The sequence below is a fragment of the Rhipicephalus sanguineus genome, chromosome 2 (assembly GCF_013339695.2).
Source record: "Rhipicephalus sanguineus isolate Rsan-2018 chromosome 2, BIME_Rsan_1.4, whole genome shotgun sequence".
NCBI classification, from domain to species: domain Eukaryota; kingdom Metazoa; phylum Arthropoda; class Arachnida; order Ixodida; family Ixodidae; genus Rhipicephalus; species Rhipicephalus sanguineus.
The window spans coordinates 17,600,556-17,664,468 of NC_051177.1; the positions used below are offsets into that span (position 1 = coordinate 17,600,556).

The following is a 63,913-nucleotide window of genomic DNA, read 5'->3' on the forward strand; positions in this document are numbered from 1 at the left end:
GCTTGCGAAAGCAACGGGCCTCAGAGCGCCTGCGCATTCCTGTAAAAGTACTGCGCCAAGTCTGTAATCGCTGGCGTCGGTCTGTAACACAAAAGGTTTGTTAAGATCTGGCAGCTGAAGTGAGGCGCTACTGGTGATCGCTTTCACAAGCGTGTCGAAAGCTGCTTGTTGCTCACCGCTCCAGAGCCATTTCGCGCCTTTCTTCAGCAATTGAGTTGGTGGTCGGGAGATGTCTGCGCAATCCGAAATTAAGTCACGATAAAAAGCAATCATTCCGAGGAGCCTTCGCAAGCTCTTAGTATTCTGGGTGGGGGGTAATCTGCAATTGCCTTCAGTTTATGTGGGTTTGGTTTTAGTTAACCGTTGTCGACAACAAACCCAAGAAGGTTGATCTTGTTAGTAGCGAGCTGCAGTTTTCCGGGATGAACTGTTAGACCGGCTGCTGACATCCGCTGCAGCACCGTTTGCAAGTGTTCAAGGTGCTCTTCAAACGTATACGCGTAAATACCGTCACATCATCTAGATACCAAAGTCCATAATTAAACTTTGTATCTCCCAAGACCATATCCATCATGCGCTGATAGGAACTAGGACTATTGGAAAAACCGAAGGGCATGCGCACTAACTCAAACAAGCCTTTGCGGCATGTGAATGCCGTTTTAGGGACATCGTTAGGATGAACCTCAACTTGCAGATACCCACGAGAGCAGTCGATAGTGGTGAAGAACTTTGCGTTTCCCAGCGCATAAGTTATGCTCGATATTGCTGACAAAGGGTAGGAATCTCTCACCGTGACTGCGTTGAGCCCGCGGTACTTCACACAAAGACGTGCCGTATCATCTTTTTTTTGGTGCTAATACCACAGGGAAGGCCCACGGAGTGTCCGAGGGTCGTACGGCTCCTGTGTCGACCATTTCGTCCAGGGCTTTATCGAGAACGGTTCGCTTGTGCTGGCTCAGCGGTCTCTGGTTGCAACGCCAAGGCCGGGCGTCGCCGGTATTGATGCGATGCACTAGGACGTCGGTCTTCCCAGGACGTTCCGTAAACATTCCCGAGAACGGTGTCAGCACGGGATCTAGCAACTTCCGTTGGTGCTTCGTTCCCTTGAAGTCGCTGAGGGACTGCCTGACTGCTGACGGCAGAGTGGTGCGAGTGGCTGCCACGCCTTCCGCGTATCTTGGTACAGGCACGAAGTCCATCTTCTCCGCAAAGGGTGTTGTCTCGGACTGTCCATGAAGGCGGTAGCCTCTTGCCGGAAAGTCCAGTGTGAACCCCTCGTCTGCAAGAAAATCTCGGCCGAGAAGCATTGGCATTGATAGACCAGGCAAACAAACAGATCGCTGGCGCTTCGTTTTCCCATTAAAGCTTATCCGTAAACGAACACAACTTTCAGCGTTTGATACGTGGTTTGATGCCATTCGCAAGTGAACATTTGTGTTACGAAACTTCACCTTTTTACCTTTACACTTGTCCAGCAACACGTCATTGATTAACGAGATTCCTGAACCGGTATCAAGAAGAGCAGGTACAGAATACCCAGCGCTTTAACTTTCATAGTCGGTTCTGGAGACTGTGCCTGCGTTATGCGGCAAACAGAGGGAACGATGAATGACGCACCAGCTTGATGTTCCTCCATTATACGCCCTGGACAGCGTTCCACGCTCATGGTATTGATGGCCGTGGGTTGCGACACACCGCCAGTGGTTACTGTCACCGGCCGAAGCGGTTTCCCGAACTTTCTGCATTTGCGCTACGGCGCGCAAAGCATTCCCGCCTCACATGACCAGCTTGACCGCACTGATAGCATACGACTTGCGCATGTCTGCGTTGGCCATTAGCCTATAACTGAAATCACGCCTTTTGGCGGAGTACCCATCACAGGAGCGCCTGTCGCAGTCGGCTCGCGCAGGACTTGTGAACCCTGCATATCGGGACTGGGGGTCCGACCGACTATGCTCTTGTATGGCTCGAGCAAGGAGCGAGCACTCTGCACTATGACGCTGCTCCGCGGACACTTGCTCCCAGGAACAGCTTACCCCTGATACGGCATTGAATGGAGCCCCGCGCCGCCCTTGCTCATGTGCGAAGGGGTCCAGGGCGCGGGAGGAGACAGCCGTGAATGCACCTGGGCTCGTCAGGTCGCATGAGGGACTGGCTACGGGCCGCGCCAAGCCAGTGATGGCTCAAGAACAGATTGCGGCGCTGGCGATGGCACGTAAATGCTCTCAGCTAACAGAACGTCTTGTACACCGCGGGCCTCCCGTGCGAGATGCTCAAGGGTTTCGAATGTGCGCCCATAAAGAAATTGCCTGAATCTGGGATGGGACACGAGACAGCGAGGCGGCGACCATGATCTCCGGCAGCAGCAATCGGCCAGCGCGGGTGGCAGCATCCGTCCTTCCTGGCAGCCAAGGCACCTCTCCCCTGGGCAGCACGCAGGCTGCCCCTTTTAAGCCGCGCAGCTGGGCCACGCGCACAGCCTCTGCTCAGCACGTGGCACTATCTCGAGAACCGGTAGGCGTGGTTCCCACAACCCTACTGAAAATTTCTATATATACAGGACCCATACATATGATGTCATTGGATACAGGTCGTATAGGGATTACGGCTTTATAGGTGATACAGGTTTATAGGTGATACAGGTTTATAGGTGATATAGGTCGTATAGGTGATACAGGTAGGTTGATTACATGGGTGTTACAGGTGATATGGGTTACATGGGCCGAATCAGCGATTTGGGTCACAAATGACGTGCAGCAAAGGAACATATCGATAAAGACATGCCAGTTTATGAAGCGTGTAATAAAAGCAAATATATACAGCAATTCAAGCTGTAATGATATCTCGCAGCAGTCTAATTATAAGAATGTAAGAATTCACTGTTGCACTGACATATATACTTGAAGAAAAACGATCAGGCAAGAATATTTGGTAACTGATTATTTATTTAAATCTTTAAGCATCTCCGCAATGAAACGGCACCATACACGCACATGCACAGTGATGCAGATGCTGTGATTTCTTCATTGCGTAAGCTGCAGCGGACCTTCGGTGTTCTGTAAAGTGTTCAAGTCAAAATGGAAAACACAGATCTGTTAACATCTATATTTATTTTTACGAAAACTCCAATAGGGACGAATGCCATCATTTAGTTGGCGTAGCGCCTGTTTTCCGAATAACCAGGGCAAGGCCTGCCTGTAAGAAATACAAAAAAAAGAGAGAAAATCTTGTCATAAAAAATAAAATAGCTAGAAGAGAACGGTTTAATAATGTAAACCACAATAGTTACGTAGTTGCATACTGATACAACATGCAACGCACAATACTTTTTTTCAGTTTTCATGACTTTAGAGTAGAACGTACTAAGGCAGTGAAAATGATAAACTTACCTTCAAAGATAATCAACAGAGGTGCGTTGTTTGGAGATCCAGCAAATACAGAAAATGTTGATGGCACATCATGGTGACGGTATCTGTCTCTGCAGCTTTGCAGAAGGGAAGCTGCGATGGAGTCTTGCATGTAGGCTGAGGTGTCCATTTTTCCGCAGGAAAGTTGCGATGCTGGGTCTGGTGAACAACCGTTCCGCCGAAACAAACTTGCATGTACGGCCACAATTGCAGCACATGAGCGAAGTATGTTATTCACTCTTTCGCTGATAGCCTGTGCACATCGCGGCACTCGATGTCCACGAAATCAGAGCAAGAGAGATCGCAAGTGACGAACACGATCCGCACTCGTGACGCTGGTGAGCAATTCTGAAGAAGAAAGTGCGGCGCGGAGGGATACGCAACAAGAACTAAAGTGACCGTCAGAAATTTACACTGGTGTAACTGCCAATAAATTCTGCGAGGCTTAAGCTTATTTGTGAACTATCAAGTTTTCAGTTTTCATGTTGCAATATTAGCACCCTATAAAATACAAATTGACCTTTTCTCGCGTTATTTTCTTGATCGCAACAGTAGACGGGCCTCCTTGCACCTGTGCAGCGAAAGTTTGCGACATGCGTTCTCAGACTTCTTCCCCCCTCATGGTCTCGCCACGTGCAAAGACTACCGCCCGCGACTTACCAGACAGGCGAGTTTCGGAACAATAGGGCGCGCCTTTTCCCCCCACGGGGGAGAGCAGCCTAAAAATGCACGACCGTTGAAAGACGCTCGAATCCGCATTCTTTTCGCGTAAGCCGGCTACCACGACGTGTTTTATTCCCATTTTTATCGTACTTCTCATGAATAAATAGTAATAAAATACTAATAATAAAGACTCTGCCTGTCAAAGCATTGAATACACATTCCGATAAACATTGAATCAAGGGTATTTTTGCTAATTTTGGAAGGCAGAATTTTAGCGCATCATTGAAGCAAATGCACGTGTCGCACTTGACCGCGACACGATCCGTCTACACAGTTCAGAAACACGTGCGCCGCACAGTCAGTGCCTGAAAGCATATGCTTGCATGCAGTTTTATGTAATACAATGCCGCTCCACTGAGTGCTGTAACTGTATCCTCAAGTTTAGTTTATGCCTAATTCAGGACCCGTATTAACGAACGTGTCTTACAGAAAAATGAAAAAATATGCGTAAGAGAAAACTGCAGCCAACAGTGGTGCTGGCCATATGACACACACACGCACGCACGCACGCACGCACACACACACACACACACACACACACACACACACACACACACACAGACACAATAAGTTTTGTGAATTCTACCCCAGAATCTAATGTAGGTGTCAACATCCCTCATTGAGAGCGCTCAATACTAGGTCAATTAAATGTGTAGTGACCGTGGGTCAATTAAAACTTTCTTAATGTGTGTCAATTACAAATAAAATGAGTGAGAGTCAACTGAATATTTCAAACCTAATGTCAATTCAATGTTTATTGAGGGCACTCATTAGAAGCTGCCGTTTAATTGACCAGCTATTGAGTCAAAAAGGCCTCGGTTCGGGGTCAATTGACACGCAAAGTGCATTTTTGTAAGGGGTGCGCGTGCAAAAAGATGTTGTAAGAGGTGTAGATGAAAGCGGATGATTACGTGCTGCACTGCCACTTGTCAAGATAAAAAAAAGCCAGCTTGTTCGAGAGCTAGATTGAGATGAAAGGGAATTTGAAAGATAACATTGAGAATTAAGTGCTGTCCTGCCACTTATAAAGATAAAAAGGTGAACTATTGATCAGGAAGAGATTGTGAGAGGTTTGAATGAGAGCGGATGAAAGAAAACTCCTGTGTTGATCCTATATGCCGCCATATAGGTCCTGGGCGGCCCTATTTGTATCCTATAACCGCCATATGGGTCCTCTGGAGGTCCTATTTGAGTCCTATATACCGCCATATGGGTCCTCTGTAGGTCCTACTTGCGTCCTATGTACCGCCATATGGGTCCTGTTTAGGTCCCATTTGGATCCTGTTTGGATCCTATATACCCCCACATGGTCCTATACAGTTCCTATATTTAGTCCTGTAAGTCCTGTATAAAACCATACGGATCCTGTATGAAACCATATAGGTTTTTTCAGTAGGGAATATATATATATATATATATATATATATATATATATATATGGAGAGAGAGCATCGGACGCGCCTCGATTGAGTGCTAAGTAGGATAGCGCCGGCGCGCTGGCAATAGGTCTTGCTGTCCTTGCTTTGCAAAAACACATCGCGGAAGTCCTCCAGGGCATTTCTGTAAGCACTTTCGTAACAAAATATGTTTTCCACTGTCAAAATCGCAATTTCCCATTAATATAAAGCAAAAGATCGTTTACAGTCGCTGTCTCTCTGCAGAAAACGGAGCGCCGGCTTCACGTGCTCACCGCGATGGAGAACCCTGAGCGAGCTCCCTTCCGTCGCACTGGAATGAAGGCACGAAGTAGCTGTTCAGGAACATCATACCATTTACTACCTCTTGAAGACGAAAACTTGCAATCTTGAAGGTGTGAATACCATCAAAGACGCTCAAGCCTAATATTACGTTGAAAGTGGCAAAGCACGCTGCTTGCTTGTGCTTGAACACCAGAACCGCTATAGTGCAAATATAGTGCAAGCCTCAACCTTGCAGTATATTTTCGTCAAAGGAGACGCTGAAAGATAGCGGGCACTAAGTGCGCTCCCACACGAAGCTTGCTTCAACCCAGCTGAGTGTCACGCAAATAAGTTTCGTGAAATGGATTAGGTGGGCATCACGCTAGATGATACGCAGTTTGTGTACTTACTCGCTCAATTTCTCTCCGCTCTTAGTTTTTCTGTGTGAATTACAGTTATACGCTGGAGGCGAAGCTCAAAGCACTGCACCGGCACAATTCCCACAGAGCGTTGTCATCGTCGCAGACAGCGCTAATATCATCCCGCTGCGCTGCTTGTTTTGGCGTCTAAAGACGACGTGTAGTACCCAGACGAGCTCTTATAGGCGGAAGCGGCGTGAGCGGTGTTATGACTGACCGTTGGTGGCGACGCATTGACTATGAGAATGGACGGGCGATGCGTTCTCACACTACTGGCGCGCCTGCAACCATCCCAGAAATGGACTCCCCGTGACGGGAAGCGCATTTGAATAAAATGTTTATTCCGCCCGACAATGGGAAGAGCCTCTAACGAGTTCCGTTGGGCGGCAGAGATGCAATGAACTAGCAGAGAGACGTCAAAGGGGGCGACGTCTTCACAATGGGCCACTTTGACATGGTTTGGTACGCTGCAGTGACTAACTACGGGTGTCAGACGTTGCGCTCAAGATTACCTCGTTTGCTTAAAGACCTGATCGTTGGCAACACTGATATTTTGTCCTGTTCTTCTCATGCCATTCTTGATTTTCTCTCTTGCATGCAACATTCTTCTCATGTATGTTATGCAGTTTAGTGACAAGATTTCTTTGTATTTTATATAATATGTGTACTGTATATCTTGTGTATTATGTAACCTGCTGGAAAAACTGTATTTCCGCTCTGCTGCTCCTGTGCTATTTTCTTTTGTTTTGTAAGGGCTTTGAGGCTGGTCAAGCGGTTATGAGCCTCTTTTTTTCTCCATTCGCCCTCCGCAAACCTGTATTGGTTTTGTGGAAATAAATACATACATACCTGTCCTGTATGTTTTGACAGGAGTCATTAAGTCGCCGCAAACCATTTCCTGCCCTCTGGGGAGAGGCAGATGAACTTTCCCGAGTATTCAGTGCTCCCAGCTGACCCCACAGGCGCGTCGTTGACCGCAGGACCTTTGTTGTTACAGTGAAAGCAACGACCCCTCAGCGACAGTGTTATTGGCTGGTGCCATGGTGGCTGGTGTCGTGTGTGTGATTGATTGGTTACAATGAAGAAGGAGGAGTCGGCCTGAGGGGATATAACGACGGTGCTGAGTGAGAAAAAGGGCCCTGGGTTAAAGGCTCATCCAGTTCGCTCATCGCTGAACTCGTCCCATTTCACTATGTAATCAAATGTTCAAAATGTGCCAGTAAACATGTTCGTTTTTGTTTTCCAAACTTGCGAGGATCAGTTCCTCAACCCGGAGACTCTGTCACGCTACCAAACGGAGTCCGCGTGCGACGCAACCCTAACGTCGCAACGACTCGTTGCAGCGGTGGGATGGATCTAAACCCCGGTCGCAACAGCGGGTACGCTTTCGCACTTTGAAACCTCACAGCTGCAGCTTGCCACCGCAACACACGCGCGCCTTGCCAGCCCAGCACAATATGGTCTGGGTGCGAGTCAGGCCCGTAGCCAGGGCGCCTAGGGACCCGCCTGCCCCCCTCCCCCCGATATTTTGCTGAAATAGATGCTTTTACGAAAAATAAATAATGAAAATAGGTGTTTTTCTCAAATAGTCAAGGTTTTCAGCAAGTGCCCCCCCCCCCCCCCCCCGAAAAAAATTCCTGGCTGCGGGTGTAGTGCGAGTGTATCCGCTCGGCTCGCCAGCAGCCTGACTGAGAGACCGGCATGCTTTGGTGTATAGCTTGGAAGGCAAGCTACATGAATATTGAAGTTCGTGTGCGCGACCCAGCGCTTTACGCCGCACCTCGCGGCTTTGACATCATCTAATGTGACCTGAAGGTGACTTCAACCACCGCGACGTCACCACTGCGGCCGATCTCCGGGCTGGCGAAGCTAAAGAATGACGTCATAGTCGCCATTACCCTTTTGTCGTGCTTGAACCAGCCGGCTACTATTCGGCGGCTGCTCGCGGTCCGTGCCCGCGGCTAACGTGTGCAACCCTAAAAAATGTCGCTGTCACCAGATGACGACGATGGCAACGACATCGCGCATCACATATGGCAGGTGAAACAACGCGAGGAGACGATGCAGGCAGCGGGGAAATGCGTCACGGTTCGGTCCACCGTTTCACACGAAAGATGGCGTTAGTTGCACATGGCGGCTTGGTGTTCTTGGGGTTATCCCGAACCGAATCTGATACTGGTCTGTAATAAGGAGGCTCTTACAATCGATTAATCTGTCGTGCGCTGCAGCAGGCGATGTGTCGTGTTATGACTTCAGCAACATTTCTGTCAGTAGGCCTTTAATTAAAAGACCATGGTAAAAAACGTGTGCCACAAACAACAGAATAAACAGTCGCGGATCTGCAAGATGCGGAGAAACTTTGCTTTGGGAAACTCTACCAATTCTTTTAATATGACCACAGTTAGCCCGTGAGGGCAAACTCTTAGTAAGGTTTTATGCAAGTTATTGTGCTTGTTGTACTTTAGCATATTCTATAATGAACCTACCTCTTTGGTTAGAATAGTAATTCGACTTTCTGGTACATGCATGTGCTTTTCAGTGCCAGTTTGTTGAGAATTGAAATGAAACATTTTTCTTCCACATGGCTCCAGACAAGCATTCTGTGTCGTTGGGAACCATCAAGAACCAAGCAACAGAGCTTCTTATTCGTGCAAGTAACTCGCATCATGACTTGCCTAATCTGAAATTCTTTCTTCGCATTATTTCCACAATACAGAAATGAAGCCGACGTCAGAATTGTCATTCAGGATTCCAGCATTCTCGTGCATATCTAGAACAGCGCTGTATAACAGCAGAATGTTCAAAAGTACAGAACAAACTTGAAACAGACCATACGCGAGCGAAATACAAATTCAAGTTTCAGACAGCTTCTCAATCGAGAAGCCTGATACACAAGAAAACTCTATTGGCTGCGTACAGCCGCGCTCGAGATGACTTGCAACACGGGAGTGCGTGGCCTCATGATCTAAAAGATTGCGCATGGCTTCAGCTTGCCTTAATTTACACAGCTAAACAATACTTTCTTATATTGTATCAACCCGAAGGCAGAGAACAGCATTTATTTGCAGAGATAAATGCTAGTGGAAGCATGGGTGATCTTGGAGTTGGTGAGGCCACGCGCTCCCGTGTTGCAAGTCATATAGAGCGCGACTGTACATGCACGGCACACCTCTCAGCACACACAAGTCGCAGATAACACTTTTACGTTTACAACCGCTGCAGCACATATACGGATTTGTATAGCGTGAGGAAATTTCGTCAGGGGACATGATCGAGCACTTCGGATGCGACGTGGTCAGCATGGCGCATCGCAAGCGGCGCACCCGCAGCAGAACATGTGCTGATGAAGAGGCAACAAAGCTTATCGCTAATCAGTGTACCATCACTCGTGCAAGATTGGCCGTTCACTGAAAGCACGAACACACAGGTACGCATTCGCTGCGCTGAACACGGAGCACATACAAATCGCATACGCTGTATACGGCGATCGAACACTTTTGATGTTTATGTACGACGAGCATGTGTCATACACAGGTTACACCTGCAGGTAATGACATTCTAGTTCCCAAATCAAAGTGAGCCATGGCACGAAACACAAATTTGGCGGCCTCCAGACCTCGCGGAAACTCAGCGCACTCCATTTGGTTCGGTAGGTGATCACAGGCACCGATCAGGGAAGGAAGACTAAGCCGGCTTGCTGCCTTTCAACGGATATCTCCGTGGGGGCTCGATAACCCTATAGTACTCATCATAAAACTTCTTACGCGGACGCCGACTCAGCCTGGGCTCTCGCTTCGTCGATTCAGACGGGAGAGATGTTGCACGTCGAGCAGACGTGAAGACGTCATACCGTCACCGCCTTTTTTCAGCCAATCAGCGACCGAGAAAACGTGCGGAGCCGGTCCGTCCGCGCGAAGTCGAAAAGTTGCTGCTGCCTCCAGCCCGCTCAAAAGGCGGAACGGACCATGAAAAGCGGTGTGACAACTGACGGCCGAATTTCGCACAGTTTGACCTTAAGGGAATAGAGCCGCTTCAGGGAGATGAGCAGTTTTCCTGCAGCTCAACGCGAAGCGGTGAGAGCACAGCACGTAGAAGGACATGTCTGCCGAAATAGTTTGCTCGCCAACGGTCACGGACGCGCCCTTATGAGCGACGCACCCCCCTCCCCTTCCCCGGGGTGCATGCTCCTTCACCCTAGGAAAGACGGGCGGGGCGTTTCCTCTCGGCTTGAGGAGCAATCGACGGCATGCCCGCACGCAGACTGATGTCATCGCATGCGTGCCAAGGAGGTGGCCGGCTTGTTTCATCTCTGCTTCAGCCGCGTTTGTCGCCAGCGCTCGCGCGCTTTTTCCCGCAACATGCGATGCGCGGGACGATGTTATCGATTTGGACTTTATACGGAACATGACGGCGACGGCAAAAACTCGCCGAAAGTGTCCATATAATTTCTATGGGGGCGCTATGTGAAAACATCGCCTTAATTACGTCTCTTTCTTCAACTCTAAACGTCTAAACCAAATTCAACCTACTATATCGTGAGGGTAACGCCTCTCTCTTTAAAATAGATCTTAATTCCCTTTCAGGTTGCGGTAAGTCTTCGGCACTACCAGGGGCAGCTGGTCCTGCTCGACGCGGTGACTGGCCTTGGCACGTGATGCTGCTAAGGTTCGGCAAGCACGTCTGTGACGGGACGCTAGTCGCCGAAAAGTGGGTTCTCACCACTGGAAACTGCGTAGCGCATTGGTGAGTACTATTAAAACAAGGTTTCACATATGCTACGTTCACATGCATATGTGTAGAAAAGTTTCACATATGCGACGTCACATTGCGACGTCCAACAAATGCAAGTCATGTCAAGTCAGGGTGTGTGTAGTCGCGATCGTTCAAGATAACGGATAAAATGCTCACCATGCGTGTAACATTAGAAGACCAGATACTGTACAGTCACTTCACCTTCTCTGAGTATAATTACCTGCAGGAAGGTGAATAACATTTCTTGCGCGTCCACGTCGTGATTGCTTTTGTAGGGCGCACTCTTCCTCGACATCAATCATCAAGTTGAACAAACAACGCATCAAAAGGACGGCATACACTGAGAACCATTTTTATTCCATTTTCACGTATGCTACATAAAAAAGACCAGTGGCACAGAAAAACGAAAACAATACTCAAACAACCAACTACTTTACGCAGGCTCAAATTTGGGTAGCGTAATGCACTGTGATGTAAATAGCGCCCTCGGACACATAAGTCAACTTCACTCTAACAAAAAATTACTACTCTTTTTAGTGAGCCTTGACGTGACAAAACTCTCTTTAAAGGTACTTGGTGAAGAAGTAGAGACACAGTTTTAAGACATCGCAGAAGGGACAGTTTCTTTTGTTTCTTAAGCATGCAGTGTTAAATCCACGCAGCGGAGCCACATATAGAATATTTTCGTTCAGCTTAAAGCTTTCATCGCCGAGCATCCGCAAGGCAGCCCCGCCGCAATGGCGATTATCATGACGAGTCAACACAGTTCGCTGGGTTTGTGAGCTCTGCGTCCTACGTGCAGCCGAAACCACTGTCGGAGACAATCGACGGCACCTCACTCATCGTTTATGTGCACCATGTACAACTGACAGCAGACAAAAGATCTGCTGCTAGTACGTCACGAGTGGCTGTCTGCACGTGACATTGACACGTCACTGTGAAACTGCACCGTCCATACTGAAACCAGAAGCAGCTTTTTAATGTAGCTGTATTCAATATATGTTCAATGCGTTTCAAGGCACCACGACACTTTTTTAGGGTTCTCTACACCATCGTTCTTATTTAGGCCTTTAACTTTCATTTAGAGAGTCGCGCCTCGTCCGACTCTCTGATGAGAGTATAACGATCTCTCCCAGAAGAGATTAACGTGCATCTTTAAAGTGATCCAAACAAGACAGAAGTTCAGGGGAAGGCTTGACAAATCGTTGAACAGGGAATTTCGGTCGAGCCAATGTTTCGACGAGTGCACTCGTGTTCGTCAAGGCCTCGGGGAAGACACGTTGCTGCCCTGATGGAGTCCATTTCAAGAAATGTTGGCTCGAATCCCTGATTTGTCATCTAGAATAATATGTGCGGCGAGTCAGTACTGATCAGCGTGAGTAATAGGCAATCTCTTTCAGAGTGTTGTTTATGTACTTGAAATGTTTCACTAATCTCACGAGCTCGTTCCTCGAAGTATCGTCCTCGATCGTGCATTTATCAAGAAATAGCACGTAAGTAACATCTTTTGCATGAATCAACCAAGTGACTTGCGACTTAACCCCTAATCGAGGACACATGCATTCGCAAGCGGTCGTTACACAATGGCCTGTTTGCCCAACGTAGCAATGTCCACATAAAAATGGCATCTTTTAGACAATGACACCAGTCACAAGAAGCACCACACGTGTTTCTGTTCACCTACATGACAGAGGTTTAGGGGAAGATGGCGGCTGGAAATGATTGAACAACGACTGTCAACGTTTTGACTAGTCTTCGTCACGGCAGCAACTGCCTTCCTTGGCAGAATGCATATCTGGACGAGTTGCTCACTTTCCCTCAAACCCCAAAGGTTCAAGTGTCAAATAGGGTGATAAGGGGAAAACAAAGAAAAAAATTACACCATCTCCAACTAAAGGGAACCATAAGGGGATGCGAAGCAGCATTGGGGGTGCACCCCAAGTTTCCGTTTACGTTCACTCGGCGTTTCCGTTAGTGTGCGCGGTTTGTATTTAGTGTTTGTGTTAGCGAGCCCTGCGCTGCTGCTGCTCCGCGACGATCTCGATCTCGGCAGAGGTTGGAGTGCTCCTGCAACTGGCGCTGACGTTGACGTTACAACTCATCTGAACGGGAGCTAAGCGAGAATGACGCCGGCGTTGACGTTACAACTCATCTGAACGGGAGCGAAGCGAGAATGACGGAAGGCGACCGAGCGCACGCGCTTATATACACATGAAATGGGGGAAGGAGAGGAGAGAATGGGTTACAGGCTGTATTTGGCTGCGGCGCGGCTGCATCATGTGGGAGGAGAGGCTGCGCCGCGGCTGCAGCGCGAGGGAGGAGAGGGGGGAAGGCGACCGAACACCTGCGTAAAGGAGGAGAGCGAAAGAGAGTAGGCGCATGCGCAGTGGAGCGCGGACGCCACCACCGCCACCGGACACATCCCCGAGCAAAAGCTGCTTCGCATCTAAAACACGATGGCGCCTTGTCATGTATGTCAAGATGTAGTACGTGAACGAAAGGAATTTTTTTCGAGGGCCTCGTTTCTTTGTTGCACACAACAAAATAAATCCAATACACAACTATAGTGCCCTGTCTAGTGTCACGCAAATCAAAAGCAAACTATCATTACCGTCGTTAAGTACCCGCCGTAATATTGCATTGCTGTCATTGTTCCATGAGGTCACTCACTCTGACGAATTATCACTACCCTGTTTGAATCATCAAGTCTACACATCGCGAACATTGCACAACACTTTCAGTTACGCCCGCCTATATGGTGCGACGCAATCATTTAATTCTTCTCCACTACCTCGCGTTATCCGTCTCTTTAACAGCTTACCAGACAACATTGCTTCACTTAGAGACCATGACGCTTTTTGTCTTCACTTGAACAAACATTTTTCCACACACTTCGCTTAGTATCCTTAATTTTTTTATTTGTATAACTTCTTTTTTGATAAGCTATTGCAAAGGTGCTTTTCAAACTGGTGGCATCTGTCTTTTCATACCACTGTCACACATGTTTTGTTTTTTACAATGACGCAATTGTATGGTGGCTGTTATATTGTGTATTGTGGCTGTAATTCGTATTATAATACTCCTACGCAATACTTACTATGTCTCGCACAAATAATTTTTTTCTTCCTCCTTTGCACGTATAGTTATCTGTTAATCTCTTTTCTACATGTTATTTTATTCTACTGCCCTGTAATTTGTACTCTGTGAAAACCTGCATATACAATGTATTGAATTGTACTGTATGCCCTCCTCACCCTATGCCTCTTACGGGGCCTGTGAGGTATTCTCAAATAAATAAATAAATAAATAAATAAATAAATAAAGTACAGTGAACATAAATTGTTGTCTTTAACTGTGGCGAGGAATTTATCACGTTAATTAGAATGAATTAAAATGGACGAAAAATGACCCTTTGCGTCGGTGGAACCAACAACTTTCGAATTAAGCGCCGTGGCTCAACTGGTAGAGCAAAACTGTGGGTTCGGATGCGGAAAGGGTCCCCTATACTTCATTTCAATTTACGCCACTGCACTACACTTAATGCTTTCCCTCGCTTATTGTCTGTGGGACGGTTTGGTTGTGCGTGACATGCATGTCATGCTATTCAGCCCATGACCAATATTTCATGTTAGTGATGTCACGTCACGGCAATTTTGGCGTATATGAAGTAAAGTGAACGACCACGAGCGCACCGACATCTTGTTATGTAAGGAGACATTGACTCAAGGGCTTGTTTCTTTGTTAGGCGAACCTGATAAAACCAACAGACAATGCAACAACTTACCGGGGGCAAGTTGTTTATAGATGCGAAGCATCTCTTGCTCGGGGGTATGTCCCGCGGCGTTGGCCTGGTAGTCCGCATTCACACTACGCATGCGCAACACTCCTCCTTTCCTATCTCCAACAGCTGCGCGCTACGCTCTCCACTACTCTACCAGCACCTGCTTGCGCTTCTCCTGCGTTCTCGCTTCTGCTCTTGCGGCACATGCACTACTCTCCTCCTCTAGTCTCCTCTCCTTCAAGTGGTAGAGTGCTGCGCGCGTTCAGTCCAGCTATTGCTTCGGTTGACTCCTCTGAAATGCGGGCTCGACATGCCGAAATTCTCTCCTGCGCAGCGCCGCGATGAGCGCCAGCGCATGCGCGTCCCCTCCCCCTCTCTCTGCTCTCCTACGCTGCCCCCTCTCGCGCGCCTGTCGACCGCGTTCCCCGCTCACCCCGTGAGAATTAACGGCCAGGTTAGAGGGAAGCCACGACGCGCGTACTGTTCTTATTCGCGTTCCACGACGCGAGGTCGGTAGCATGCCCAACGAACGCCAACGGAACGCGATCGTGCAAGTGCTCCGACTTCGCATCACCTCATGGTCCCCTTTAGCGAGAGATGGTGTAATTTTTATCCACTTTGCATATCTTCATGATATTACAAACTAGTGCGTTAGAAGGGACAGCAGATCAGAGCGGCGGATCACGGATAATGTCTAATACAGCGATTGTCCGGTGTGCTTCTTCGTCCTTTGCATTTTTTGTTGCCCTTATGACGAAAAACTAAGGGGCGAAATTTATACCATAAACAGAAGTACGCATGAATAAGTTGTATTACATGGTCAGGTCATTCACGCGAATCCTTTTGATCTGCTTTTTCTCCCTTTCATAACCGATTAAGTTTTCCGTGCTACATGATTATTTCTCTGCTATCTAGCTCTTTCTACATTTCTGCTTGAAACAAGGAAATTTTACGGGCCTGTTTCTTTGTTTGACGCAACCTTAATGAAAACCAGCAGACAACGAAACCAAGGATGGTGTAGGGGACGTTAATTGTACAGCTTTAAGTGCATTTTAGTGATTGCGATATAGACTCGAAAGTAATATGGACCAAAACACAACTTAACGCTGGCAGGCACCGAACCTGCAAGCACTGAATAACGCGTCCGATGGTCCACCTATGACCTACGGCGGCGGTCGTCCTCTCGTCCACTTTCTCGAGTACTGATGCGCATTAATAGCGAGGTTCTCGTTCCGGCAGGCTTCCTGCCTTCAGTTAGTGTAAGACGGCTATTTGGTTAGCTCTCCGCTAGTTACAAAAATGATCACGTGGTACGTGACGCCAGCTGGCAAAAAAAGACTGTTCCGCACTGCCGTCATGGCTACGAGTGGCGCCGACTAATACTGCTAGGTTTACATGCAAATACCCGATAAATTGGGCAAGAGGACAACCGCTGCCGTATAGCTCAATTGGTAGAACATCGGACGCGTTATCCGAAGGTTGCCGTTCGGTGCCTGCAGGCAGCAAGGTGTCTTTTCATCCCCTTTATTTCAATGAAGGAAAGAAGGAGACTTTTAAGGGCTCGTTTTTCTTTGTTAGACACAATATTTATGAGAACTAAGAAACAATAATGCCAAAGAAAATACAGGGGGTGTTATTTCTAGTAATTAGGATATAAATGTGAAGACAGTAATGTGGACGAAAAGATAACTTGCCGTCGGCAGGGACCGAACCTGCGAACTTCGAATAACGCGTCCGATGCTCTACCACTGAGCTACGGCGGCAGTCATCCTCTCGTCCGCTTTATGGGATATATATGTACATTTAAACCTAGGAGTGTTAGTCAGCGCCGATCGCAGCCATGGCGGCGAGTGTGGAACACTTTTTTTTTGCCTGTTGGCGTCACGTAGCACGTGATCTTTTTACGAGCCGGCAGCTGACCAATAATCCCTCACATACTTCCTGAAGGCATCAAGTCTGCCAGATTGAGACCCTCGCTATGAATGAAGGAAAGTGAAATTACTACATCGCAGGTTTGGTCCCTGCCGACGGCAAGTTCTCTTTTCGTCCACATTACTTTCTTCACATTTATATCCTAATTACTAGAAATAACACCCCCTTTACTTTCCTTGGCATTATTATCTATCTATCTATCTATCTATCTATCTATCTATCTATCTATCTATCTATCTATCTATCTATCTATCTATCTATCTATCTATCTATCTATCTGTCTGTCTGTCTGTCTGTCTGTCTGTCTGTCTGTCTGTCTGTCTGTCTGTCTGTCTGTCTGTCTGTCTATCTATCTATCTATCTATCTATCTATCTATCTATCTATCTATCTATCTATCTATCTATCTATCTATCTATCTATCTATCTATCTATCTATCTATCTATCTATCTATCTATCTGTCTGTCTGTCTGTCTGTCTGTCTGTCTGTCTGTCTGTCTGTCTGTCTGTCTGTCTAGCTATCTAACACCGTTTGAATAGCGACCGCCTCCAGATGCGTTCTCAGATGGAGTTGCCTGCAGGCAACACTCCCATCAAACCCACATAATGACCACACCGCCGGACGAAGAACTGTATCGTCAGTTTTCCTGCGGAATATGGCATATTGTCTGATGAAGGTTGTGTGTGAGGTTTCAGGTGTGTTTTAAATGTGAAACATTTCTCAGTAAACGACAGGCACTTTTAGAGTTTCTATCTATCTATCTATCTATCTATCTATCTATCTATCTATCTATCTATCTATCTATCTATCTATCTATCTATCTATCTATCTATCTATCTATCTATCTATCTATCTATCTATCTATCTATCTATCTGAGTGCTGTCGAATCGCCTCCTTAACTTGGTGTACACTAAAACTGGCAGGGGAGGGTGAGAGGATTTGACTAATGTGATTGTCTGGTCATGACATGAATATTGTGAAAATCCTGTTGCGTACGTCGTCAAACCCTTTCTTCCAGACACGTGTGGCATATACCCGTTTACCACGGTGGTATACGGGTATGCGCCACAGGTGATTGACAGTTTATATCTACCTAGCAACGGAGAGAACAGGCATTGGCAATTTAAATACGAGAACGTTAAGAAAAGCCCACATCGGCAGCGCTGACCCGACGAATGCAAATAATAAAAATTAGGATCCCAGCAGGAATTGGACCAAAGCATTCTGTGTGGCAGTCAGGTATTCTACCACAGAGTCACGCCAGGTCTATAAAGTGCTTTGGAAAAACATCCTATGCCGACTTATTGTCGGTGCAACGTCAGTTGTGATTGTAGTTTTGGGTATCTAATAGACCTTGTTCAAGCACACGAGCACCACCAAGGGGCGCGCAAGCGCTCATGGGAAATGTTTGCACCCCGCAGAAACCGCCGCGATGAGCGCGCGGGCCTCGCGCTGTAGTTTTCCGCTTGCGCCGTGTCAGGACTTCTTAGACACAGTGAATTTGGCAAGGTGCAACATGTTACTGCGCAATTCAATCACGAACGTCAGTGTTTAGCTGCCACGGCCTCTCGACGATTTCCATCTGTTCCACTGTTGGACCAGTTGAGCGACTCCGAGGCGTCACCTTTTATTATTTTTTTTGGCGCCAGTGCGCCTTACGACATAAATGAAAAAAAAAATACAACTCGGTTGCCTATGAAGTGCAGTAGCGGTCTATGATTCGCGGATGCATTTGGAATCAACGTCCATCGACACTGTCGACGAGTGCAGTGTGAGGTTCTGATATGTAAAGAGTGCACTAGAAAGTGTAGTCGGCATTTGGCGAAATGAGACACATTCATTGCGTCTCTTGCACCATATATATAACGAACGATAAGTGCCTACTAACCTTCGTTGGTGCTATAACTGCAGGTTGGAATAATACTGAGAGCGAAAAAAGAAAGGAGCAGTACAAGGAAGGAAATGCACAAATCAGCGCTCACACACAACTGAAAGTTTATTGCACGCGTGAAAAAACGCATATACACAAAAAAGCCACAGTTTCTCCGCAACGGCGAAGGAATGAATGCGCTAGCAACAAACTGGAATGTAACGCGAAGAACGGAAAGCAGCTCAAAATTGCCAGCGCGTCACTCGAGCCCAAAGGACGCACGAAAAGAAGGCACACAGGCCGAGCGCGAACTATTATGCGTCACAGCTTGATACTTAAAGCGCACTGCTGAAACATAAAGCAGGACGCACGAAACGAACCAACAGGTATACACAGGACGAGCGCGAACTAAATGTCGCAGTTGTTACTTATTTCTGTTTGAACAGCGCGCTCCTGTCGCAAGCGCGGCCGCTGCAGCGAGCGAAGTGACCGTACGCTCTGTGACTTCAGCACGGACATCGCGGGGAAAGCACAAGACATAGAACCCCCCGCTCTACCCCGCGCCCGCCCCCCTTCTTTCCTTGTGATAAGCACACGAAGGCGACCACGCCCTGTAGGGCAAAGAGCATCGGCGTTCGCGGGAGTGGAACGCCGACCTTTAAAGTCCAGCTCTCAGCGTGCTGCTTGCGCCATCTCGCTGGTAATGAAGAACCGCTTATAAGCGCCTGCCGTCTCTGAGTCCGGCCAGCGGTAAAGGGTGTGTATATAACGCTCGCCATTAGCTGCGTTGAAGATCTGCGCTTCGTGGCGTAGTGGCCAGCGCCACGCGCTGCCGAGCGAGAGGTGCCTGGTTCGATTCCGCGTTTCGGAAGCATTTTTCTGAATTATCTTTCTTTGGGGCTTATATATATATATACATACTTATACATATACGGCGCATGACGGCGGCGGCGACGGGGACGGACAAGAACGAGCCTAGACTGTCCATATAATTGCTATCGCAATAAAATGGGAGTGCGTCGCGCGTGTCATAAAGAGGCGCAAAAAGTCAAACAATCAAGGCGCGTGTTACAGGCGATTAATAAAGTTGTATTCCTTGTCTTGTAATGACTGATAAGGTTGAGTGCCACAAAGCGTGGCGTTATCTGTGACATGATATGCCTCCGAAATTTCTCGCATTGTCTGATTAGGTTGATGGTACAAACTTACTGTGCTTTCGAAGATGGGATTACATTTTCATGACTGACATAGCGATGCGAGATGAGACAACTCCATTCAGTGAATTTCGATGCTCGCTGAGGTGCGTAGTAATACATCGTCCAGTCCGGCAGATGTACATGTGGACACAAGAAAGAGACATTTGCGGTTAACTCCTACACAATTTACAAAACAATTGGCATGCCTCTGACCGCATTTTTCTTTGCCCGCCGCAGTGCCTTGCGACCTTAAGGCAGGTCACCACCTTCAAAAACGAATTTTCTTGAAAAAAGAACTGATTTTTTTGAATTCGACATTTTCAAGCTCCTTGTCTATTCAAGAATATTTAGCGAAAAGAATTATGCAGTTATCTTGAGCCGTTCGAAAGTTATGACCATTTTTCCAACATCTCTAAGACGCATTCGAAACCGAAACTGAAGGTTTCTGATTCCACAACACCTGCCATGTCGTCATAAATGTTTTTCCTTATACATATTCCACAATGCTAAGTGTCTAAGTACATTCTAAAGCTTGTGGGGCATGATGCTTTCGATTTATTTGAAAATTTCTACTACACGGCTGCGGCACTCAGTTGTTTAGGTTGTGCGCGTTTTCGCTCGGCTGTCTGTGCTTTTTCGTACACCACCAGTGGCGTAACTAGATAGGACGGCGCCCATGGTAAAAATATTTCCGCGCCCTTCATGATGGTCATAATAGTGATTATTATTATTATTATTATTATTATTATTATTATTATTATTATTATTATTATTATTATTATTATTATTATTATTATTATTATTATTATATTGAATTCTTAGAAAAAAGCGCCCATGACAGGCCAGCTGAGTTTTGGAAGTATGTACGTAAACGGTCTAGCAAAAGCGGAGAGTCCTTCAGACTACTGGACTCAAATGGGGTAGAAGTTCATGCCGTCGCTGACTGTTTTGCCACGCATTTCTCATCCGTTTATAAGGGCTCAGACTCTAGCACTGATATCAGACAACATCCCAAGGCAGTTAGCTCATCCAGTGCTTTGTCGCTGGATGAAAATGTTATCTGCGAATGCATTAAGCACTTAAAACCATCATTATCATGTGGCCCAGATGGCATCCCCTCCGCCATACTAAAAGCTTATGGTAGTATATTTGTCCCAGTACTGACTACGATATATAATAACTCCCTGGACACTTCCACATTTCCTAGCATGTGGAAAACTGCTCGTGTTTTTCCAGCATTTAAGTCGAGCTCTAAAACAGATGCTTCTAATTATCGCCCGATTTCTCTACTATGTGCCACATCAAAGATCTTCGAGCTGGCTCTTCACAACATATTGTCTTTTAGTGTGAAAAACTCATTGATTCTGAATCAACATCGTTTTCTCGCTGGCCGCTCAACTACCACAAATCTCGCTAGTTTCATGACGCAGATCTCCACACCTATTTCTCAGAGAGGACAGGTAATTTACTGTGACCTGAGCAAGGCTTTTGACGTAGTCAGCCACAAACTGATTATGGTTAAACTTGCCCACTTTGATGTTGACTTGTCGGTTGTGAATCTCCTGCAGAGCTATCTGCTCAATAGATATTGTTATGTAGCCGTAAATGGCCAAACGTCTTCTTTGTATAAAGTGACTAGTGCGGTCCCTCAAGGGTCGGTATTAGGCCCACTCCTATTTTTAATTTACGTTAATGATGTTTCTTTTGCCATTCGTAATTCTTCTTTCCTCTTGTATGCCGATGACATCAAGGTTCTTAAGGAAATTCATTCAGTTAACGACTGTCGCTTGCTGCAGTCAGACTTGCGCTCTTTTTCCGAATGGTGCAATGGTAATAACCTTTCTCTGAATACCTCGAAGACAAAATTCATGCCTATCACTCGCAAAACATCTAGCGTGTGATTTCAATACTCTGTCAATTCTGTGTCCTTATGCAAGGTTTATGAGATCAGCTGATCTTGGTGTTGTTGTTGACGGCGCGTTAAACTTTTCTGCTCACGTTAAGCGTGCTGCTATGCGGGGCCTTCGTTCTCTCGGATGTGTTTGTAGAATATCTCGAGAATTCAGGTCTCCCATGGCCCTCCACAAATTGTACACGGCAATATGTCTTCCACAACTTGAGTATGCGTCCGTGATATGGAATGGCATTGCTCAATCCAGCGGTAACACCATTGAACGAGTCCAGAGAAAATTCCTCAGCGATATAACCATCGCTTTGCTAAAAATGACTCTGGATCTCGTTCAAATACTGCTGAATTATTATCACTGCCATCACTTCACTGCCGACGAAATCGTTCTGATCTTTTATTTCTTTACAAGCTTGTCCACGGTATCATATCCTGCCCTGTACTTCTCAATTGTGTTAATTTTCGAATTCTGTGTAAGTTAACCAGAGAGAACAGACCGCTTCATGTACCCGCCTGCTTCTTCCCACACTCTACCGTTCACAGGATACAAAGTCTCTAAAATGTTAATTTTCTTGATCTTGACGTTTTTCATAGTCCACAATCACTGTTTTTATCCGAGCTTTGCACTGTTTTGACATAGTGTGGCACAATGTACAAAGTCTTCCCTTCTCAGTATTTCCGCATAGTTATATATATGCAATCAAATTTTTTATTCCCCGTCAATATTTGTCGTGTTGTCTTATTTTACTCCTCCCCTTTTGTGTTCATTTCTCTTTGTCTACGTGTTTTTGCTCTTTTTATTTCTGTAAACTGTCTGTATTGCATTGTTTATTTTTATTGTTTTTTTTTTCGTGCGCCTGCACAAAGACCTTACGGTTGTTCCTGGGCACGTTAAATAAATAATTGATTGATTGATTGATTGATTGATTGATTGATTGATTGATTGATTGATTGTTATTATTATTTATGTGAAAAAAAGCCATCTGGCTGTTCTGGGCAAGCGAATGAGCGGTTACTTGATTGATTGTTCACTACAGTGGACTAAAGCCGTCTTGAACATCCTCACATCGTATGACACTCCAGAAGTCCACATGGTTAGAAAAAAAATTACACCATCTCCCGCTAAAGGGGACCACGAGGCGATGCGAAGCCGGAGCAGTTGCACGATCGCGTTCCGTTGGCGTTCGCTGGGCATGCTACCGACCTCGCGTCGTGGAACGCGAAGAGGAACACTACGCCCGTCGTGTCTTCCCTCTAGCCTGGCAGTTAATTCTCACAGGGCGTGCGGGGAACGACGACAGGCGCGCGAGAGAGAGGCAACGTAGGAGAGGAGAGAGAGGGGGAGGGGACGCGCATGCGCTGGCCCTCATCGCGGCGCTGCGCAGGAGAGAATTTCGGCATGTCGACCCCGCATTTCAGAGGAGCCAATTGAGGCAAGCGCTGGACTGAACGCACGCAGCGCTCTGCCATTTGAAGGAGAGGAGACTAGAGGAGGAGAGTAGCGTATGCGCCGTGAGAGCAGAAGCGAGAACGCAGGAGAAGCGCACGCAGGTGCTGGTAGAGAAGTGGAGAGAGTACCGCGCAGCTGTTGGAGAGAGGGAAGCAGGAGAGTCGCGCATGCGTAGTGTGAATACGGACTACGCTACGTGCGGATGACCACGCCGCGTTACATACCCCCGAGCAAGAGATACTGCGCATCTAAAAAATTAAAGAAGAAATGGACCTTGCCGCTGTCCCGTTGTCTCGCTTTGCATGAAAAGTTCGTAGATTACATACAACCACACAAAAGGGATCGAAGAAGTAGGCATGTAACACCTCTTATCGTTGTTGGCTACATAACCATGAAATGTATTGTTCAAAATGATTTATTGCGTACATCAAATCTGCATACTGTGCCTACATTTTCTTTATCAATGCTAATGATGCATTCAGAAATTCGTTCAGGCAAACCCTGTTGTCGCATATATTATTGCCTTTTGCGGCGCCAGTGCTCCTTTTGATTGTGAACAATGGTTGCCAAGGAAAGCGCGTTCTTTATATTTGACATGGCGCACGCGCATTAAGAAAGGAGCTGTCGCTCTCCGGTCACACATTTCCACCCCCCGTCGGTTGCAGTCTAGACCAGGGGTCTCAAACACGCGGCCTGCGGACCTCTCGCTAGCGAACAGCGGCCCGCACGTGACTGTCTTCGTCGCATGTTTTATTATTATTATTTTCTTAATAAGTGCGGTCATGAGCTACACAGGCATGACTTGTATAAAGCATTTTCGTCTTGAGAGAACCCCTGCGATCAACATGTGTTGATACATAACCGTGAAACAAAACTATATTTCAGAATCGTCGTCTAGATTTTAGTCATTTTGGAGGTCGATATATGTTGTTGGAATTGCGGAGCCAAGTCGCCTTCAGAAATGACCCATATATGAGATAGGGGAAAGTCATTTCAAATGGCAACATTACCCACTTGAAACATTAGCCTTTTTTTGTGTGTGTTTTGTGCCTCATGCAGAGTCTATATCGACCAGATGACGCTAATATCATCTCATGTAGCCACCATAACCCGTTGACATGAAACATCAAAAGCAAAATCTTGAACTCTATTCGCAGAAAATGAATTGTCATTGTAGCTTACCGCCTCACTGAAGTGAAGTCGATGTTCGTGATCCGCCTTCTCCCCCGAGGTAGTGGGTAAAAGATGAGCGTATAGATCTTTTTCTGGTGTAACTTTCCTGCCTGGGCGTCCGATACGCACAGTCAGTTAGTAAGTTTAAAGGGACGCTAACGAGAAATATGGAGTTGAGGTGGAATGAGCAGGGGTGTTGAAGAATGCGTGCAAGTTGGGTGTGAAAAGATAAGCTATTAGTGGAGATAAGGCCATAAGCGAAGACCGAATATCCCTTACTCAATTTCTCTCGCCCCACACTCAGTGCTGAAGCGATGTCGTCACGAATCTGATTGCTCTCAGCGAGTAAGAAAGCTCCATCACACGTCTTCACGCGAGCAATTGGCCGCTGCTTGGCCGCGGTGCAGTGAAGCTATGGCTTTCATGATTGCCGCGATAGATGTGGTTGCAGACCTCGCAGCAAAGATCTCAACATGGAAGCACGAATGCATTTCAGTGAGTCTACAATGATCCCCCGTGCTCTCGCAGCGGCGGCAGCCGCTCTTTCTGCGTAGGAAGCCTGTCTCCAGCCGACGGAAAGCGAAGCGTCGTGTTCGTCGACGGCATGCGAGGCGTCCGATTGCCAAATACTGCCTATGTTCTCGCGTATTTATTTTTTCGTTTTTAAATGCGAAGCATTTCTTAGCGAACTTCTGCGACTTTGAGCGTATCTATCTATCTATCTATCTATCTATCTATCTATCTATCTATCTATCTATCTATCTATCTATCTATCTAGCCGCCTACGACTTTGTGTTCTCCTGGTCGCTTGGTTAATCGAATGTACAGCAAAATTGGTATGGCGTAACATGACTGTATGACAAACATAAATGACAAGTTATAACATGAAAATCATGACACGCATGTCATGTACAGCATGGTTTACGTGCCACGCTCATGGTGCGCTGGCGGCCGTTTCGCTAGCTTGATATACACCAACATTGGTATCTTGCGACGTGACTGTGTGACGAACATAAATGACACAAGTTAACATGAAAATCATGACACGCATGTCATGTACAGCATGACTTACGTGCTACGCTCATGGTGCGCTGGCGGCCGTTTCGCTAGCTCGATCTACCCCGAAATTGGTATTGCGCGACGTGACTGTGTGACGAACATAAAAACACGAGTTAACATGAACATCATGACACGCATGTCATGTACAGCATGACTTACGTGCCACGCTCATGGGGCGCTGGCGGCCGTTTCGCCAGCTTGATCTATCCCGAAATTGGTATTGTGCGACGTGACTGTGTGACGAACATAAAAACACGAGTTAACATGAAAATCATTACACGCATGTCATGTACAGCATAACTTACGTGCCACGCTCATGGAGCGCTGGCGGACGTTTCGCATGCTTGATATACACCAAAATTGGTATCTTCCGACGTGACTGTGCGACGCATATAAATAACAGGAGTTAACATGAAAATCATGACACGCATGTCATGTACAGCATGACTTATGTGCCACGCTCATGGGGCGCTGGCGGACGTTTCGCAAGCTTGATATACACCAAAATTGGTATCTTCCGACGTGACTGTGCGACGCATATAAATAACAGGAGTTAACATGAAAATCATGACACGCATGTAATGTACAGCATGACTTACGTGCCGCGCTCATGGGGCGCTGGCGGACGTTTCGCAAGCTTGATATACACCAAAATTGGTATCTTCCGACGTGACTGTGCGACGCATATAAATAACAGGAGTTAACATGAAAATCATGACACGCATGTCATGTACAGCATGACTTACGTGCCACGCTCATGGTGCGCTGGCGGCCGTTGCGATAGCTTGATCTACCCAGAAATTGGTATTGAGCGACGTGACTGTGTGACGAACATAAAAACACGAGTTAACATGAACATCATGACACGCATGTCATGTACAGCATGACTTATGTGCCACGCTCATGGAGCGCTGGCGGACGTTTCGCAAGCTTGATATACACCAAAATTGGTATCTTCCGACGTGACTGTGCGTCGCATATAAATAACAGGAGTTAACATGAAAATCATGACACGCATGTCATGTACAGCATGACTTACGTGCCACGCTCATGGAGCGCTGGCGGACGTTTCGCAAGCTTGATATACACCAAAATTGGTATCTTCCGACGTGACTGTGCGACGCATATAAATAACAGGAGTTAACATGAAAATCATGACACGCATGTCATGTACAGCATGACTTACGTGCCACGCTCATGGAGCGCTGGCGGACGTTTCGCAAGCTTGATATACACCAAAATTGGTATCTTCCGACGTGACTGTGCGACGCATATAAATAACAGGAGTTAACATGAAAATCATGACACGCATGTCATGTACAGCATGACTTACGTGCCACGCTCATGGTGCGCTGGCGGCCGTTTCGATAGCTTGATCTACCCCGAAATTGGTATTGAGCGACGTGACTGTGTGACGAACATAAAAACACGAGTTACCATGAACATCATGACACGCATGTCATGTACAGCATGACTTACGTGCCACGCTCATGGAGCGCTGGCGGACGTTTCGCAAGCTTGATATACACCAAAATTGGTATCTTCCGACGTGACTGTGCGACGCATATAAATAACAGGTGTTAACATGAAAATCATGACACGCATGTCATGTACAGCATGACTTACGTGCCACGCTCATGGAGCGCTGGCGGACGTTTCGCAAGCTTGATATACACCAAAATTGGTATCTTCCGACGTGACTGTGTGACGAACATAAAAACACGAGTTAACATGAACATCATGACACGCATGTCATGTACAGCATGACTTACGTGCCACGCTCATGGGGCGCTGGCGGCCGTTTCGCTAGCTTGATCTATCCCGAAATTGGTATTGTGTGACGTGACTGTGTGACGAACATAAAAACACGAGTTAACATGAAAATCATGACACGCATGTCATGTACAGCATGACTTACGTGCCACGCTCATGGAGCGCTGGCGGACGTTTCGCAAGCTTGATATACACCAAAATTGGTATCTTCCGACGTGACTGTGCGACGCATATAAATAACAGGAGTTAACATGAAAATTATGACACGCATGTCATGTACAGCATGACTTACGTGCCACGCTCATGGGGCGCTGGCGGCCGTTTCGATAGCTTGATCTACCCCGAAATTGGTATTGCGCGACGTGACTGTGTGACGAACATAAATAACACGAGTGAACATGAAAGTCGTGACAGACATGTCATGTACAGCATGACTTACGTACCACGCTCATGGTGCGCTGGCGGCCGTTTCGCTAGCTTGATCTACCCCGAAGTTGGTATTGCGCGACGTTACTGTGTGACGAACATAAATAATAGGAGTTAACATGAAAACCATGACAGGCATTTTCCTTCGTGACATACAAGACGATGTATGCAGCTCTTTGCTGGCTGCTTCGCATTACATCGATTCCCACAATGCGTGGGATCTGCCGGCTTTTTTATTAATGACGTTTTCCTTTTGGAGAACTCGAGCAGAGGCGCCACGCCATGAAGAGAGGTAGCGCAGGGCCATACAGGGCCACTCAATCCGACCGTGGAATGCGGCATGCATCCTAAGAGCAGGAGGGAGGGTACGGAGAAATGTATCATGAGATCAAAACCATCGAAGCCCCATAGTTCTCTGTGGGACGGCGGCAGAACACGTGTGAAATCCGACGTAGAATTGCTGCGAGGCTCGCTCATATAAACTACGTCAACATCACTGGAGTCACACTACACCTGGCTGCTGTTATTGCCACCGCGCTCACCGGCACAAGCAAAATAACAAAACGAAACGAATGAGAAAGATATCAAGATGAATAGCTCTCGGCAAATCACGGCGGACTGTGTCTGATCACTACGAGAAACGTGTAGGGGCGTTAGTACATGTATATATCCTTCAGGTATTCGCAATTTTGTCGCTTGTTAACGCTCAGTTCACAGTAATAATGGCACGAATGGGATCGTAACAGCATAATTTGCCATTGCAGTTCTACTTACTGTATCTCTTTGGTGCTATTGTGCACGAGGCCCACCACTGGAGACGCGGGCGCTGCAGTCGACATCCTACAACATCACGATCGCGTGATGTCATCTTGCTTCACGGAACCTTGCTCTTAAGACGGAAAGCCGGCGGTCCGAGCGCGTTTGAGTTTGCGTCCTTGAGTTTCCCCCTTCAGTCAGCCTCGTTTCACAACCAGTTCGTGTGCACTGGCGTCTAGAAACAACAAGAGCTTGGAAAGCGTGACCAATGTTTTCGGTGATGCTGTGTGACACAATTAGTGCACCGCGCGCGCAAAAGGAGCAGGGTGTAATTTCACATTTACGGTTTTACTTCAAGGATAACGAACATCACGACGCATGGCTGTTAAAGCCGGCTTATAAAGGGCAATGAGCCAAAGTGCCGCGCATGTGTCTTCAGCAAACACTTGCGAGAAGGCCACTATGTCTCCACACTGTTAATTTGGTGAGCGAGTTCACGCGTGACGCCCACACCACCAAGTTTTCTCAAAAATTACTTCGGGGACGTCATTCCTCACAGTCAACCCCATCCTGCGCACGCTGATCGGGGAAACGTCGTGGGGAAGGTATCGATACACAGATAAAAATGAGGAGGGGTGACGCAATTTGATAGCAGAAAGCAGTCTGTCAACGAGTTTCTCATTTGAAAACGACAAGAAAGAAACCTTGCAGGAAAGCCCAGTTTTTTTTTTCATTTCATTATTTCAACCCGACGTTTGCCCATGGAAGCTCGTCGTGAGCTTGGAGGCTGACATGTCTGATGAGTTGGTAAAGAGCAGCTCGATCGCAACCCTTGAGCAACAAGACCGTGGGCAGCGCTTTCTCTTTCTGATTTCTGATACGGTTATTACGTGAGGAAGAACTAAGCTGTTTTGGACCGAAGAAGAATTAAAACATTTCAAGGTATAAGTTCCGTGGCGAAGCTAGAAAGAGGTTTGGGAGCCGGGTTGCCAGTGGTGGCTACTTTTCTCCAAATTGGCGAACTTGAGAGGCCCGTGGTGACCTAAAATTATGAATGGCGACATGGCGAATTTTTGGCGATTTTCGGCTTAGTTCTCCACTGAGTTATGCATCCTAAGCTCAGTGTTTTCCCAACGAATTAGCGCCAACATTCTCTGTATTTTTCTTGGTTTTAGACACACGAGTAGAATGTGCACATTACGCGTCATTCAGTATGTCCGTCCTGTAACTCATGTGTATCTCGTGAATTCATCTAGATGCAGGAGGTATTGGAACGTCCCCCAGCGACATTTTAGCAAAATGTAAGTCAGCTGACTGTCTTGCAAACCGCGAGGGGGCAGTGTTTGACTATAAGTTTATGGCTTTAGGTGCTTTAAACTTCTATAAAGTTTCGCTTCTGAAGGGGCTAGGCGACGGGTTGGCCGTGTGTTCCGACCATTTCTTCCGCGAAAGCTCCAACTGTTCTGAATAGCTTGGCGACTTATTCACTGTTTCAGTACCCCCAATTCAGCTCGTAAAGACTGTTTGGAATAGCGAAGAGAGGCGGATACGCGGCTATTTGTACAATAAAAAAATATTTATTGAATCATTTTTCACTGTTGTCGGTGAGCGTGTGCAATGAAAGCAAGTGCTATATTACATTTTACATCTTTGAAACGGGCGGCGCAAAAACTTGCCCAGACATAAATTCTTCTACAATAACATTTTACATTATTTACCTGTTCATTAATAACGCATCGGATTGACGCGTGTAGATATAAGCAAGAATAATATCTGGGGTTTAATGATTATGGGAGATGCCGTAGTGGAGGGCTCCGGAAATTTCGACCACCTGGCGTTCATTAACGTGCCGTGTAAATATAAGTGACTATAAGAAAGGGTCGGTGGCGTCTGGTATCATATTAGTTCACACTGAAAAGGTGTAAGACTCACTAATGATCGGCTCGTGTAAGAATTCTGTCGTGTTACCTTTAAGAAACCTTTTAATCCCTTTATTTCATATAAGCGTACGTAAAGCTGTCTACAAACAACGCTTTCATGGTTTTCGCCCAATGTTTACCACACGTTTACTTTTGAAACGAGCGGACAGGGAAGGATATCATGAGCGTTTCATTCATTCACCCTTGCGCCACCACGCACATCTTGCGGCTAGTAGGAAAAGCAGCACCATGCACTCCCATGGTGAAGCGGGCGATACTACTGGCATTGAGAAACGCCAATATAATTTAAGGGTCTTGGATGGTACTGTATTCTACGGGGTTATACATGAGTGGAAACTTTTTATTACTAGGTATGCCGCACATATCTAGAATGGTGACTTTTTTGGCGAAATTGTAAATAAATGGCGACTTTTGGCGACTTTTTTTTTGCTTGTTGTTTGGCGACATTTGCTCGAAACTCAGTGGCAACACTGTTTGGGACGTTCAACCTCCCACCGCCCCGATATTATTACATTTCGTATATGTATATGTAGACAAAAACATGCCAGATCACACATAAAGGGAAGTCAGAACCCCAGAAAAAAGGTTTTGTGTACGACCCTGGATAGGTACGTTCATGGTTAACATCATGCTTATGTGGAAACGGGCTTAAACCGACCTTTCTATCTTATTGCTTTTCATGGGCTTGGATATGAGCAAAAAAAAAAAGGGAGAAAACAAGAAGCATTCCGAATTCGTGGCGCAGAGACGTGCTCATGCAAGGGCTACAGAATATAGCGCAAGCCTTCACCTCCTCAAGAACAATTTCAAGACGGAAGATACGCTGGACCAGACGAAAAAAAGCAGTGCTGCTTACGCAGACAAAGCGCTGACAAATTGAATGTCGGAAGCCTCAGGCTTCCAGAAGATTGTGTTTCGCTTGTTGAAGGAAAGGAGCGCCATTTAACTAGTCAAAGGAGTCTCTAGCCTCACGAGTGGTACCAGGGGAGAAGACGGCGAGGAAGGGGGTGTAGAACAGTGTGGGGGCATGCCCCCACTGGTTTCGAACCTGTAGAGGGCGACCTTTCCATGAGGCGCGGGGCGCTAGCGCCCCGTTTGGGTTCTCAGGAAGTCTCCGAGCGCATGTCGGGAGGACTCGGCTGGGCGCCCCCTCCCAAGTGTCGCCCGGGGCACTTGTACCCCCCTGCCCCCCCCCCCCCCGCCCCCCTAGTTACGCCACTGTACACCACTTCGATCTCTCGGACTTAGTAGTGACCTTTCAAGGAGAAAGTTATAGGCCTAGTACGCCATGAAATATGGCAAAGTATAGGACAAAAAGAAGCATCAACGCACGGTATGGAGTCAATATACCAAGCACGGACCCGCTGTGGCGCACATAGATGAGAGTCAGCTGGAGATGCAAAATGAGCTAGAAAAAATTGGCCGCGTATCTACGTGCTTCGCTGCAAATGTCGTCTAAAGACGATAGAAGAGGCGCTGCGTGAGATATGGACGCCATCTGGCAATACGTCGGGAAACATGAGTGCTGCGTTTCGGGCTGGTAGTCCCGGCGCAGCGGCAGGCGAAGACCGGCGGTGACCAACGCGACCGGTGGGGACGCCGGCCAGCCCGAACACGCTGTTTGGCGCGATGCGCCGAAGGAGAAGAAACGTCCGCACTCAACGAGTACTCTCCACAAACTCTACTTACACGTCGCCTGGGTAAAGCAGGAATGCCATAGCGGCGCCCCCTGACATTCGTATAATGCAATACTGAACCGAAACCGAAACACAACATGGGCTTGTGCAGAGGGCGCGGAGGAAGACAAGTTTCAGCGCAGTCGTATTTTCAGCGCACCTTAAGAAACTAGGGTTGTAACATTGTAGGGCGAGTAGGGCCAGAAGGACCGTCACGACGAAAACCTGCCTCCTCAGTCGTATTCGCCTGGAACGTTGGTGCGGCTTCGCGTTCCCTCCTCCGCTCCTGGCCTTTCCACAAAGCTACTGCCTAAGTACGAAGGCCCCTACCACGTCCTACGTCAAGCATCCCCAGTTAACTATATGATTCAGCCTGTTCAATCATCTACGGACCGCCGTCGTCGCGGCCGCGAGACTGTTCAACTCGATCGACTGAAGCCGCATTATGACCCACCAGTTGCACCTGTTCCTTAGGTCGCCAGGATGGCTCCTTTTCCGCGGGGGAGTGATTTGTAACATGGTAGGGCCAATGCCACCTAGAAAAAAATTCAGGCCTGCTCACTGCCACCGTGACGTCACGCTTCTTGACCGAGCGAGCGAACGCGCTGGAGACAGTGAAGTCATTGCCACTATCGTCGCCTATGAAATGATAAAGCGTTCGCGGCTAGTTTTACATGCGTAACAACTTTATTTTGCCTTTTGCGTCGGGATTGGCGCTGCATGGCTTAAGGAATGTGTTACGCTTTAGAGTTTTTGGTGATTGGTCTGTAAGCGACTTATTATTCCACCTAAAAATAAGATTGTGCGCTATCGAAAATGTGACCGATTTATAAATGCGAATGTTGATGGCCCCGAAAAGTGACGAAATAAATAAGGTAACTTTGATTCATACTTCATTCTTTATATACACACACACACGCACACACGTCACACTGTCCATAAGATGCGCAGGTACTGTTCCTATTCATTTGGTAAGCTGAGAAAAATTGTCGGCACTGCGTCCAGAGGTCCAGAGTCAGCCGAGTAGCCCCCATGGGAGCTACTACTGTCCTGCCGGTTCTTGGATCGGTGTACTTGGTAGTCGTCCTTAAGTTTTCTGGCTTGAAATCGAGCTCACACACCTGAAAACCATTGAAGAAAGCGGTTTATCACAGGCTTTGCGCTCCACTGTGCTCCTTATTTGCTCAGTTACAAAACAACAAAATCTATGAGGTGTCTACAGGCATCCCAATTCGGCTGAATTGCAGCAGTACACATTTCAAGGAAACAAATTAGGCGAAGGTGCTGGCGAGACTGGCGCTAAATTATAATACCGCAAAAAGTGGTCGAAGCACCGGTCAGAAATACTATGTACAAAACACATGCACGACGCCACGCACCGACATTCCTTAGCTTTTCTCAGTCAAAAGAAGCCCGCGGTGCTACGCGCAAATAGCGAAATGTTTACCGACCCTGAAGGAAAAAAACGCCTGTTTTGAGAATGTACTGCCACGCGCGTTTATTGCTTATTTTTTATGAGTTCGGGGTGCGTGCAGCAAAACGCAAAACGCATCTCTCGCACCGCTTGTGAAGTCGCTTGATTGGAGCATGAAGGTGCGTCTACTTCGTTTCGCCGTCGTTTTGCAGCCAACTCACCGCGTCTCGGCAAGACGCGCTCGTCAAAAACGGGAAATCTATGCACTCTCTAGAGACGCTACATCATCGCGGGGGTGAGCGCCCTTATGAAAATGAGTCTTGAGTGTCTAGTGTCGACTAGGTGCGCTCCTAATGAGTCACTAGACAGACATTAGACACGTAAAGCCTAATGTCGTTTAACATTAAGTGTACATCGGAGAGTCAAATGACCATGTGCACTTTAATTTCTGGTGACTGAAGTGTTCAGACTTTCAGTTGCCGTTCCTAATGTCAAAACGCGCATCACAACAAAGAAGTTAAAAAGCCTTAATCGCCACCGTAAAATCAGTTTATCACAATAGACAAGTTCGTCTTTCAGAGACTACAAGCAATAAACAATTTGTGTTGCAATGTACACAAATATCGTGTTTCAGTAGAATGCGTAAATATTTTACATATATCGCCCATGCACCGGCGATCGAAGAATTGCTGACGACCGCAGCAATGTTCATTATATTACCTGCCGTATAATAGAAGTAAGCATTTCCTTATTTTTAAAAGGCATGAGTCGATCACATATGCAAATATGAACAGATATGATCAAGTGACACTGCGAACACTCGCTCAGGGGCCCGTGTTGCCCATTTGTCCAGTAGAAATTAACGGAGGAGAGTGGGGATTACCCGCACGGCGTCGCGAAGGATTTTGGGGGGCGGAGAAGAATTGGAACTGTGGACAATGGGTGACGTACAGAAAAAAGTTCGTTATTGTTGTGATAAAAATTAGGGACTGTTCTTATGCATGGTGCACTTACATATATGTCCAAAACAGAATGTTGTTGGTTGCAAAGATACGTGGACAAGCGTTTTTCCCAACCTCAAACTACTGTCTCTATCTCTCCTCGCTGTTGCAACGCTGGTCAGAAGCAGCCGACAACCAAAGTTCGATTTGGCCCAACGTCGCGTACATCCTTCTCCCGCCCCGCCTCCTCGTAATGTCGTCTCCACGCGACTCTCTTCCGTTCTCCACGGCGTCAACTCCTCTCTCCCTTCACTCCTTCCTTGTCCCATTCACCTCCTCTGTGTGCAACGTTGGGTGTCGCCTATCACACCCTACCCATTCCCTCCACCTATCATAATCCCTACCTCTTTCTATCCACGGGAGAGGGCAGTAACTTGAAACAAAAAAGCGTTTCTTTTGACAAAACAAAATGTATAGTTGTATAACAAAATCGAACAGCCATAACACATTCCCAACATGCACACACGGGTTAAAAAAAGCCATAAATACACTTTTTTTTTATGTACAGTGAGAAATAAAAACAACAACATTGCTTTATTTTCTACGGAGCGCTGTTTGAAGAGAGGGTCAGCGCGCACCAAGGAGATATTTATATTTGTTTTGATTTATGCAGCGTCATTTCGCGTTTTTGCACTTGTGAAAACGTCGCACCTTTTACGTGCACCTCACAGTCAAAATAGCGCCTTCGTCTTCAAGTGAGCGCTCGTCACCCTCCACCTTTCCCGACGACTCGCCTAGGGAGCTTCTGACGAATTTCACTAGCAAATGGCTGTATAAGCCTGAGACGGCCGCTCGAACAATGAAATGGCCGTCACATGAGGTACGGAAGGTTCACAAACCAAAACTAAATTCGAAACGCGCGCCGAACCGGACTATTTCGCGGAGCAGTACATGTGTAGTAGCTCCGCCCCCGTAGCCTTCCCTTCATTGCCAAGAAAAGTTGTCCTTGGGGGCGCTTTAGTTGTTTGACGGGTGCACGATGCGCGCGGTTTGTGTGTGTGTGTGCCATGCTGTGTTCTGCAATGCTTCGTTACCACGTTTATCGATTATGCACGTTGGTTACTTGATTCAATGTCAAGTGTACCTTCCAAGACGATCTAGGTCCTAGTCTCGTGACTGAAGGCGAGTGCGGACGTACAGCAGCCTTTTGACAAGACTGTCGCCGAGTGTACGGTACATTGTGGACTGTAAAGCTGAAGAGTGCACAGTGGATGCCTGATTTCGGTAAGTTCTAGAATATTTCTGAATTACACAGCTAGGTTACTTCATTACATGACGTCTTTTACGCAGGAACCGAGTGTGATCGTCTGGGCGGTGTGTTCACTCTGCGGGGATGATGGCCAGAGGAAGGATGATAGACAGGTATGTTTTACGCTATGCTCAATGCTTTCTGTGCACTTTATACGGTTGTATGAAGCACTCACCATGTGCGTTCACTACCTACAACTGCAACGGGTGGATGAAGGCGCGTTGCTTTGCGCGATACTCCGCTCGCTTCTGTAACGCAAGCGTTTCTTGTCATGGCGCTCTTCTTCCTTGGCTGTTTTTCGATTCCAAGAATGCCTGTCGCTCGGCCCGCCCGCTTCCCGCTGCTGCTTCTCTACTCGGGAACTGGTTGACCTTGGGGACGCCTGCGCGATGTATGTGTCGCAGGGAGGGCAACACTCGCCCTTTTGGGCGTAGGGGACCGGAGGGGGGAGGTGAGGTAGGAGGGAAGGACTGAGAACATGGCTCTTTCCCGGAGAGGGGACGGGTCGCGACCGAGGAGAGAGAGAAAGTGGCCCGCTCTTGGCATTCCGCCGCTCAGAACCGATCGTAAACCGAAGGAAGAATAATTTGCAAGATTTTTTGTATCCGAGTTGTGATTCTGTAAATAAACTTCTTAGCGTCGTCGAAAGTTATTGAAATCGACTACAGCTGTATACTGCACGAGATCATCGCCTGAAGCTTCTTGTACGATGGCTTATCACTTCGGAAATAGAACTGCTTTAAACATAACGTTCATCGCCTAGCCTTCTCATGATGCAGGTACAAATGAAGTAACTTTTCAGGAAACTCAGTAATAATTGGCATGTAGTACGCGGGGAGGAAGATATAAAAACACGCTGCGGCTGCACATGCGCGCGCGGTGCTCTTCAGTGGCGTGTGTTTGTGGCTTTCTCCGCGACTACTGCACCGCGCTTGTTTTTGTTAGAAGTTAGTTGCACTATGGTTAGGATTTTAATCTGACTGTGCAAGGTCGTTGCTACGAGAAACGAACTTGCGTTGGGTGAACCCACTTGAAGATAATACAAGTCAGTGAATTACGTTATATTCTGGTACTAACACCATGTGTACAGTAATTTGAAAGAGCACAAGATGTATATAATTATCAATTCTAGACAAATATGCCAGTTGCGTTTGGCAAGGTGCCCTTTGTTGCCATATTTGTGTTTGAGAAAAATGATGTGAAATATTTTTCCCGTCGTTATATTGTTTCCTGAAGCATACTGGTTTATATTAACAGAAGTTGTTGTAATGGTTAAGCAGCACTGTTCCAAGAGCTTTTTATCCACTGTGCTGGGGTGGCAAAAGCACACCTCAATTATGTGCTTATCTAAAGTTCATGTTTCTTTTGTGAGCTTTTCTTAAGGCAGCATGAAACTGAAAAGCGCTCTTATTTGCAGGTTGTGCGACTAAGACGTAGCATTCATTGTGAGAGTGCTACTTTAATTTTATGAAGTAATTATTATGGGAAACAAATCTAAATTCTCATATGTAACTATGTGTGCAGAAGTTTAGAGAAGGCTGACAAAAGTGGTTAACGGTTTTTTTTATGGCTTGCAGCACTACAAATTCAAACCGATATTCCAGGCATTGATTGGCTTTAACACGACTAGAATTACTTTCCTAAACGGCTCAAATTCATCATATAATACAATATGTAAAGCTCGGCATTATGGAGTGTGCACATGGGCCACACATACTCTTATTTTATCAATTTATGCATTTTATATTGTGTAGCAGAGCTGATGTAATTTTCGTCATTTAAATGACCTATATCGTAATCTGCGTTCTCCAACCACATAGTGTTTACTAAGTACATAAGTTTCTGAAAGTTCGGCTTGCAATGGCACCATTACAGTTGTCTGCCATGAGCCGTTGCTCAGGTTATACTTGTTCTTATAGCGCAATCTGAGTCCATCATTCAAGGCCCTTGCTGGTATATAAACATAGACTTGCCTGAATACATTGTATGTATTGTGTGTGAGCTGTAAGGTCTGTGTGGTGCGCCAACTCATGAATGTTTTCTGGTATCCTTAACATATGTACCCGATGATCTCACCTGTTCGTGGAACTGAAGCAGACGACAGCTTGCAGACGAAGATGGGAGCGTTCTACCTGTGAGCCTGGTCGAGCTTATATTTTATGGTAGGCATTTCTTTCAATCTTTACAAAGCGCTTCGACATGTTGCGCCTGCTCATGAACCTATTGCAACTTTTTTGAGGGAATTCTAACATCAAAGAAACAAGACCCTAGACGTAACTCCATTAATGTATACTTGATGCTGGACTTGACCTTCTGTGTTGTTTTCCTGTTTTCTTACAGGATTTGCTGAAAGTTTCTATTGGAAATGCGATATAAGATGCAATTTTGACTAACTCTAACTTCACAAAAGTGCTTTTTGTCAACTACCTGCACGGGGCCTTGGCAGTACATCTAAGTGTTCTAAGGTGCACGATGTGTTGGATAAAGTTTTCTTTGCAACTCTTATATATTTACTGCGATCTTTCGTGCAGGATACACATGCATGGATACACATACATGGATTCCCTACAAGGACCCTGCGCATCAAAAGCAATCTGTCATCAATGTTAAGTAGACAGATTAAACGAAACGAAGATATGACAGGTGTACACCATATTTTTCTTTCATTTAACCTCTGCATGTTTCCCAGTCAATAAATGTTTTTATCCATTTTCTTTTGTTGAGAAATGTCTTTGTACAGCACAAGTGTCGTAGAAGGTGCATACATGCACTTTTGTATGATGCTTGGCTGCATGTGTATCAACCAGCAAACACATTGTCAGGCACAACTAATATGTGATTCCGTACTATCATCCGGACATATCATAAATCTTATCATGCACTGTAATAGTTCTGTTTCAGGAATGTTATGAATGTCATTGGCCACGAAGCACAAGCTTGGCCGAGGGTCATTGCAAACGGGATGTTTCATACTCACAAGAAAGTCACTCATAAGGACACATTAGAATGACGGTGGCCAATATGTTTTTGAATGACATTATGAGTACATTAAAACAATTCTGAAGAAATACATTAGAGAATCAAATGAGTGTTGATGTCAAAGGTCGTTTCATGCTCACTAGACTATCACATGTTAATACGCATCGGACTATCACATGTTAATCCGCATCAGACTATCACATGTTCAGGGGTGAGACAGCTGCGCATATTGCGCATTTTTGATACGATTCCGTTTTCCTGCACCAAGCTGCTCCGAAAGCATAAAAATTGCAAAAATTGCGCCGAACTGCGCCGAAACGACCCCGCAAGCAAGAATTTTCAAGCCTGCATCAGTTTCAGCATGGGAAAACGTAACTTTAGAAGCAGCGCCAGGGATAGGTTCGCAGAACATGTTAACGCGCCCACGCGTGTCCTTCTACGCACCTTTGTAATGGAGGCTTCCATAGTGCTGTGGTAATCGCCTCTGACTGGTTGTAAATACAGTCAACTGCCGATTTTTCGGACACCCTAGGGACCGCGAAATCGTCCGAAAAATCGGGCAGTCCGAAAAAACAAATTCATGCTTTTTTATTCCGCTTAAGCGGTCAAATCGCCACAGCCACGTCCGAAATAGCTTTAATGCCTCCCAGTACAATTATCAGGCATTTTAGTGCGCGCCCAGGCTCTCGCAAATACATTCGGTACCTGCCGCGAACCCCGCTTAACTACGTACGTGCCAACCGCCACTTTTACATCTCGTGATGAGCGCCGCTGATAACAGCAAAGCGCGGAATAGATTACGGCTATCTCGCATGAAGCGTTTCTAAACGATGACGCGGAACACAAAGACTGTGGCGGAAGAGCGGACGACTCGTCCGGCATTCCCCGATGCGTGTGCGCATATGCGCACACGCATCGCGGAATCGCCGCTGATACGCAGCATTTGCTGCCGTATCAAGCCGATCGTTTCTAGTTGTGTGCAGTACATCGCCAACTAAACTGACGCCGTCACTTTACTGTTGCTGTATCGTACGCACGCATTTATCACGAAAGGGTTCGTGATGCGCACTTAGTTCTTGACCGCACACGGGCGCGGCAATGGCGAGCTGGTTTCGTCCGCGAAGGCAACGCGTCTATGCGGCGCACTTAGCGGTCTCGCACAAAGAGGCAGCAGGAATGGCGGCGCGGCGCATTTGGGCTCTCGCCTATTAAATGCGTGCAGTACGCATGCAACTGCGCTAGGCCACGTGCACTACCGAGCAGTTAACTGAAGATGCTTGTCGTAAGGGTTGTCAGCGATTAAGTCGTACCGGAGCGTTTGCCAGCTGCCGCCATCACGCCTCCGTGCATTTCCGCTGCTTATCCGTAACATCGCCGCACGGCGCCGCGATAGCGGCCCTTTGAATTTCTGGTCTGCTTCACAACATAATGCGTCGGCATTGCGGCAAAGCTGACTTTGGGACTCTGCTACTGTCGCACACAGATCGACTCGCGTACGCGCTGGTTCAAACCTAAGAGATGATTGACGCGGCAGAGGTGAGGGCTCCAATTAATGCCTTTCGGACCCACAATTCGGGCAGAGAGTCCGAAAAATCGGACACCGAAGAGTTTCAGCGTCCGAAATTTCGGACGTTCTTATAGATTGACGTCTATGGGGCTGGTGACGGTGCCGCGATAGTGTCCGAATTTTCGAGCATGTCCGGAAAATCGGGCGTCCGAAAAATTGGCAGTTGACTGATGTGACCCCCCCCCCCACCCTACATGCGTTCATCGGTGGCCGCCATACCGCTTTTGTTCTTTCCTGATGTTACACGTGAAGGCATCGCCGCAATCGCGTGCTAGTAAGAATCGTTCATTGACCATTCAAAGACCTATTGCTATGTGACTACAATTCTTGTGCAATCAGTTTTTTTATTATTTGAAAAATGTGATGTTTTTAATTTTTTTTATTTTCAAATGTAAAGTGAAACTAGTTAAAAAAACTTTTTTCATCTATTTCATATGTTGTTGCCCAGGTTATATAAATTGCGTAGTTTGTAAAAAGGTAGTGTAGTTCACACCTGGCAATAATCTGTTAAAAAAAGCTTTCTCCAAAGCTCTTTGAACGTTATGTGTATTCTAAGCCGATTAAAATGTGCGTTTCTTCCTCAAAGTTGCTACAAATTTGTTTTTTTCAAGCTCCAAAAACGACATAATAAATGCCACTAACTGCTCCCAAACAAGGTTCTCCTGCTCCTAAATTGAAATTTTGCTGCTCCCAAAACTGCTCCCAAATCGATTTCAGCCGTCTCACCCCTGCATGTTAATACGCATCAGAATGATCGGCCAATATGTTTTTGAATGGCATTTCAAATACATTACAAAATTCTAAAGGGACACATTAGAGCGGCAAATGACTGAAATGTCAGAAGTCATTAGACTTTCTTTTTGAACTCGTCTCACATTTTCATAAGGGCGTCTGCCACGCTCAGCTAAATGTGCCTTATGTCAAGGCTTACACTAACAAGTCAGAAGTGCACACGACATTATTTTATCAAAATAACTGAACGTGTTAGAGGTGGTGCCTTTAAAACACCTGAAAAGCAAGTAGCATAGACTACACATACCTTTGAATCACGGAGAGAATGCATATCGGTGTCATCCCGATGAACGGTGCGCTCTCATTTCTCTTTTTGGTCGCCTTGGGAGAATGAAACCACTGGAACCTTCGGTACATCGCCAATATCGGCGACACTTGGGCCCACAGCACTGTTCCACTGGGAGAGCTTGCAGGTGTACAACATTCCGTGAACGAAGCACATCACATCACCACGCAGCACTTTACAAACGCAGACCACGGTCTTCAAGCAGACGCCAAAAGAAACACCAGTATACCACGGCAGGCTTCGTCAGGCTTAGCAATCCTGCTCTCTCGAACGGCGTGAGCATGCATGCGCACGTCTACTCGGCAGGAGACGAGGGTCAAAAATGACTGACGTCAGAGGCCATACCCGGAGTAGTGAGCAGGCCTGAAAATATTCTAGAGGGCGCTGGTAGGGCGCAGACAAGAACGCCTGCGAAAGAAGAAGACGAAGACGGTTGTTGTTGGCGCTCGCGCTCGCTCGGCTTGGACCGCTGATCGCTTCAGCTGTGGCAATCTTTTAATAAACGCGTTACTGTCTCAACGTTAAACGCATACCATCAAGCTCTTTAAAATTGCGTATCTATGTATTTTCTATTAAAGGAACACACCACCTAATACTTACCTAATGATGTTACGCCTCAGATATGCGTAATATTTACTTTTTAATCGACAACATTCACAAGTATGAACAGCCGTACCAGTTCAAGATGGGTGGGCGGTAAGCAAGTGGTTCAACTTTGGCCGGTTGGCTGAATCGGGTGACGTGCCGACAAACAGAAAGACAGACAGACAGAAAGACAGACCAAAATTTCTGCGTTTAAGTTCCCCAAGAAAGACTATCGTCTTTAAAAATAGATGTGCTTCAGCTCGCTCAAAAGGAGAATGCGCCGCTTCAGAGGAGGTCCCAAGCTATGACCCTCGAGAATTTCAGACATATTGAATGTTTCTTTATTTTATGTACATTCGACTGAAATCTTTAAAACCATTTTTCTCAAAACATGATTTTTTGCATCTTACACTTACGCGAACAGTGATAACTTTCCCTCTGATAAATATTTTTACTCACAATTTTGCATACAATTTTTTTATAGGTTGCCTTGTGCATTCAAGCAGAATTATTGAAAATGAGCTGTAGCTTTTTGTACTATGGCCAATTGTGTGCAAAACAAACCTGTCAAACATAAACTTTTTTATTCTTTTTGCGATAACGCGTCTTAGATTAGAGATGGCCGGCGATCGTTGAGGTTAGATGCACGGGACATTGTCCTCACTGCGCACCTGCCGAGTCGCGTTTCAATCGCACCAACCATTTTGTAGTTATGACTATTGGCGCAACGTGCATATTTTGGCAGATTTTGATTTTTATAAATTTTGTGTTTTACATTTTTAGCAGTTTCAGCATTCTAAAGTTTAACTTTACCTAAGCTATTCAAGCCAAAACCATAATTATAATTTTGGACTACAACTGTAACATATTTTCTCGAAAGTGGTGAGCTACCTGACTTGGGCCGGCAAACACAAGCTTCCCTTCAGGCCATGCGACTTCTTATACGTATCCAGAAAACGGCAGGAAGTGCAAGATTGAAGGAAAAAATCCGTAAACAAGGGGTGGGTGCTCGAGCCGACATTTCAACAAGTGGACTTGTCAAGGCTGGAACTTCCAGCCGTGAGGAAGTCCACTTGTCGAAGGGCCCGAGCACCCACCCCCTGTTTACAGATTTTTTCTTATACATGTGTGACATGTAATAACTGCAATATTTCTAGTTTCTTCATTATTTACGGATGGAGGACGTCCGTGTTAATCTTTCTTTGCGATGTCAAGATATGTTCGCAAACCGATACAACGATACGCAGGATATCCCGCCTCTTTTATCACTTTGCAGGTGGAAACTACTGCTCATCTTACGTGCGCAAGTTTTTGTCCAATGCCGTGCGTAATCCTGACGTCATAATTCCTCGTTTAACAATATTGGAATGCGCCGACGTGAAATTAAACACCTATTTCGCTGAACGCGGGCTCTACTTCCCGCAAACATGCTCAGCAGTGAAACTTAAAAGCATGTATCAAGAAACTGCAAATCATAAGAGCAAGGAATTCTAGTCCGACCTCTTTTTTTTTTCAGGACGTTAAGAATGTGCTCACTTCTTTGTACAGCGCGTGACATGTCAATTAAAATCAAATAATAATCTGTACACCTGCCGGTAATTACCAAGATTTTTCCGGAGTTCTCTACTCCTACAACATGCCAAACATGCCACGAAACCATAGATCTCACTCATATGCTCTGACGTTGCTCCGCGTTACGCAGCGACAAGGCAAACACTGAAGAGCGGTGGGACGCAGCTCTGCGCACTGTGACACTAGAGGGACAATTATGGACAGTCCAACAGGCCCGCGAAGCGGCCAAAAGGCTAGGTCTTTCGGTCCCAACGTGGGAGCAGCCCGCTTCGGGCTAGGAAACTAGCACGACCTATTGGACCCCAATAAAGTTCTTTCATCCATCCATCCATCCATTTATTTATTTATTTATTTATTTATTTACGCAATACTCACAGCGCCATCAGAGGCATTACAGTGAGGGGGTGCACACATTATAAGCGGTTTCATACAACATCACATGTAAACACTAGAAAACAAACACTAGCCACAATAATAAATAAATTACATACACAGCTAGCATGTAGAGAAAGGCAAAATGGGAACTAATAAAAACACTAAGTCAACAAGGAACAAAACGTATCATTTGATATTTCATTAACTACAGCAGCAGGTAATCTATTCCACTCCCATATTGTTTTTTGGAAAAACGACATTCTGAAGGATTCAGTATGGCAAAACGTTTCACGCACTTTATGGGGATGATCGCTCCGTGTAGATACATAATGAGGTTCTAGTATATATTGTTGCCGATCAATGCCAATTTTTGAGTGAAACATCTTATGAAAAAGCTTTAGACGAAGTTTTTTTCTGCGATTTTCTAGCAACTCCCATTTAAGACCCGCCTTCGCTTGGGTAGCACTAAAGGTAAATGTATAATTTCCAGTCACAAACCTTGCAGCTAAATTTTGCACTTTTTCTATACGTTCCCTGTCACCTACCATCGGTGGGTCCCACACCTCACATGCATATTCTAAAATCGATCTGACAAACGTCTTGAAAAGCAGTTCTTTAGTAGCCATACTAAAACATTTTGCATTACGCCGTAGAAACCCTAATGACTTGCCAGCACTTGCAACTACATGATCAACATGACGATGCCATTTGAAGTCAGGGGTAAAGTAAACACCAAGATATTTATATTCATGCACTTGTGACAATGGAATATCATCTAAAGTATACTGAAATGAAGGTGAATTCTTTTTCTTGGTAAATGACATGAGAACAGTCTTATCTAGATTTAAAGTCATATTCCACTTGCGACACCACTGACCAATAAGGTTTAAATCACACTGCAAAGCACGACAGTTATCTTCACTAGTAATAGGCCTATATAACACACAGTCATCAGCATACAATCTCATACGTGACAGAACACCTTCACCAATGTCATTTATAAATAAAAGAAACAAAAGCGGACCCAGAACGGAGCCCTGAGGGACACCAGAAGTGACGTCTCCATCCATCCATCCATTTGTATACCTGAACACTGTAACACCTCACTACAATTTGGTTAATGCAATCATTGAATAAATACGAATTCGGTGTTCCAGCTCACGTTGCTCACGATAGCACATTTTGACTGCATGTATTGGCACGTGAAAACTTGCATGGTGCTTAACTGCTACATCCAGTATACATCCGCTCGATAATATTTACACTGTTTGCATCATTATTTTCGCCTTGAAATATACTGAGTATGTGCAGCGCAATGGTACGAAGACAAGAGAAGACACACAAACAACATAGACTGGCGCTGACTTCCAACTGATTTATTGAAAAGCACGAAGCCCGCTTTTATGCATGCGCACCGTTAGCAACAACTCAAACGCATCATCCGGGACCATACAAAACCTGCATCTCTTTGTCACTTAGATAAACACTTGGCGTACTTACACACCTGATACCAGATTTCTTAATGTGAGCTGCCTCGATTATTTCTCTTTCTGTTTTTGTTTTTGCATGCTTTATAAACGTCGCGCGATCAAAGTGCGGGGTGCATTTACACTTGTTGCAGTGATCTGCCAGATGTCCGCCTGATTCGCTTTTACATTCAAAAAATGCTCACGTGCTCTGACGTTGAAACATCGGCCCGTCTGCCCAATGTACTCTTTTCCACAGCTGAGTGGTATTTTATATACCACGTGAGTCACACAATCGGTGTAACGGTGAACATGCTTCTTCGTGCAGGATTTTTTCTTTTCTTTGGTGAGCATAGGGCAAATCTGGCCTAACTTACATGGCGCAGAAAACACCACTTTGACGTCATACCTTTCGGCAATCTTTTTAAGATTGTGCGAGAATCTATGGATGTATGGTATCACCTGCGGTCTTCGTTGATCTTTTTCTTTTTGCTGGTCAGGTTCCTTTTTCTTTATGCTCTGCAAAACTGATTCGCAGACAGCATTGACAAGGGACGACGGAAAGCCCGCAGCGTCTAAACGTCTCAACTGATTGTTCAGACTATCTGAAGTGGTGTGTAGGCAGCTTTTAGCTAGTGCTGATTTCACACAGGACATCGCAATCCCCCTTTTGACAAGTTTAGTGTGCGCGCTGTCATAAGGCTCTTCTTTGTCCTGGGGTTATACATATAGCAAACATGGTCATTGTTGAAGGTTAACTTGAGATCTAAAAATTGCATACTGTTGTCAATTGGCCTCTCACATGTAAAGGTTAGACCACGTGATTCAAAGGTAAAAACACTGGTAATCATCCCGACAACGTTTTCAAAATCTGTGGGAGTCAAATCTGGTAAAAATATTAAGTAGTCGTCTACGTATCTAAAAATACTAATGACTTCTGAATCAGCAACCCGAGCATTTACACGCCTGTCAACAGAGGCTAAAAATACGTCACAAAGTATCGGTGCGACTGATGACCCTATGCATATGCCACTTTTCTGCACGTACTGTTGTCCATTAAAAGAGATGGCGGTTGACTGGAGGTAAAATTGTAAAAGTTCTAAGAAGTTTCCACTGTTTAGGCCGGTAGAGTTCTGGAAGCTGAGCTCCCCCGAATGTTCGATACACTCACGTACTGCACTGAAGAGGCCTTGGTGTGGTACGGAGTAGAAGAGTTCCTCGACGTCCAGCGAAAAGGCAGAGCGGGCGCAGTCTAGTCCACCCCCCTCCAGCAGTTGAACCAGTTCACTTGAGCTTCTTAACATGAAAGGGTCATTGAATGCTAGCGTCTTCAGATGGCGCTGAAGGTAGACACTGATCTGGTGCTGCCAGGTGCCCCTCTCAGAAACAATTGCCCTCTTAGGGCAATTGCAAACTTCTTAGAACTTTTACAATTTTACCTCCAGTCAACCGCCATCTCTTTTAATGGACAACAGTACGTGCAGAAAAGTGGCATATGCATAGGGTCATCAGTCGCAGCGATACTTTGTGACATATTTTTAGCCTCTGTTGACAGGCGTGTAAATGCTCGGGTTGCTGATTCAGAAGTCATTAGTATTTTTAGATACGTAGACGACTACTTAATATTTTTACCAGATTTGACTCCCACAGATTTTGAAAACGTTGTCGTTATGATTACCAGTGTTTTTACCTTTGAATCACGTGGTCTAACCTTTACATGTGAGAGGCCACTTGACAACAGTATGCAATTTTTAGATCTCAAGTTAACCTTCAACAATGACCATGTTTGCTATATGTATAACCCCAGGACAAAGAAGAGCCTTCTGCCTTATGACAGCGCGCACACTAAACTTGTCAAAAGGGGGATTGCGATGTCCTGTGTGAAATCAGCACTAGCTAAAAGCTGCCTACACACCACTTCAGACAGTCTGAACAATCAGTTGAGACGTTTAGACGCTGCGGGCTTTCCGTCGTCCCTTGACAATTCTGTCTGCGAATCAGTTTTGCAGAGCATAAAGAAAAAGGAACCTGACCAGCAAAAAGAAAAAGATCAACGAAGACCGCAGGTGATACCATACATCCATAGATTCTCGCACAATCTTAAAAAGATTGCCGAAAGGTATGACGTCAAAGTGGTGTTTTCTGCGCCATGTAAGTTAGGCCAGATTTGCCCTATGCTCACCAAAGAAAAGAAAAATCCTGCACGAAGAAGCATGTTCACCGTTACACCGATTGTGTGACTCACGTGGTATATAAAATACCACTCAGCTGTGGAAAAGAGTACATTGGGCAGACGGGCCGATGTTTCAACATCAGAGCACGTGAGCATTTTTTGAATGCAAAAAACGAATCAGGCGGACATCTGGCAGATCACTGCAACAAGTGTAAATGCACCCCGCACTTTGATCGCGCGACGTTTATAAAGCATGCAAAAACAAAAACAGAAAGAGAAATAATCGAGGCAGCTCACATTAAGAAATCTGGTATCAGGTGTGTAAGTACGCCAAGTGTTTATCTAAGTGACAAAGAGATGCAGGTTTTGTATGGTCCCGGATGATGCGTTTGAGTTGTTGCTAACAGGTGCGCATGCAGAAAAGCGGGCTTCGTGCTTTTCAATAAATCAGTTGGAAGTCAGCGCCAGTCTATGTTGTTTGTGTGTCTTCTCTTGTCTTCGTACCATTGCGCTGCACATACTCAGTATATTTCAAGACATGTACCAACTCGCCCATCAACGGATCCTTCTTGAACAAATTCTTTTCGCATTTCATGCGTAGAGATACATGCAGGTGCGTTCAGACATGTGTAGTATTTAGGATTCAACACTAGTCAACCAGCGGCGAAGCGTTTTTTTTTTTTTTTTCGTTTGGTGCTCCCACGGCGGCAACGAGCAGCGAGCGACGGAACAGCCGGCGAGCTCGCCGTACACACTTTTCCCATAGTGCTTCGCGCGCCCGCGGGGGGTTCTGGGATTGCTTAAAAAGGTCTATTGATAACAATGTAGTAAGGCACTACATATGTGTTCCTACGATACAGGCGTCGTGTCAGGTTAACTTCAATTGTGGTTCCAGTGCTGGCTCCGCTTTTACTGGCCGCTAGATCGAGGGGAGTCGCGGCTTGGCGGCTACTGGCTGAAGCGCACGTAGTGTGGATTGCTCCCTGCGTCGTCCGCTAGCCACGTCATGTTTGCATGAGCGAGTATACGTCATGCACGTTCTCAAAGGGCGGTGTGTTCTGTTGTGTTAGCGTTAGCTTAACTGCTCGTGCGTATACCTAACATGGTGTACAGAAGCAAATGGGCTTGCTCGGCTGCATGCACATTGTAATAAGATGAGTGAGTGCGACTTTCGAGAGGGCTGTGTATTGGTGTCGTACTCTTCGTTCGCCAGAATCATTTCAACGTTGTTGCCGCTTTCTGGTTTAAGAGCATCCTAAAGTGCGCTTGGTATAGCCCCAAACAAGAGGAGCATTAAATAGTGTGTGAAGGCAACGTTTTAGCGACTCGTTGGTAAACATAAACGAGGCTCTAGGCCGTGAACTTTCGCATTGTTTTTATGTGTATAACTGCGGCACTGTAGTTCGTCGGTTATGCGATGAGCTTTAGTTGTGCTTAAGATGTCCTTTTATTCTACGGTCGTGGTGCCGCTACAGCGAAATATTTCTATCAAGTGAAGTCTGACACTTCGGTACTCAAACTGTCCCCTTAAAAAAAACAGACATTAGAATGACACGACAGTGATAAAACGGAGTTGCCGTGCGCAATTTTAACTCGGGGCAAAATTTATGCAGAACCACCCGTGTGCTTAGATTTAGGTATACGCTTCGAAGAACCCTGATGTTCAAAACTAATCTCGACGGCGTGCCTTACATTTCTGTCGTATAATTTCACGCAAAGTCTCATCCTTTTTTATTTTATTATCTTGGGCGTTTGTGTAGAGTTGTTATAAATTGATTGAAGGCCGCGGACATTATTTGTTTTAAAAAAAAGTCACTTATTCCATAAAATAACCGGACATTTGTTGCATCACTGTCATGCATGTAATCAATCGATGAAAGCTCTGTGCTAAACTCTTACCTTTTTATTCTGTACTGGAGCAAGAACAAGTGCGTACGCGTTGAACGTCTCAGTGGCGCTAAAGCGCTGTCGATCACGTAGCATTCCTGACTAAACTTATCAATTGTCCTACATTTCATGGAGAACTGAACAATAAGAAAAAAATGCGAATTTACGCGAGCAGTGCTAATTACACAGGAATATGGGCTGGTATACAAATGAACAAGAAGTAAACACTTAAGTAGTTCAGTCGTGCTACAGCAGTGCGTAGTACACATAATACAAGCTAAGCACGTACAGAGAAAACAACCAAAAGCGTCATAAAGTACGTAAGCGCAGACTGAATTATCCAGGGCGAGTATCCTTTCATCGGTAGACTGTGCTTCTCTCACTAGTAATAATAACATTGGATGTTCTTCGTGCATCGATTCAACAATGAACTTATATATTCACTCTTAAAAAAATGGAGTGACTCTCTCCTTCAAGGGAGAAACGGCGATGTCCCCAATGTTCGTCTTCAAATGGAGAAACCGTTCCTCCCTCGTCAAAATCAAGATGACTGACGCCAAGCCAGTGAAGCGAGCAATAGATTTAGGCCTAGCGAGTGCATCGATTCTCGACTGATAAAGAGTATGCGGCACTGGTAATCACAAAAAACAGTCCCGCTGAGCTTCATATCGAACGATATGACAATAAAATCAAGCAGACAAACCTGTGGTGATGAAAACCTCGCGAAACGGAACGACGGAACTCGTACGTTTCGCTCGGCCAGCGAGACGGCGTTCACTTTAAGAGACGGATACTGCAAAGGGGCTCTCACCCGGAGACTGTACGTTAGGCTTGCTGTCTTTATTTGTCCAAGCATCACACGGTGTAGCGACGTTATACACGCGTTTACGGGGCAATAGGCCCCGACAAGTGCCTCCAAAATGTACATTCTGTAGCACCAAAACAATCCTGGCGCAGCAGAGCTAAGTTTCGATAGATAGATGTTCAACAATATATAAGTAGGTGGAGCTGTGAAAGCGCCACAGCCGTGAAATAGGTTGTAGCTGGCGCCATCTAGAGTGATTCAACGATACTAAAAAAAATAAAGGTGTTTCTGACTGCGGCGTCATACCTTGATACTATGCTATACATTTCAGCGAGGAGGTGGGCCCATTCATGGATAACTGATGGACATCGGAAGGTTGATACACATTTTATTATTACGCACACGTTCACGAAACAGCCACATAGTACACACACTCACTAAATTCAATAAACAGCTCATTCATATGTATACAACCTATAACAAGAAAAATTCACTACAGACGCGTACGTACAGAGGTGTTTACACATACCCCTCTATGAGGCGCAGGCCGTTATATAGTCACTGAATTACAGTGGACCATGGTGGCACAAGCGATGCGTCATTTTTCTTGAACTATTTACCATTTCTAGGCTGAAACCCAATATACGTAGACATTATTAAATTGTAGCTATGGCTTAGCCAAGCGCACCAGTTAATCTAAAGCCGCATAATAATGAACGATATAATTACAGAGTTGATTAAGTTAATGCGAAAACGACTATATCGAGAACCGTTCATACCATTTCCACGCCATTTTGAAGTAGCGTCATCTTTCGATAGCGGCCACAGATAGAATTTCCCTCTCTGATTTCTTTGTTTCTTACAGTTACTGTGGGAGGGCGCAACATTCATTTCAGATTTAGGGTGCCTTGATGCCCGCGCGCTCCGCTGAGGGTGAGGACAGGCGCGTCGTCTGCTACAACGGCCGCCATTGCGAATCCCGCCGCAGCTCGGCAGCATGCGAAACGCGCTACACAAAGCGCTTGCGCTGCACGGATACGTCCGGAAATAAGTGCACGCTAGTGAGTTTTCTCTTTTTATTTTCTTTTTGAAGCTTGGGCAGCTTTTATTGCTGTTGTCGCCTAAATGTTTATTAAGGAAGCATGTAATTCATGTAAGCTGACGGCCTGCGCATGTGTTATGCGCTAGAGGTAGACGTAGACTCTCTTACGTTGAAAACGAATCCTCTTCCTTACGCCGGAAGCGACAATGTCTAAAGTCTTACCTAATTTTCTCGTAAGCTCTGCATTCCAAATACACAAACAATCGCTTAAAGTATTTGTATACATGTCAGCACCAGCAGTATATGTATCTGAACACACACAATTTAGTGTTGCGAAGCTACCTAAGCGCGATTAAGGTGGCTCATTTTGCTAAGTGTGCAAACAATTTCCTCGTTTATTATAAATGGCATCATACATATTGTACACAGAATAAAGGGCCGAGGGGCAGTATGGTGCAAATATCCTGCTAAAATGAAACGAAAGCTTCTTTATCATTATTATTGCTGACATTTCTGGCTCCCAATATGTAGCCGCTACTGTATTGGCACTCGAGTTGCACCTTGAGTCGTTATCAAAACGATGAATACGTTGTTTTTAGAATGCCGTAAAACTTTGCATGCGCGCATTATCAGTGCGTTTTTCCGTCTTCTTGTATGTGCAGTTTCTTTTTCTGTATCTGCGGGTTTTCTCGCATGCCCAATTGCACGCACATATTATTGAGTGTTTCCAATACTGTTTTACACTTCGTGCGGCAGGTGGACGGCGCCGTTTATTTGTGTCTTTTATTAATATCTGGGGTTTTACTTGCCAGAACCCTGATATGATTATGAGGCGCGCCGTAGTGCAGGGCTCCATGAATTTTGACTATCTGGCGTTCTTTAATCTGCACTGACATCGCACAGTACACGGGCCTCTGGCATTTCGCCTCCACCTAAATGCGACCGCCGCCGGGATCGAACCCGTAACTTTCGGGTCAGCAGCCGAGCTCCGTCACCACTATGCTACCGTGGCGGACGTATTTTTTAAGGCGAAAGCCTTACATGCCTCATCAAACGCGAAATTTGACCGTCGGCGTCCCGCGCCTACGGCGTCAGCGTACCACGACGTCGGGGACGAGGGATGCAAGAAATCATCGTCACGTGATGACGTCACCATATGACGTCATCATGTGGCTTCACAAATTTTGGCGTGACGTCATATGATGGCGTTATCACATGCATCGTAGCTTGGTCAAAAGTGGGCAGATCACGGAGGCAGTGCAAAACCAAGTGAGGTGCCTCCGATCTTGCAGGCAATGCAAAACCGCGCTTTGTGCGCAAAAAACTGAGAAGCAGAAGATAGCTTTCGCTTTCGAGCAGTATTAATCGAACGCATAAGGGAGCCTGTGAGTTTTTATTTCATTAACTGGTTTTCCATGACGTACTCATTGTACAACTTGACTTTGTTTCTTGTATTTTTTACTGACATAGCGTGTCTACTGTGCGCAATGCTTCCCCGTCTTTTTCTTGTTTTCATGCGTCTTCTTTGTATAGACGCTTCGCGAGAACTGTTTGTATGCGCGTTCCTATATGAGCCTTCAGGGCTTACATTATTAATATATAAATTATGCTTGCTCAAAGAAATAAAATACTAAATGTGTGTGTGTGTGTGTGTGTGTGTGTGTGTGTGTGTGTGTGTGTGTGTGTGTGTGTGTGTGTGTGTGTGTGTGTGTGTGTGTGTGTGTGTGTGTGTGTGTGTGTGTGTGTGTGTGTGTGTGTGTGTGTGAGTGTGCGTTAATATCCAGTGTACAGGCCATTTATTTGTGCGCATTAATGCTGCGCTGACAGAAGCAATTACACAAATCAAAAGCAAATTACACAATAAAACACAACTGCCACTAGTCAATTCACAGTGATCGTAAATGATTAAAAAAACAGGAACGGGGTAAATATTTAAGACAGCCAGGACGAAAATGTAACCTTGAAACAGATATAGGGAAGGATAAAAAACATTTACCTGCACACATACATACATGGGCATCAGACCAACACAGAAGGCGTACTTAAAACACGGAAAGGAATATAAAAAATAAGACCCCGCCGTGGTTTCAGTTATGATGCTTAACTGGGGACCCAACGGTTGCGGGATGGAATCCCGGCCGCAGCGGCCCCATTTCCATGGAGGTGAAATGACAGAGGTCCGCGTACTTAGATTTAGGTGTACGTTAAAGAACAACAGATGATCAAAATTTCGGGAACCTTCCACTATATACGGCGCCTCTCATAATCACATCGGGGTTATTGGGACGTAAATTCTCGCAAATAATTATTATTAGAAAAAAAAGGATCTGATCTGCAGACAAACACGCATATTATATTCCATGATACATTTCAAATCACAAAAATAGCGAAAGCAAAAATCAAAGGCAGATACAGGACCAACCAAGTGCAGTAAAGAATGTTTACGAAGAAAAATGCAGGATTCATGCACACGTGAACCAAAGCATTTCAAGCATGTAGCTGATATCAGTGTGTCCATTTATTACGCAAGGTTAACACCGGCAGAAGTTATCCCTGCATGTGCATTCGAAATACCGGCCGGAAGCTTACACTGCAAGTGCATAATGAGTTCTTCGGATGCCACTTGTCACGTTTGATTTTTACTGTCTAAAGAAACCTCGTATCTTCTAAAACGATACAGCTCCCAGCGTTTCTGGAATGGTTGGTGCACTGCTGTACGCAACACCCGGCCATGGTGACGTTAGCGAGCGCATAAAACTGGAGGGAAACGAGCACCGACCTAAAAATAGCACGCGCGCCACGCACAAGTGACCGGGCGGGGGATTCAAAATGGCGGCCACGCTGCCGCCAAGGCCGAGGAGGCGGCACCTGCCCTTTCAAAAGCTGACACCACTCTAAGCGGGGGCGCGCGCATCGAGGCACTCTATTCAGATTCTGTCGCCTTCGTCGAGTCGACATCGTTGAGTGGTTTGGCGTTGACATCTGTTCACATTCTATTTAAGCGTTGACCACAAGTATGACGATGAGCCGTGGATTCGTTGAACTGCTAGCCCTTGAATGACAATGCTTCCGATGCGGTAACGGCCGTCTCAGTTGTGTATACGTACGTTACAACGCGGGTCGTGCGAAGAAACAAGACGAGATGGCCTCGCACCGGACGTTCTTTCGAGAGCGCTGTCAGTGGTTCTTGGCGTCGCGGCGGCTCGATTACTTGAAACTAGCATCGCGCGAATTATGGAAAAGAACACTACCCACACTACGTGTTCTGTAATATTCCAGTAAGCTGTACCTACATTCTACTCTGCTACTGTTATGTCACGGTATTCGCCTGGCGGGTCGAATTGCGGTCATTCTGCGACAGCTGTGTAGTTGCCGTTGTGGAGGTGGTTAGTCTTGCGCTGGATTTGGAATACGGTACTCCTTTCACAAAGGTGAGTGAGAATGTTAGTGATTACCTACTGTGCACAGCTGTCATTAGAAGTGCATTTTGTGTTGAGTTTCGCACGCCAAACCAAACTCCTGAGAACGAGAGATACATGCTGCACGCGTGCATAAGTCCGTCCTAATTCTCAGTTATGGCATGCGTAATCCAAAACGCATGTGATTGAGAATTTTGGCTTAACTGACAGAAGTGAATGACTTATTTTTAATATATGTGCAATTATGATGCAGTTTAACGTTAAAATGTGGCCTCGGCGGCCGCATATCGGTGGGGGCGAAAGGCAAGAACATGCATGTACTTATGTTACGTTAAAGAACTCAGTTATTCCGTAGTCCTACTCTACGGCGTGCCTTATAATCATATGGTGGTTTTGACACGTAAAACTCTAGCAATTGTATATTATCGTACTTTCACGCATGCACTGTCCAGTGGTATCACGTTTGCTAAAATGTTAAAAAAATTAACTTTCATGCTTCTTTATATTGCTTGTTGTATTGATAAATGCTATAAGTGTTGTGCAAAACTAAAAATGCGTCCTCTTGCCAAGTATGTTAACGCCAAAAAAAATCGAATTAGTGGTGTACAGTCTGAGGTGTTCATTAAAACACAACTGTTTTGTGAAGCGGGACTTACTGTATTTATGGCAAGCAGATCGTGCGATAACGTATACAAACAACACGAGACAAACGAAAGCATGCGGCGCATCGCGCACACGCCGAGCGATTAAAAAAAGAAAGAAAAACCCCGCCACACACGTTACTCAGCACAGAGACGAGAAACAATGAACGTGTATTGCTCGCATCAATCATAGGTACAAGTAATTGCACGCGACTGGCCGAGGTCGGGTAGCACTGGATGGTCTGAGGCTGCGAGTGAGCGCGAAAAGGCGGCCGCTCTCCGCAGCACGGAATCGCGACGTAACTCCGCGTGCGCATGCGCGCGCGCGGGGCAAGTCCACGTGGTTGAGGAGAAAAGTTTCTCCATTGGCGCTCGCCGCAAGAGGGCGCGACGAGCAAAGCGTCCGCGAGGGAGAAAGTCGCTGCTTCGAAGGAGAAACGGAGCCCGTTGCCCCGTTCTCGCTGCCTTTTTTCTTAAAGTGGTACTAAGCTGCAATCAACGCAATTTATTCGCCGAGAATCGCCTCAAACCGCTCACAACGAAGCGCCACTGGGTGGATTTGTATACGCGCCGCCGACGGCCTCTCCACACTAACGCGGCGACGCTGCTGCCACCTATAAGTCGATCTCGCGGCCAATAGCAGTCTAATTAACGTTATAGTTGTATTCCTGTGATACACCCAGTTATATTCAAGGGTTACTCGATCCCGCAGGAATATGCTAGCGAACGTTACGTATGATATTCACATCATCTCGCCGTAAAGTGCACTTTGTTTCGATAATGCTGACGTATGTGCTCTAACGTAAGTGCTGACGTTACGTCAGCATGAATTACCCTCTAAACGCCAGTGTTGTCGACGTGCCTGGTAAGCTCACGACGTGCACGCAGCTACTCCACTTAAAAACACGTCGATCCACCTGGTAGCGCTTGGCTGAAAGCCACAAAATGCCGCTTAGAACTACTCGCTGACTTCTTCGCATGAAACTGATTCCCACAAGGTGTGGGAACTGCCGGTATTTTTTTTTAGTTTATGGCGGAACTAACACAAGCACCAGCGATAACGCTGGAACGTTCGATCATGCATGCATAAAAGCCGACATGTTTCACCGGCGATCAGGTCATCGACGACCGTCCTCACTGCTACCATTGTACTGCGGATATTACTCTTGCTTTGAGTGATGAAAAATTCGTGAACACTGGGAGTCGCTGGAGCCAATGTTCCGACACGCGGACTTGTCTCCTTCAAGGCTGCAACTGCAGCCTTGAAGAACACAAGTCCGCTTGTCAAAACGTCCGCTCAATCGACGTCCCGTGTGCAAGAAATTTTGATCTCTTCCATCTTCCCCTGAACTTGTGGCTTTTTTGGATTTGTACTTTGAGTGTCCCTATACCTTAGTTCGCCCAGAAACAGCTCAAGCATTACCATTTTAACTGTTGGTTGGGCCTTCAAGGCCCAACCGCATGCACGCGATTTTCGAGCGACGGCGACGAGCGACAGCGACGAGCGACAGAATTTGCTGTCGCGGAGGGCCATCCATCGCCGTCGCTTGTCGCGCCGCGGGTTTCTGAAAAGCCAGAAAGAATCGCTTGTCGCTTCGAAGTGAGCATGACGATATCCGGCAACATGGCAGCATCTCTGGCCCTCGCTTCGGTTGCAATTTGCTCGTGATTCTTCCATTCGGCGCGTACTTCAAGGAATGCAAGTTATAGACTACCTTCTGCAAGTTATAGACTACCTGCCTCGCTCTCCGCGTGAGAGCCCCATCTCACGCGGAGACCGAGGCAGCGGCCGTATTTTGTCAATTTTGTTCGACGGTTCGTTTTGATGTTCGGTGGTAGCTTGCTGCATTGGTGGTAGCTTGCTGCAATGTCAACATCGTCGTCGTGTGAGGTAGCCCTTCTCCTTGCGAAGCAATGATGTGAGGCGCTGCGGCTTTTCTTAAACGTTCCATGACAGCAAGAGGAAATGTCGAGATGCGCATCGTGGACCAACCCTAACATAACGCAGTGTGCAAAGTGCGACGTAGTAGCGTAGGCAGCCTACGCTTCCGTGCGCCCCGTTGATATCCATGGAGATCACAGCAGATACTACTGTCGCGGTTAAACATAAGATTGCGAAAAAAGAAAGTCACGAAACGCTTTTATGGCTTCCTTATCTCAAACAAGACAATAATAAATTTAGCATGTTCTCATTCATCTACTTTGTAATTCTTTTTCGCAATTTACCTGCGTGCACGCAATAGTTTTCAATCGAGCAACCGTGACACTTTGTCGCGAACATGTGGGTGCTCCCGTCTCGACGCGACAGCGCGACGGAGCCCGTTTGTCGCTGTCGCTCAAAAGGCGCGTGCATGCGGTTGGTCCTTTAATCATCACTTACATCTTGCTTCGAAACCTGCTTGAATTTACGACACTTACGCGTAGCTGATTGAGAAGTGACTGAGGACGTTTCTTTTACCATTTGGGGGGGAGGGGGGGGGCTAAGAATACCCGAAGCTGGTCATGGAGCACAATTACAGGTTTCTGGGCAGCTGACCAATTGAACAGCATATAAAAAATAACAGCTTACAAAACACTGTCACAGATTTACCTGGTTCTGCTAAGAAAATGCCATAGTATACATTCCTTCCCAAGTCATCATAAACACGTATAAGATGTAAATCGTAATTTCTAAAGCAATTGTACTGTTCGCAGGCGAGAAGACGAGCGGCTACAGGCTCGTCTCGGGTCTGCGCGGAAGGCGTCACCTTTGGACGTGCGCCTGTCGGGTCCAGCGACGCTCTCAGCCGATGGGACACTGGCCCTGGTGATGCTCGAAGAGGCCCTAACGCTCTCCAGTGCCGTGCGGCCAGCCTGTTGGTTGCCGGCGGGGGCGTCCAGCGACGTTTGCGCCACTCTTGCCTACCAAGGTACGACGGATAACACCACCTGCCTTTAGGTTGCTAAGCCGTTCGCTTGCATCACCACCGTGCTAGCACGCACGTGTCCTTTCGGACTTGGAAAATACCACACAGTGCGGCAGTAACGGTGTGTGAACAAAGGCTTACCGCTATGCCAACGAGTACAGGCGCACGCTGAGCTGAGCTAACCGACTAGTCGTTCACTGAGAAAGAGAAGTGGAAGGTGCCAAATCAGACTCTGTGCATGCATCTGATCAGCTACCGCAGCATGCGTAAAAGCGCTCACCAGAAGAGAGCTCGAATAGAGAAGCCCAATCAGATCAGGTCGGACGGTCTGTGACGTGTGCTCGTGCGATGACTCGACGCCGCGAAAGAGTCAGCACGCTTGCGTAGCACGCAACGCCATGCCTGTCAGGGGTGACGGATTGACGTAGCCAAGGTGAGGAGGTTCACAAAATAATTTCTCGCTACGCCCCTGCCAGACATCAAACTTGTTACCACGTGCAAACTGAGATAAGGCGCGGGAAGGTACCTCGATGTTCACATTCAGCCCTACCGAGGTCACTTTACAAAGGATGGAGGCTGAATTCAAGGCTGACTGTGCTCGAGGGATAATATAATGGACCGTGTATAAGAGGGCGGCGCTGTTTTCGTCAAGTCGTGGGCTTGCAGAGGCGAAAACATTACTTCCATTAACTTGAGGCCAGGTCTTGCATAAACGCCGCATTGTACGTGTGACCCTGGATAAACGAGTCACGGCCACACAATCCGTCGTGCACCAAGAGCAGCCAGCTAGGAGTGTGGGAGGCGGAATCGTGGCCACAAGGGGACGCGTTTCTGATTTGTGTGCAACAACCCACCATCCCAATGCACTGAGTTGCCGCAGTGCCGTATAGAGTAGTTCTGCAGCGTGGAGAGTTGTGCGCGTTGGTACGAGTTCATTCTGGTCGAATTGTGCAGTGGGACGAGCCACGAAGAGAAAGGCAAGACAAACGACTAACAACTGAGTTTATAGAACGACGAAGCCAGCCTTTTGAACAGCCTCAGCCCATATGACACGTCCCCCTAGGGGCTAACACAGGAACCGCTAAAAGCCGTGAAAATAAGCACGTTAAGGAGTTATCAATGAAACAGCTGAAGAGCTATAATAAAGACACATGACAGGCTATAAAGCCATGACAAACAACATGAAAAAACACGCGGTGCATGAGAACGATTGTGCGCACGTGGAAACAACCACGTAGACAGAGGTGGTTACGTGCACGTGGAGCCGAGATATGCATACTCTGTGTCAGTAAGAATAATCGACGGGTGGCTGATGCATCCCTCGCCCTGCCTCTTGATATGGAACGCCTCGATAATTTCGCGGTCTATCAACTCCCTTTCTTTCGACAGAACTGTCGCGTCTTGGAAAAGTGCCTCGCATCCGCACTGCCGGCAGTGCGCTGGTAAATGCAAAGCTGGAGCGTTAGACTTCTTGGCAACTCCTTAACGTACTTATTTTCATGGCTTTTATCGGTTCCTGTGTTACTCCTAGGGGGACGTGTCATATGGGCTGAGGCTGTTAAAAAGGCTGGTTTCATCATTCAATAAACTCAGTTCTTAGTTTGCGCTGGTTTGTCTTGCCTTTCTCTTCGTGTCTTGTCCCAACGAAAGTGGGTCTCTTCGTGTACCTCCCATAGGGACGCGAAATTCAAACGTTCCGCCGACGTTAGCGCCGAGAGCGCCAAGAGCCCGATTGAGTTACGGCTCTTGCGGAAGGCCGCTGGGCAATGGCGGCGATGACGGAGCGATTACGTTGCTTGCGTCGTCGGGGCAACAACAGCCGCTCGCTTCTCGCCCCCTCCCACTTCACGCGCCTGTTCTTTCTTTCTTTTTTCGCGTGCACTCGCGCGTGCTGTGCTTGGCAACGCATTCGTGTTTGTCCGCAGCCAGCATGTGCTAGAGCATAAAGGATGAATCCACCCACAACATTTCTGTAACCTTTTTTTTATTGCTGTGTTTCCTAAACTCAAGATTTGCATGTAATGGGGCACAAGTTCAGGAGAAGAACAGATGGGAAGAATTCACAGCGTGTGCGTGACTAAACAACACAAAAGTTCATTGTAAAGTTTAGAAATTAGAAATTAAAAAATTGAACACATTAAATTGTGTAGGCCATTTGACATGTACACATATAAGGAGTACGATTTTCATTTGGTGCAATACCGACCAAAGTGCAGAGGAGCCTCTGATTAGAGATAATCATGAAGTTTAAAGAAATGTCAGTGCATGGCAAAAGCATAAACAAGCGCAAAATGCCTAAATGTGAAATTATAATGCAATGATCTACTTACTAGCCGTGTACAGATACGAAACACAAAACAACCAGTTACATGTTTGCTTAGATGTTGCACAAATATACATGGAATGCTGGACACCTTCACTACATAAACAAAATGAAAAAGATCAGATTTAACAGAGTAAGTAGCACATTGCACTAAAAACAGCAATACGCATTATATGGTACTTGAGCAGTACTTGAGAGTTAGTTGGTGGCAACAGGATGCAGGCGATGGTCAGTTTATGCAGCAGCACATAACGTTCGAAGAAAAGCGTATCACTCAACGACCAGGTGAAATAATTTTTTAAAATGCGAATCATTTCTTAGCGAACTTCTGCGACTTTGAGCGTATCTATCTATCTATCTAGCCGCCTACGACTTGTGCTCTCCTGGCCGTTTCGTTAATCGGATGTATACCAAAATTGGTGTGTCATAACATGGCCTTATAACGAACATAAATGACAGGTCATATGAAAAACATGACACGCATGTCATGAACAGCATGATTTACATTCCACGGCCTTTGGGCTCCCTGGCCGTTCCGTTAATCGGATGTATACCAAAATTGGTGCGTCATAACATGGCCTTATCACGAAAATAAATGACAGGTCATATCATGAAAATCATGACAGGCATGTCATAAACAGCATGATTTACATTCCACGGCCTTTGGGCTCTTGCGGCCGTTTCCGTTAATTTCATATATCCCAAAATGGTACGGCGTGACAAGAGTTCATGACGAACATAATGACAGGTCCTAACATGCAAATCATGACGCGCATGTCATGTGCGGCATGAGTTACATGACATGGTCTCGGGCGCTCGCGGCCATTTAAATGAGGGATACATGCGAAAACTGGTATGACGAGACATTTCTGTATGACGAACATAACTGACACGTGGTAACATGAAAATCATGATATGCATGTCATGTATGACATGATTTACATGCCACGCCTCATGGCGCACTCGCGGCCGTTTCCGCTAGATTGATATACACCAAAAATTGGTATTGCGCGATGTGACTTTATGAAGACATGAATAACAGGTGGTAGCACGAAAATCATGACATCCATGACATGTATGTTATGATTTACATGCCACGCTCATGGTGCATTCGCGTCCGTTTCGCTTGCGTGATATACACCAAAATTTGTGGTACGTGACACGACAGTATGACGAACGTAAGTGAGACGTGGTAGCATGAAAATCATGACATGCAAGTCATGTACGACCTGATTTAAATGCCACGCTCATGATGCGCTAGCGGCAGTTTCAGTAGATTGATATACACCAAAATTGGTATTGCGCGATGTGACTGTACGAAGAACATGAATGACAGTTGGTAAGATGAAAACCATGACATGCATGCCATGTATGTCATGATTTACATGCCACGCTCATGATGCATTCGCGGCCGCTTCGCTAGCTTGATCTATACCAAAATGGTATTGCGCGCAGCGACTGTATGACGAACGTAAATGAGACGTGGTAACATGAAAATCATGACATGCATGACATGTACGACATGATTTACATGCCATGCTTATGGCGCACTCGTGGCCGTTTCGCTTGCTGGATATACACCAAAATTGGTATTGCGCGACGCGACTGCATGACGAACGTAAATGAGAGTTGGTAACATGGGAATCATGACATTCAGGTTATGTATGTCATGATTTACATGCCGCGCTCATTGCGCATTCCCGGCCGTTTCGCTAGCTTGGTATGCACCAAAATTGGTATTGCGCGACGCCACTGTATGACGAACGTAAATGAAAGGTGGTAACATGATAATCATGACAGCATGAAATGTACGTCATGATTTACATGCCATGCTCATGGCGCACTCGTGGCCGTTTCGCTAGATTTATATGCACCAAATTGGTATTGCGCGATGTGACTGTATGAAGAACATGAATAACAGGTGGTAACATGAAAACTATGACATGCATGCCATGTATGTCATGACTTACATGCCACGCTCATGGTGCATTCGCGGCTGTTTCGATAGCTTGATATACACCAAAACTGGTATTGCGCGATGTGACTCTATGATGAACATTAGTGAGGGTGGTAACACGAAAAACCATAATATTCATGTCAAGTATGGCATGATTTACATGCTCTACTCATGGTGCACTCGCGGCCATTTTGCTCCTTTTATATACACCAAATTGGTATTGCGCGATGTGACTGTATGACGAACATAAATGAGAGGTCTTAACATGCGAATCATGTTGTGCATGTCATGTACGGTATGATTTACAGGCCACTGTCATGGTGCGCTTCCGGCCGTTTTGTTAACGTGATATATACCAAAATTGGTAAGCATGGCACGAGTGCGTGATGAACATAAACGACAGGTCATGCATTTATATACCAAAATATGCGTTTCATTGGCATGGTGCACACTAGATTTTGCATGCATGCGTACATGGCAAAAGCGATATATGGTGGACTAGATGCCATGGCGTGAATGATTTCATTTGGCTCAAGACAAACAGGCGATGTACGCAGCTCTTTGCTGGCTGCTTCGCATTACATCGATTCCCACAGTGCGTGGGATCTGCCGAATTTTTTTATTTTTATTTATTCATACTGTTAACATACATGCCAAAACAGGAGTTGGTCAACTGGGCACAAGTACACGAATTTCAAAAGTCATTGCAACAATGAAAGGAAATCTCACATATTGACACAAAAAAGTAAAAAGCAACATTCAATGCACACACTGCAGCAAACTCTGCAGAACACAGGTGAGCAAGTGAGTACATTTTCGTAGCTCAGTTGAACATTTGAAACCAGCATCGAAAAAAAGAAAGAAAAAAAAGAGAAAAAGTACATTTAATTCAACAATGCGCCTTCGAAATCTTTACCATTGTTACACAGTACAACATCATTTCGCAACTTGTTGCATGTGTCAACAGCGGATACAATGAAATAATTCTTGAACGATTTGTGTTATGCTTCAACGGTTTAATGTGTTTGGTGTGCTTTGTCCGCGAATGCGACGTGTCCAGAGTGAAAACTTTTATCTCTGTTTTGTAAATGCCATGGAATATCTGAAAAAAGAATTTCATGCTGTTGATGTTCATTCTTTCGTGCAATGTAAGAATGAGCTTTTGTCTTATGCTTGTTACGGACTGCGTTTCTTCGGTAGGAATTAAAATAATCTTAAGGCTCTATTTTGAACCCGTTTGTTCCGATTTAGGCTGTGTTCTTTTGCGTATCTGGTTTCCATATCGGGCATGCATAGTTCAGCAACGGCACGAACCTTTGGTTTTATATGCTGTAAGTTTTACTTCAGGTGTCGCGTCACCAAGCCTCTGACGAAGCAAGCTTTTTTGCGACTTATCACATACAGAGTCTATATGGCGGTTCCAGGTCAAGCTATCTGTGACGTAAACTCCCGGGTATTTATATTCTGACACATGGCAGAGCGGTCATCATGTATCACGTAACGGAATACGAGAGGCTTGGTTTTTCTTGAATCGGCATAAAACTGTTTGCCTTGG

General features: G+C 46.1%; 1 protein-coding gene and 1 long non-coding RNA gene across 2 annotated transcripts; both read left to right on the top strand.

Moving 5' to 3' along the window:
* Nucleotides 1-10,810: 10,810 nt before the first annotated feature.
* Nucleotides 10,811-59,665, top strand: LOC119381066 (prostasin-like). The gene is made up of 3 exons (XM_037649054.2): nt 10,811-10,971; nt 57,867-58,081; nt 59,610-59,665. The coding sequence occupies exons 1-3, from the start codon at nt 10,883-10,885 to the stop codon at nt 59,663-59,665; spliced, it is 360 nt and encodes a 119-aa protein (XP_037504982.2). The 5' UTR covers nt 10,811-10,882.
* On the top strand, nt 35,610-38,399 carry LOC125757110 (uncharacterized). Its single transcript, XR_007415056.1, has 3 exons — nt 35,610-35,696; nt 37,681-37,745; nt 38,115-38,399. It is a non-coding gene; the product is annotated as an uncharacterized LOC125757110 (long non-coding RNA).
* Nucleotides 59,666-63,913: the final 4,248 nt, after the last annotated feature.

What these genes read in the sequence shown, in the direction of transcription:
- LOC119381066 (XM_037649054.2), top strand. Translation starts at nt 10,883, where the DNA reads ATGCTGCTAAGGTTCGGCAAGCACGTCTGTGACGGGACGCTAGTCGCC. An exon ending in GGAAACTGCGTAGCGCATTG is followed by an intron (nt 10,972 to 57,866) that starts GTGAGTACTATT and finishes TACTGTTCGCAG; the next exon opens with GCGAGAAGACGAGCGGCTAC. An exon ending in CGCCACTCTTGCCTACCAAG is followed by an intron (nt 58,082 to 59,609) that starts GTACGACGGATA and finishes TGTTACTCCTAG; the next exon opens with GGGGACGTGTCATATGGGCT.